Here is a 72,089-nt window from a genome sequence, read left to right on the forward strand (position 1 = left end):
AATTATCTATTTAAAATTGTTATGAACTTTTGTTTTATCATAAAACAATTGTTTCAGTTCATAAAAATTTATCCAAAATAAAATAATATTACTTTATTAATATTTTTAAGATCAATAAGTAAAGGATTTAAAAAATAAAACAGTTTATTGAATTACTTCAAATGATTATAACTATTTGAATAATTATCTATTTCAAATCGTTATTACCTTTCGTTTTGTCATAAAACAATTGTTTTTCAACATACAAGCTTGTTTTAAATAAAATCATTATTTCCTTTCTTTTTTGTCATAAAACAATTGTTTTGAACAAAGAAGCTTATTTTATATAAAATAATACTAATTTATTAATATTTCAAGAATTAGTATGAGATTGAAAAAATAAATTTGTTTACTAAACCAATTCAAATAGTTATGACTATTTTGAACAATTTTCTGTTTCAAATTGTTATAATCTTTTGATCTATCATAAAATAATTATTTTCGTTCATATAAGTTTGTTCGAAATAAAGTAATACAAAATTAAAAATATTCTAAAAATCATAACTAAGAGATTTAAAAAATAAATTAGTTTGTCGAACCAGTTAAAACAATTAAAACTATATGAAGAATTATGTATTTTAAATTGTTATTACCTTTTGTTTTGTCATAAATAAATGATTTCATCTCATCCAAGTTTTTTCGTAATAAAATAAAACTAATTTTTTAATATTTCAAAATTTTAAAAGTTAAAGATTTAAAAAAAATTATTTACTGAACCAGTTCAAATAATTATAACTATTTGAACAATTATATATTTCAAATCATTATAACCTTTTGTTTTGTCATAAAATAATTATTTTTTTCATACAAGCTTATTTGAAATAAAATAATACTACTCTAATAAGATTCTGACAATTAATAACTAAGAGATTTAAAAAATAAATTTTTTCGCCAAACCACTTTAAATAGTTAAGGATGTATGAATAATTATCTATTGCAAATTGTTATGGCCTTTTAGTTTGTCGTAAAACAAATTTTTAGTGCTTACTAACCTATTTGGAATAAAACAAAACAAATTTACTAATATTTCAAAAATTATTAAGTAAGAGATTTAAAAAATAATTATGTTTGTTAAACCAGTTCAAATAATTATGATTATTTGAACAATTATCTATTTCAAATCATTATTACCTTTTTTTTTGTCATAAAAAAAATGTTTTTGTTCATATAAGTTTGTTTGGAATCAAATAATATTAATTTATAATATTTTAAAAATTAATAAGAGATTTAAAAAAGAAATTTGTTTATCAAACTAGTTCAATTAGTTATAACTATTTGAACAATTATTTATTTCAAATCATTATGACCATTTGTTTTGTCATAAAACAATTGTTTCTGTTCATATAGTCTTATTCGGAATAAAGTAATGCTAATTTATTAATATTTTGAAAATTAATAAGTAAAGGATTTAGGAAATGTATTTATTGGCCTGACCAATGCAAATAATTATGGCTGTTTGAACAATTATCTATTTCAAATCATTATGACCTTTTGTTTTGTCATAAAACAATTGTTGCTGTTCGTACAAGCTTATTCAGAATAAAATAATTCTAATTTATTAATATTCCAAAAATTAATAAGTAAGAGATTTAAAAAATGAATCTATTTATCGAACAGGTTCAAATAGTTATAACTATTTGAACAATTATCTATTTCAAATTGTTATAACCTTTTGTTTTGTTATAAAACAATTGTTTCTATTCATACAAGCTTATTTCGAATAAAATAATATAAACTGACTAATAATCCAACAATTAACAAAAATTTAAAAATAAATCTATTTTTTGAACACGTTCAAATATTTCTGACTATTGAATAATTATCTATTTCAAATTGTTATGACCTTTTAGTTTGTCATAAACCAATTGTTTTTGTTCATAAAAGCTTACTCAAAATAAAATAATATTAATTTATTAAAATTCCAAAAATTAATAAGTAAAATATTTAAAAAATAAATCTATTTACCGAGTGAGTCCAAATAATTATGACTATTTAAATAATTATTTATTTCAAATTGTTATGATCGTTTGTTTTGTCATAAAACAATTATTTCTATTCATACAAGTTTATTCGAAATAAAATAATACTAATTTATTAATATTAAAAAAATTAGTTGGAAGTTTAAAAAATAAATCTGTTTATCGAACAAGTTCAAATAATCATGTCCATTTGAACTATTACCAATTTTAAATCATTATGACATTTTGTTTTGTCGTAAAACAATTGTTTCTATTCATACAAAATTATTTAGAATAAAATAATACTAATTTATTAATATTTCAAAAATTAATAAGCTTAAAAACCAAATCTATTTACTGGACCAGTTTAAATAGTTATAATTATTTGAACAATTATCTATCTCAAATTGGTATGAGCTTTGTTTTATCATGAAACAATTGTTTCTATTCATACAAACTTATTTGAAGTAAATATTGCTAAACTAATAATATTCTAAAAATTAATAAGAGATTTAAAAATAAATGTGTTTGACGAACTAGTTTAAATAGTTAAGACTATTAGAATAATTATCTATTTCAAATTGTTCTGACTTTTTGTTTAGTTATAAAATAATTATTTTAGTTCATACATGCTTATTTGAAATAAAATAATACTATTTTATTAACATCCAAGAAATTAATAAGCAAGGAATTAAAAAAAAATCTACAGCCAAACAAGTTCAAATAGTTATGACTATTTAAACAATTATCTATTTAAAATTGTTATGGCCTTTTGCTTATCATAAAACAATTATTCAGTTCATAAAAGCTTATCCAAAATTAAATAATAATACTTTATTAATATTTCAAAAATTGAAAAGTTGGAGATTTAAAAAATAAATTAGTTTATCGAATCAACTCAAACAGTTATGGCTGTTTGAACAATTATCTAATTCAAATCATTATGAACTTTTGTTTTGTCATCAAACAATTGTTTTTCATCAAACAATTGTTTTTCATCAAACAAGCCTATTTGGAATAAAATAATACTAATTCATTAATATTTCAAAAATTACTAAGTAGGAGATTATCTATTTACTGAACCAGTTTAAATAGTTATAACTATTTGAACAATTATATATTTCAAATCATTATAACCTTTGTTTTGTCATAAAACAATTATTGATGTTCATACCAGCTTATTCGGAATAAAATATTGTTGAACCAGTTCAAATAGTTAAGGGTATTTGAATAATTATCTATTTCAAATCGTTATGACACTTTGTTTTGTTGTAAAATAATTGTTTCTATTGAAACAATCTTATTTGGAATAAAGTAATGCTAATTTATTAATATTCTAAAAATTAATAAGTAACGGTTTTAAAAACTGAATCTGTTGTCTTGACCAATACAAATTGTTATGACTGTTTGAAACATTATTTATTTCAAATTATTATGAACTTTTGTTTTGTCACAAAACAATTGTTTCTTTCGTATAAGCTTATTCAGAATAATATAACTCTAATTTATTAATATTCAAAAAATTAATAAATAAGTGAGATAAAAATTGAATCTATTTATCAAACAAGTTGTAATAGTTATGACTATTTGAATAATTCCCTATTTCAAATCGCTATAACCTTTCGTTTTGTCATTAAATTATTTTTTCTATTCATACAAGCCTATTTCAATTAAAATATACAAATTTATTAATATTCAGATGACTAATAAATAAAAGATTTAAAAAATAAATCTGTTTATTGAATAAGTTCAAATAGCTATGACTATTTGAACAATTATTTATTTCAAATTCTTATGACTTTTTATTTTGTCATAAAACAGTTGTGTTTATTTATACAAGCTTATTCGGATTAAAATAATATTAATTTATTAATATTTTGACAATTAATAAACAAAAGATTTTAAAATAAATATGCTTATCAAACAAGTTCAAATAGGCGTAACTATTTGAATAATTATCCATTTCAAATCATTGTGAGCTTTTGTTTCATAATAAAACAATTGTATCAATTTATATAGGCTTATTCATAATAAAATAATACTAATTTATTAATATTATGAAAATTAATGAGTAAGAGATTTAAAAAATGATTCTATTTTTCGATCAAGTTCAAATAGTTATGACTATTTGAACAATTATCTATTTCAAATTACTATGTCCTTTTGTTTTTATCATAAAATAATTGTTTCTATTCATAAAAGCTTAGTCTGAATAAAATAATATAAATTTATTAATATTCTATAAATTAATAAGTCAAAATTTAAAAAAGAAATATATTTTTTGAACACATTCAAATAGTTATGATAATTTGAATAATTATCTATTTCAAATAGTTATGACCTTTTGTTTTGTCATAATCCAATTGTTTCTATTCATACAAGCATATTTGAAATAAAATAATACTAATTTATTAATATTCCAAAAATAAATAAGTAAAAGATTTAAAAAATAAATCTATTTACTGAGTAAGTTCAAATAGTTAACACTGTTTGAACAATTATTTGTTTCAAATAGTTATTATATTTTGTTTTGTTATAAAATAATTGTTTCTATTCATATAAGTTTATTCAGAATAAAATAATATTTGATTTATAAATATTTTGAAAATTAATAGGTAGGAGATTTAAAAATTAATATATTTGCTGAACAAGTTCAAATAGTCATGTTCATTTGAATAATTATCTAGTTCAAATCATTATGACCTCCTATTTTGTCATAAAACAATTATTTCTATTCATGCAAAATTATTTAGAATAAAATAATACTAATCTATTAATATTTTGAAGATTCAGCTTGTACAAACAGAAATAATTATTTTCTGACAAAATAAAGGTCATTACGACTTGAAATAGATAATTGTTCAAACTAATATAACTATTTGTATGTGTCAAACCAATGGATTCATTTTTTTGAAATCTGTTATTTATTAATTGTTAGAATATTAATAAATTAGCGTTGCTTTATTTTGAATAATACTGTATCAATAGAAATAATTGTTTTATGACAAAACAAATGGTTATAAAGATTTGAGATAAATAATTGTTCAAATTGTTATAACTAATTGAACTAGTTTGGTAAACATAATATTTTTAAATCTCTTATTAATTTTTAAAATATTAATAAATTAATATTATTTTATTCTGAACAAACTTAATATTTGTTTTACAACAAAATAAAAAGTCATAACGATTTGAAATAGAAAATTATTCATATAGCCTTAATTATTTAAATTGGTTCAGCAAACAAATTTATTTCTTAAATATCTTAGTTATTAATTTTCATAATATTATTAGATTAGTATTATTTTATTCTGAATAAGCTTTTTTAAACATAAATAATTGTTTTATGACAAAACATAAATAATTGTTTTATGACAAAACAAAAAGGTTATAATGATTTTATCTATTTCAAATCGTTATTACCTTTTTTTTTTTATCATAAACTAATTGTTTCTATTCATAAAAGCTTATTTCGAATAAAATAATACTAATTTATTAAATTTTCAAAAATTAATAAGTAAAAAATTAAAAAAATAAATCTATTTGCCTAGCAAGTTAAAATAGTCATGACTATTTAAACAATTATTTATTTCAAATCGTTATGATCTCTTGTTTGTCATAAAGCATATGTTTCTGTTCATACAAGTTTATTTGAAATAAAATAATACTAATTTATTAATATTCCAAAAATTAATAAGTTGAAAATTTTAAAAATAAATCTATTTACTGAATAAGTTCAAATAATCATGTCCATTGGAACTATTATCTATTTCAAATTGTTATGACATTTTGTTTACAAATTGTTTTTATTCATACAAAATTATTCAAAATAAAATAATACTAATTTATTGATATTTCAAAAATTAATAAGAGATTTAAAAACTAAATCTGCTTCTTGAACCAATTCAAATAGTTATGACTATTTAAACAATTATTTATCTCAAATCATTATGATTTTTGTTTCGTCATAAAAAAATTGTTTCTATTTATACAAGCTTATTTGGAGTAAAATATTGCTATAATAATAATATTTTAAAAATTAATAACCAAGAGATTTAAAAAATAAATATGTTTGTAGAACTAGTTTAAATAGTTAAGATTATTTGAACAATTTTCTATTTCAAATCGTTATGGCCTTTTGTTTAGTCATAAAATAATTGTTTTAGTTCATATATACTTATTTCAAATAAAATAATACTATTTTATTAACATTCAAAAAATTAATAAGCAAGAAATTTTAAAAAAAATCTATTTATCGAACATTGATTTTATCATAAAACAATTGTTTTAGTTCATAATAGCTTATCCAACATAAAATAATATTACTTTATTAATATTTCGAAAATTGAAAAGTTAGAGATTTAAAAAATAAATCAGTTTAAATAATTATAGCCATTTTGTTAGCCTTGAATTGATCCTTATTTTGAAATGACAAAACATTAAAGATAAAAAAACTTGATCAAAATTTTGGAAAAGATTTATTTAGTACATATTCTTAAGTTTTATATTTAGGTACTAAATAAATCATATGATTTTTAAAGTTTAAACAAACCTTTCTTGGTTTCATATTTCTCAAACCAAATATATCTTTAAAGATTATTTATTTGAGCTTAAATGAAAGTCCAATTGTTGTTTTTAAAGTGAATTTATTTATTTTGGACTTAATACAATTTTGATAAGATTGGTTTTGAGAAAAAGATTAACTTAAGAAAGCTGTTTTACCAAAACAAAGTTTTCCAACATTGAATTTATTTTATTTTTTTGTATTAATTCACAAAGTTTTAATATTTGAATTTTATATGGTTCGAAAGCTCTTTGAGTCTACTTTCTAATGGATTAAACAAAATCAAAATCCAAATTTTCTAAGAAAAGATTTTGAATTTTTAATAGACACTCAGCAGTTATTAGAAAAACTGCACAAGGGGTAACTTTGAAAATTCACTATAATTCGTACTCAATGAAATAGGTGGTGAATTTTATATGGATAGAAAGCCCTTTAAATATAGTTTCTAAATCTTCAAACTTTTTATGATTAAGATTTATATAACTCAAGGTATGATCAAATTAGTAAGTAGAGTGCAAAATAGGAGATAACCACCCAGCCATTGATAGGATCGATCCTCTCATGGAAATGATCGATCGGGTCATGTTTTTTAAGCATGAAATGGCATAAAACTTGAACCAATTGATCCCCTTAAGGAAGAGATCAATCAGGTCTAGGCGGAATCACACCAACAGCTATTTTTTTCATGCATTCAATGGCTACTTTCACTTCCCAAGCTTCCCTAATGGCTACTTCTTCAATTTCTCTATAAATTGGGCACTCCAACACACCAAGAGGATTGATAAATCAAGAGAGCAAGAGCCAACGAGCTATATTTGCATTCTATAAAAAAATCAAGAGTTTTTAGAGCTTCAAAGTCCATATCTTTGTATTTATTGTATCCAATTTTTATTTGTTGTTCATTCATCATTTTCTTATACTTAAACTTAGCAAACACTTAGCCTTAGAGAAGTTGTTCTATTGTTTGCAAAATTACCTTTGATATACAAGGGTGGAAGAGAACAAGAGGTGAGGTATCCTCTTGAGAGCTTTATAGTGAGATTGGGTAAAATACTACAAAGGGTAGAGGTTTCTATCTTAAGCCTTAGAAAGAAAAAGATAGGTTGTATTTTCAATTCAAGAATAGTGGAGTGAAGCCTTGGTATAGACAACCTAGAAGAGAGGACGTAAGTGCCTTGTGAAAAATGACCAAACCTTTATAAATCATTGTGTTTGATTTCTCTATCCCTATTTGTTTACAATTTATTATTGCTTATATTTGATTTTAGGTTCATTAATTGTTATTGTTTGCATTATATTTTCATCAAAAGTGCTTAGTGTTTTAATTTTCATTCAACTAAATTGAAATAATTGTTTGGGAAGAATTTGGAGAAATCCAATTCACCCCCCTCTTGGTCATCATCTCACCTATAAACCTAACACATTTTAACAATTATCTATTTCAAACCATTATGAACTTTTGTTTTGTCATAAAACAATTGTTCTTCATCATACAAGCCAATTCAGAATAAAATAATACTAATTTATTAATATTTCAAAATTTTATATGTATGAGATTTAAAAAATAAATATGCTTATTGAACCAGTTCAAATAATTATAACTATTTAAACAATTATATATTTCAAATAGTTATAATCTTTTGTTTCGTCATAAAATAATTATTTATGTTCATACAAGTTTATTTGAAATAAAGTAATCTAATCTAATAATATTATGAAAATTAATAACTAAGAGATTTAACTGCCATGTGAACAATTCTCTATTTCAAATCGTTATGACCTTTTGTTTTATCATAAAACAAATGTTTTTATTCATATAAGTTTATTTATAATAAAATAATATGAATTTATTAATATTTTGATAATTAATAAGAGATTTAAAAAATAAATCTGTATAAAATTAGTTTAATTAGTTATAACAATTTGAACAATTATTTATTTCAAACTGTTATGACCATTTGTTTTGTCATAAAACAAATTTTCTATTGATAAACTCCTATTTGGAATAAAGTAATGCTAATTTATTAATATTCTAAAAATTAATAAATAATGGATTTAAAAAATGAATCTATTGGCATGACCGGTACAAATAGTTATAATTATTTGAACAATTATCTATTTCAAATCATTATAACCTTTTGTTTTGTCACAAAACAATTGTTTTGTTCATACAACTGATTAGGAATAACATAATTTTAATTTATTAATATTTCAAAAATTAATAAGTAAGAGATTTAAAAACTAAATCTGTTTATCAAACAAGTTCAAATAGTTATGACTATTTAAATAGTTATCTATTTCAAATCGCTATAACCTTTTGTTTTGTTATAAAATATTTTTTTTTGTATTCATAAACGCTTGTTTCAATTAAAATAATACAAATTTATTAATAATTTGACAACTAATAAGTAAATGATTTAAAATATGAATTTGTTTACCAAATAAGTTTAAATAGTTATGACTATTTGAACAATTATATAATTCAAATCGTTATGACTTTTGTTTTGTCAAACAGTCATAACTATTTGAGCTTGCTCGATAAATAAATTTTTTTTTTAAAATCTTTTATTTATTAATATTTGGAATATTAGTAGATTAGTATTATTTTATATCAAATAAGTTTATATGAACAGAAACAATTGGTTTATGACAAAACAAAAAGTCATAGCTATTTGAAATAGATAATTGTTCAAATAGTTATAACTATTTGAATGTGTTCAGAAAATAGATTTATTTTTTAAATTTCTACTTAGTAATTTTTGAAATATTAATAAATTTATATTATTTTATTTGAAATAAGCTTGAATGAACAAAAACAATTGTTTTATGATAAAACAAAAGGTCATAATGATTTGAAATAGATAATTGTTCAATTAGTTATAACTATTTGAACTTGTACGGTAAATAGATTCATTTTTTAAATCTCTTACTAATTAATTTTGGGAATATTAATAAATTAGTATTATTTTATTTTGAATAAGTTTATATGAATTGATACAATTGTTTTATGGCAAAACAAAAGGTCGTAACGATTTGAAATAAATAATTACTCAAATAGTTGTGACTATTTGAACTTGTTTGGTAAACATATTTATTTAAAATTTTTTTCTTATTAATTGTTGAAATATTAATAAATTAATATTATTTTAATATGAATAAGCTTGTATGAACAAAAACAATTGTTATATGAGAAAAATAAAGTCATAACGATTTAAAATAAATAATTATTAAATAATCATAACTGTTTAAACTTATTCGATAAATAGATCTATTTTTAAAATCTTTTACTTATTAATTGTTTAAATATTAATAGGCTAAAGCACTAGGGACAGTTGCAAGGGTTGGCGCAATAAGCATGAGAGAAATGTCCAGACTGCCCAGCCAGGACCAAGCTTGCAACATGCCCTCACTGCACCTAGGTGGACCCAGGGGAGATTGGTAGATCCAGAATCTTCTAGAGGCATCCAGGATCAGTAGCATTCAGTGGGAGGATCTAGTCAACCCTAAGAATCAAGGAGGGGTCCTTAGAATCAGGATTTTATCTGTGTATTAATGTGTAAATCCCTTAATTCTTGGAATCATATAATCTTTTGATTTTAAGAAGCAGCCATAATTAGTACTAGGGCCTCAACTATAAATAGAGGGTCACCCTACCCTTAGTTGTACATCATCAGACACATTTTGTCTACAGTAATATACAACATATTCCAACATTCTCTTATTTTCTCAAACTTGCATATTCTGCCTTTCTGTTTGGTTTAGTGCCCGCATGCTTGGTTCATAGGCTGACTCAGACATAAGGAGCTCATTCCTAGTTTAAGGCTATATGGATTTTGGTTTAAAGGTCCAAGCCTATGATAGTTGGTATCAGAGTAGGTTCTATGTAGGTTCTATTCGGTGATGTTTAGATCACACTCAAGGCATTTGCAAAAATGGCATCCCAAAGTAATGTTGCTAGCCAACAACCAGAGGCCTGGGAGTAAGGCTGTGGAAGAGGGAAGAAAGCTAGTTCGAAGGACATCTAGTCTACCATGGATAGGAGGCTGTCTAAGGTGGAGGTGACAGTGGGCGATGTGAAGGAGAAGCTTGACAAGGTTGAGACTCACATCGAGGCATTGGACTCTATGGAGGAAAAGTTCAAAAACGAGTTGTAAGCGGTTCTGAATGAGGCCATTGACATGAACACCTAGAAGAATGAAGCCTTGGAGGCCCAGGTGGAGACCATGCACAAGGAGATGGAGGAGCCTAAAGGGGAGTTTGCTACTTGCAAGATAGCCATTGGGAATGGCATGATTATTAGAGTGTCTAATACCTGTGTGGAGATTCCTAAGCCCAAGGAGTTCAAGGGGACTAAGATAGCCAAGAAAGTAGACAATTATCTATGGAGGATGGAGTAGTACTTCTAGGCCATGAGTATACAGGACGATGCTACTAAGGTAAGCACCATTTTGATGTATCTTACTGATGTTGCCTTATTAAGGTGGAGGCATAGGTGACACTAACCCTGAAGATGGATGGTTTGTTGAAGAAAGGGTAATGGCCTAGACATGAGCATGGACACCCTACACTTGTGCACTGTACACCTAAAATGGCCCATTAAGTGCGAGAAGAGGGTAAAGACCACATGGTGTAAAGAAGAGGGTAATGGCATTAGGCATAGAGGCACTGCATGTTTCAACAAGGTAGGACCACAAAAGCCTATGTGATGCAAGTTCTGCATGCCTCAAAGGGCCAATTAAGCATGAAGAAAGGGTAATGACATGTCACCAACTAAGGCACTACTTAATTTGACAAGCATTGGTTTCATAGGAACCATATTGGGATTATGACCAGAATAAAGGATGACTATGATGTTGTACTAAGAACCATCATGTACCAAGAACCATTGTGTGCCAAAGACCATCAAGACGAGAATGGGACATCAATCTGATAAGTGCGAGAGAATGTCATGGTCTGCACACAAAGTCCTAAGCCAAGTTAGTTGATAGACTTAGCTTTTTCAAGTTGGTGTAGGTGAAAGACCTAGAAAGATTGAGACCAAGGTCTTAAGGGCACATACTAGGCTCAATGAGCAAGCTAGGGCCTAGGCTAAGGTGCAAAAGTATGGTGAGGTGAGCAACCTAGTACCGAGAATGGGGATTACTCATTAGAAAGATTTGGAATGCCTCAGAAGAATGGCATGAGAAGGTGGCACAAAAGGCTTTAGATTAGCCTAAAGATAGACTAGGCACAGAAGTGCAGAAAAGGCTAGAGAAGGCTAGAGGTAGGCCACGTACGTAGCCATTAAAGGTTCTAGAAGGGCCATGTGTAGGAATAGCAATAGGTACTTTAGTGCCCAGATGAAGAAGCTTTGGAAGGCCCTAGCTCTAAGTAAAATAGTGATTAAATGGGAAATGTTCTAGAACCTGCTAGGCATGGGCACTCAACTAGTGTGCTTAGACATTTCCAAACATGAGGCTCAACAGGGAGCCTATAACTAGCTAGATTTTGCAAAGGCCTTAGCCAACCTAGGAAGTGTCTAAGGACTATACAATGGACTAAAGGCATATGATGGCCACACACTTGGATCAATAAAGGCCATAAGTGCTAAAGAGACTTAAGTATAAATAAGGGTCTTTCTTCTCATTTGTAAGAAGTTAGCAACAATAAGAAAGAAGTTAAAAGAACCAAGTTTTAAACTTAGCCATACATAGAGATTTAAGGATATACGTAGGAGTCATTGTAAGGACAATGAGTAATTCCTAGCTTTATCTCTCCTTCCTAGCTTTATCTCAAGCTATTAGAGAGCCAATGGAGTGATAGCACAAACGTTCAGCATAAAGTTGGAAAAAAAGGCAAACTTAGGTAGATGGAAGGTAGTTTCCAACCTAAAGTTGCACGGGTGCTAAACTTTAGCCCCCTACCCATGAGACATGTATTAGCTTGGCTATGCTAAGGCATTTTTATGGTTAATAAGAAGGGACCACGAGGTTGCCAAATACCCAAAAGACTTGGCTAGACCAAGCTTGCAACCACTGCTTTTGCTTGCACCACCTTAAAAAGCCATTACCCAATTTAGGGGCTTAGTCTAGGGTCTAGGGCAACATCAGCTATAGGCATAGGTATGAACTTGGCAGAGCTAAGCCTATTTCTCATGCATGCCAATCGATTAGGATGATGGACAGTTACAGGTCACTGAAGCAATCGGTTACCTAACAACATAGCTAGAAGGCATGCATGGCTTGGATTTTACTCTAAGGATGTTACCGTGGATGTATGTAATGACAATCTCATCACACACACCTTTTCCCTTCATGGGGAGGAGAGGGGGGCCTAAACAATCAACCTCTAAAAAGCATGAGAGATTTTACAAATATTTTAATAGTAGACATTAAAGTGTCTAAAATAGAGACACTTTTTCAAATAGGCATATCCTGCACTAAGGGTCCATAGGTGCCAATAGTGGTCGAGGCATGTGTTTGTACCAAGGCCTAATATGTGCCGATAGTGTTCGAGGTAACTGCTTGTACCAAGGGCCATCCTGTGCTGATGCTGATCGAGGTATATGTTTGTACCAAATTCAAATTGTGCCAATGCTAATCGAGGAATGTGACTGCACCAAGGGCCAGATCGATGCATGTACCTATACTAAGGGCTAGCATGTGTCAATGGTGATCAAGGCAAGTGCCCATACCAAGGGCCAGCTTATGCTAATGGTGATCAAGGTAAGTGCCCGTAGCAATGGCCAACTTGTGCTGGTGATGGTTAAGGCATGTGCCCACACCATGCAGTAGCATGTGTTATTGATGGTTGAGGCCTTAGCCAAAGTTTGATTTTAGGCCATGATGCACATGTTAGGCTTAGCCATGTGATGGCACTACATTCTTTTGTCTATAACACCATCACTAAAGCATGATCAAAAAACTTGATCGGTGGCATTGGGGGTTCTAATAATTACGGGTGGTGGGCTAGAAGGTGAGTGCATGATGTGTGATGGGTGCTGTCCGCAACCCTTATATTGGCCTCTTATCCCCCAAGGAACCTTGACAACTCTCCCCCCTTAATAAGCATAAGAGCTTTTACAAGTTCACATCTAATAACAATTCAAATGTCTGAAATGGGGATGTTTTTTTCAAATGGTCACAAAATCTTCCATATTTTGATTTTTTGGCTAAATTTTTTTGTAGATGCCAACAAAAATACAAAGATCATGTATACCAAAATTTGGGCCAAAACTCTTAAAATAATTTCAAAAAATCCTAAATCGTAAATAATTTTAAAAATCATGAAAAATAGAAAATGGTTCATTTTGCCATGAAACTTCCTATGAAGGCTTCGGAGACCATTATATGAATTTACAAGCCATAAAAATGGCATTGGCATGGCAAAAATATAAATATGTGCATGAACCTACCTACTATCTGATCTTGGTTTGTATGGTACATAGCCCAAGAAACTACCATCTACATGCCTAGCTATTGTGTGGCCTTAGGTAGGAAACTATCATCCGTATGCCTAAGTTAGCCCTTAACTGACTCTTTGTGCTATGCACTTATGCTGAAACTTGACAAACCTCTTAGGAGTTTAAGAGAAAGCTAGGAAGGAAATGGTTAAGGCAAGAGTAATTTATTTACTTGATGGGGTATGTACATTTACTCTTAGAACATAGTCCTTATGTGTTCTCTACAAAGGCTCTCAAGGCCTAAGTCCCTAATGCTTTATACTCTTGCTTCTCTTATTGTTACTTGATTATGGCTTATGAATAAATTAGGGGGAGCTCACCTATTTATACTTAAGCCACCTTAGCATTTATGGTTAGAATGAATCCAAGTGTATGTCCATTAAAGGCCTTCTAGATAGTTATAGAGTGCCCAGGCTTTAATAAGGTTGACTAAGGCCTTTCTAGAGGTCTGTTAGTTTCAGTTTCCTTGTTGAGCCCCTTGGTTTGAAAAAGTTCAATCACTTTCCTTGAGTGCTCCTACCTAGCTAGTTTTAGAGCCTTCTCTATTTGGTGCCACTCTACCTGCAACTAGAGCTTTCTAAAGGCTTCCTCATCTAGGCTCTATACTGCTCATCATTGTGCGTGTGCCTAATCCTTCTGAAACCTTTAGTGCCCTTACACCTCGCTTGCCTCCAAGCTTCTCTAGCCCTTTCATGCCCGCCCATTTGACCTATCTCCAAGTTGATCTAAAAGATTCCATACACATAAGCCTAGCCTATCTCTAGGTGGTTCTAGGCCTTTTTGTGCCTGACTGCTTGTGCCACATCTTAGGGTTTTCTAGAAACTTCCAATGAGTAGCCTTCATCCTTATCATTGTGCAACTTACCTTGAGTGCAGTCATACACTCTAGCTTTGGCTTGACCCACACACTTGGGTAAAGTAAGTGCCTTTACAACCTCTATTTCAATCCTTCCTAGTTCATTGCCCATATCATCATAAAGAAGTCTCATCACATGACCCTCTTGGTCTTAAACTTTTACGTGATCTATGACACATGCATCAAGGGTCATTTGATGTTGATGCTAGTTGAGGCATGTGCATGTGTCATGGTCTGCAAGGTAGTCTAGGTCCAAGGGTTCTTTTTGAGTAGAGGAACAGTCCCTATTCTTATGGGATGGGGTCTAATAGCCATGGGGACCAGGCCTTAAGGCTTAATGAGGCCTAAGTCATAAGGAACTAGCACAGAATAATGGTATGGGTATTGTTCAAGACTTTAGAGGCTTAGGCATAATGTTCATGTATGGCAAAATTGAGCTAGGCCTAAGTGTGGTTGCTAATGAGTGCTTATATGAATTTACAAGCCATAAAAATGGCATTGGCATGGTAGAAATATAAAGATGTGCTTGAACCCACCAACTGCTTGATCATGGTATGAAAGGTGCATGGCTTGGGTTTAGGATAGTCTCGCGTGGTGCATAACCCAACATGTGCTAGTGGTGGTCAAAACATATGCCGAGACCAATGGCTAACATGTCCCAATGGTGGTTGAGGCAGGTGCATGTGTCACAGTCTGTAAGCTGGTCTAGGCCTAAGGATTTTTTCTAAGTCATGGAACAGTTCTAGCTCTAACGAGATAGGTTTCGACAATTAAAAGGACCAAGCCTTGAGGCCTGTAGGAGGCACAAGTCATAGGGAACCAACCCAAAACAGTGGTATGGGTAGTGATCAAGACTTTGGAGGCTTGGGCATGGTGTTCATGTTTGGCAAAATTGAGCTTAGCCTTAGTGTGGGTATTGGTGAGTGCCTATATAAATTTACGAGCCATAAAAATATCATTAGGATAGTAGAAATTTGAAGATATGCTTGACCCTACCTACTACCCGGTAGTTGTGCGCATGGTGCATGGCTTGGGCACAGGATAACCTTGCATAGTGCATAGCCCAGCATGTTGCAATTATGTTTAAGTGAACTACCTACATAAAAGAGCAACATTTGCTGTTGATGGTTGACGAATGCACTAAGACCAAGGAACTAGCATAAAATAGTGATATGAGCAGTGATCAAGACTCCAAAGGCTTATACACAGTGTTCAAATTTGGCAAAATTAAGCCATGCCCAAGTGCGGGCATTGATGAGTGATGCATAGGCACATAGTCAGAACCAGGTGTGGGCATTGATGACCGAGGTGTGAGTGCATGGTCAGGCCTAGGTGGGGGTGCATGGTCATACCTAGGTATGCATCCACTTGAACATAGTCCTAGGAGGATCATATTTGAGGGCTTCTAGAAGGCCTAACATAGCAACACAATCTTTGAAAAGCTAGAATTATGCTGAGTACTTGAGTTTTGTAGGCTGACTTAGGTAGATGGTGTCAATCTGCATAGAGTTTAGCTTGATATTGGAGCTTATAACCCATACACCAAGCATCATTTAGTGTCAATGGTAATCGAGGGGCAGACAAGTGCCTTGGGTGGGAGGTTCATGGTACACATGCTACACCAAGTGTCAGCATTTACCAAAGAGGTGTTTAAGGCAACAACCCACAACAAAGGCCCACTTATATCGATGATGGTTAAGGCAAGTGCCAACATCTAGCTTTGGTGTCAAAGGTAACATCTCACACCTAGGGCCTAGCAGTTGTAGATGGTGTTGGATGCGATTGCCTGCACCAACCAAGAGCTAAATGCTATTGATGGTCTCAAGGCAACAACTTGCATTAGGGCCAACATGTGCCAATGAAGTTCAAGATAAGTGCCTGCACCAAAAGTGAGCCCATCACTGTAATAAATACCAAGAGCATTCAATTATTGTTTACTTGTATGCTTAAAGAAGGGACATCATCACCCAACTAAATCAATTACAATAGAGAACATCATTCATCCTAAAACCTAATGAGGTGTGGTGAAAAAAAAAATAAAGTCAGAGGACTTCAGTGGCTATGGTGGGGGGAGGGGTGAATCAAAGCAACAAAAAGGTTGAATCTTAGTGGATCATGGCAACAAGGCCACTATGCCACTTACAACACCCTATCTTGTATTTAAGTCATCTACAAAGGATTTTTCCCACCATTCGATGGGCATTAAGCTCCAAGGAGGCCCATATGGCTTGTTTGCTATGTCATAGGTGCACCTATGACATGTGCCCTTCAAGGCATAGGCCTTTACTATTGGTCGATAGTTGGGCAACAGATGCATGTGTCCTTTCTAACCTAGATTCTAATGTAGAGGCATTCAATCATAATCAAATGCATGGTAGCTTCATGCCACTAGCATTTCAACCAAGTGGGATAACCAAATACACGAATCAACGATTCCTCTCGTATTAGGTTGAATTATTTTTGTGATGCTACCATTAGTATGGTAAAACTAACCTATCTCATGATGGTGTAAACCTAGGTCACATTCCTTATTGGTGGGTGAACAATCCAACACTTGGTGAATTTTGCTTCACAATGATAGGAAGAGCCAACATTGAAGGATCAAAAAGCAACATCACTATGAACACTTGTCTATCATAAGCCAATTATCCTTCTGATAACTTTTTTGACACCTCTAGCTTCAAATTCTGAAGGTCTACAGGATTAACAAGCCATACTTTCATAGTTTATTCCTACTGGAAATCAAAATCAAATAAGCTTTTATCCTTTTGTTCCATATAAGATTTCTATTCTCGTTGAGCTCATCTTAGGACACCTGCATTATCTTTTAATAGATGTGTTACCCTAGCCAAACTCCCCACCTGACAATGTCTTTTACCCTAATCGATCGATCAAGGTTGGCCTTAGGCCAAATAAAAGGGGTTATGCCCTACCTCTGATTCATGAATAAGTAAAATAATGTTAAAAGTTATGGTATTTCAATTTTGACTTAGGGTTCCCATTTATCCTACACCTCTCAATTCATTTCAAAATGTTGGACTAAAGTTAAGCTGAATAGGGTCTTCTTTCCTTGTTGATTCTGCCAAGCTCATTCTTTTGATTGTGGTTTCATTAGATAGTAGATAGGGACAATGGGAATTGTGTTAATCCATTCATGTGCTCACTAATTAGATGACGAGGCATTTGGCTACCATAAGAGAGTCATAGCTAGTCCTGTCATTTACCCTCACTTCGTTGAGTTCTTCACTTTGACATTTAGAGCACTGGGTAGAAATCACATTACATAAGTATTTGTAGGGACCATTATAATGCTTTGTTTAATTAAATAGTTAGATTCCCCTTATCCGTATCAATTCTAAGTTGACTATTCATTGCCTAGGAAAAGCCTTCAAGGAAGCCTTTCCAAGTCCATCCTTGATCAACACACAATGACCCATTGTTACCATGAGAGCAGCTCGAGTAGTGCATTAATAGCCAATGAGTTTGGGATTATGACCCCATGCTTGGCCTTCAAAGCCAGTCCATTTCTTGAGGTTATGGATCCATTTTGCTGACTTCCCTTGCCTATATTGTTCCATTGACTAGAGGTTGTTCTCTTTGGAGAGTGATGCGATTATGAATATGACTGGGCATGGAGAGCACTTAGTCTTCTAGATTTTCAAGGGTCACTGAGGGTACACCAAACATAATGTGACTTGTGATGCTCTTTCGATTCCTAGACCTTACCTCTGGCTGAGTCATTTCTAGGGTGGGCTGGCTATAAATAAAAAAGATAACTCTTCCCAAGGCTTTCTCCAACACCTTTAGACTACCTAATATTGCTGTCAGCCTATGCATCCTGGTTCAAGAATTTTACCTCAATTCCCTTTTAAAGCTCACATTGGACGTATTATCGGATAGGCTTCCCCCATCTCTTAGGATTGACTAACCCATGTGCAAGTGCAATTCACATGGAACCTTTCCCCTTTTTAACATTTAATGTTCTTATTTGAATATTTGTTACTACCACCAAGATTTGCACCGAGGTTACTCCATAGGGCTCATGCCCCTGGCTTTGCAGTGACCATCATGCCCTTCTACTCATTGGGGCCTGGTGTTTGCCTTTACTCTGATAGTTGCATATAGGTCACACATTTAAATGCCATCCATTTTTTAGGCTAGTTGATTCGATAAGTAAGTTGTTACACACTCAGTGGATTTCAACTTTCATGAACCCTATCCAACTATCTTAATCAACCAACACCCTTTATGGGTTCTAGGTCAGCATGCAGTTGGGCACTATAACTCAGCTTTTAGTTCATCCCTTATTGCCAGTTTTGTTTACCAAAAATGGTCCACTTAGAGCTCTCGATTCTGTGGCACGACTCAATGAAGTAGTTGCACCATCCTACCTATTTAAAGTTTGAGAGTATGTTGAAGGCATTGCACCCTTGATGCCCCTAATAATTGGCTTTACCCGATAGAACTTGCTAAGGGCTCCTACTATCTTGAGGTAAACTTCAGAGGGAACTAGCTACTAGATGGTTTGATTAGTCTTTCACCCTTAAACCTTAGTCAGATGAATAATTTGCATGTTAATATCACTGAAGGCCTCTATTAGATTTTTCTCTAACTTTACCCTACTCGAGCATAGTTCACCATCTTTTCAGTGCCAATAGGCATGCTTACACTCGAGCCCTTCTCAAAAGATCAAGGTCAGTCAGTGGTGCACTCATGAGGGATCTCACCGATTAGCTTTCTTGCACCTTATGGGTTATCTAGCTTGTTGACTTGCACACATGTCCGACTCTTTGGTTCATGTTTCAAGATAGGCCGGATGGGGAGCCTACGGGCCAATGTCAGGAGCATGCGAGTGCCAAGGCACACTGAGATGACTTGTGTTGCATTCCACAATTACAAAAATGACATCTTCATAGGCATATCAAAAGCCTAGGCTTAAGTCACCACCATGACCCACATTGGTCCATGCTTCGAGTCGATCTACAGACCGACTCTCGCCATTCCATGTCTAACCAAAGTGCATAGCCAACCCCCATTTACTTCCTTCATAACAATTTCAAGCACTATTTAAATCTCTTTTCAAAGACCTTTTCATCTTTCCTTTATGGTACTTTTTTGCTATTGGTCACTCACCTGCATTTAGCGTTGGATAAAATTTACTGCTCAATTTGGGTTGCATTCCCAAGCAACCTGACTTACAGACTACACCTCATTGTGGGATAGGGTCTAGGCACAATAGGGCTCTTACCTATTTTGGTGCCTCTTTCCAGGGGACTTAGGCCTCGTCTACCACTAAAGATGCTTCTTTAGACTACAATTCGGATACTAAGGGTGCCTGATTCTCAAGCTAGGCTCTTTCTAGTTTGCTTGCCATTACTAGGGGAATCCTGGTAAGTTTTTTTTCCACCACTTATTGATATGCTTAAACTCAATAGGTAATCTCACCTGACCTAGGGTGGTGATGTAAGCATTGACTGAGTGATGCAAGGGGCCTGATGGGGTCTAGATAGACAATGAGTGCATGTCATAGGAGATGAGGCACATCAAGATCTTTACCACTGATGGTTGGTGCTATCATTGCCAAAGACTCACTTTTGGGCCAACCATGATCGATGAGATCATGGGAGGCCATCTTCTACGCCTTCACCAAAAAGCCCAATGGGTAAGGGGTGTAAGGGCAACAATGCATGGCACCCAGGTAGACATGCCCTTAGGTTAATGGAATGGGAAGCAACTTGCATTCAAAGATTCAATGATTTATGGGATTATGTAATTCACACCAAGTATCGCATTTTGCTACATTCTTCATTGATGAAAGAACCAATATATCTATTACAAATAGTCATTTTGGTTTTTCATGATAGAAAGAGTCATGGTGTCGCCCTCACAAACATCGCAAATGGGATGGCAATGGCACACATGCTCTTTTTCATTAGGGTTCCTTGGTGTGATTCATGTCAGGGGTTCATTATTTAGCCATAGGCAATGATACCAATCATGTCGCCCACTTAGAAGGCAAAACGAATCAACTGCTACATATGCATGAGGCTAAAAGGGGTTTAGGGCATAAAGGCACCCTCATCCCTAGGTGTTTCATTAATGCGTTTGCAGGTCATTCGATGAATAGGTTTCGACAATGATCCTTTTATAGTTTCACCTATGAAAACCTTGATATGACTTCTCCTTCCTCTAAATGATAAGATTCAATAGACTTCTTACAACATCTTTGGCAATGAAGCATCCATATCACCATGATCCAAACACTTCACCAGACCATTCAATCAGTAAGAGCAATAGGTGGTGTCTACAAAGGCAAGAACGTAGTCAACATGAGCTGAATACTCACGCTTACTAGGAATTTCTTGTTGAAACTAACAATTGCAATGAACTATCCCCGTCATGATGAAATTTCAAAGATTATCCGAGTGTGTCAACCAAGGCTATAGACTTGTTTAATACATCAGTGTAGTGTATGAGTAGCCTAGAACATCTATGGGTGTCATAGACCTGTTATTCCCTCAAACTTCCTTAGCCTAAATGGCCATAGTCCCTCTAAGAAGCTAGCCATGAAGAATCACCTCTGCGTTGCTAGTTAGTAGGTTAAGATCTTGTTCATTAACAGAATTAACTAGACAAATCACTCCACCAACTAAGAACGGCCATGCACCACCACCCATAGAATCAATAAAAAGCTCTCAATTTGTCAATCCTTACTATGTGTAGACCAGGTTAGTTTCCCTATGTTGACTGAAATTAAGCTATAGGCTCTACTCCTAATGGTGCCCTTCTATCAATTCTTTTAAGTTTTAGCCCTACGACCATATTCCCTCTGAAACCCAAAGACTTTGATTTCTCATAAGGTACTAGTAAAGTCCTAAAAATAACATCTATTGATCCCTAGTCGGCATTATTTATGGTAGAGACTAGGATGGTATCTGATCATGTTTTAGCCCTCAACTTTCATTCTTGATTAATAAAAATATCAATGGTAAATGCTTTTGTAGTTGTTCATCTCTTATAAATCTAAGAATTTCACCTTGGACTATGAAATACAAATGCCCCTGATCATCTCTATTAATCATTACTCTGATCTCGAAGGCCAATGCAATAGGACTAAAATCCTATGATGTTATCCCGTGCTAATGCATACAAGCAAGGGCCTGCTTTAAGCACTCTGATTTCTTCAAAGTAGCAGTGTCAGAGGAATGACCTAGCAGTTAAGGCCAAGGGCACATTGCCAATGGTAGGGACAAGTAAATCGATGCGTATTGTGAGGCAGACCAGATGACTTAACCCTAGCTCTAACTATGAGCTTTTTAACTGCAACAACTTAAATTTGTGCTATTGGAGCTAGAATTACTATGGCTACTGGCACTAGACTTGCCCTCACTAAGGGATTTAGATTGTACTCATTCCAATTTCTAGACTCATAAAGCTCAATATTATTATTTATTGTCACTAACTCCCTATGTCAAGATTGGGTAATCTCTGCTCCTATTGCCTTCCTTGGATGTGGTAGCTATTTCTCAAGCTCCCTTTCCAGAATCAAACCTAACTCTCTATCACCCATCACCACCATAATAGACCACAATCCTAGCATTGAAACTTTATAAGGCAAAAATTTGAATGATGTGTTGCTAGCACAGCACAAAGGCCATGCAATCCATGAAGTTATCATGAATCATCAAAATAATGGGCAAAGCTCGCGTCGACCTTTTATCTAATAAATGCATACCTTTTAGAAGTTGGGGTTTCTGCACATATTAGCTCTAGTATTACTATGGTTATCTGAGTAGTAGATACGATCAAATAAACTATAACTAATTTAATAAGCCATTCACAGTTTCACAATATGAATTAGTTCAAACACCACATAGGCCTCAATGCACCAATTAAGCAGCAAAGAGAGCCAACATGGAGCACAAATGTCTTGCATGTTAAACACATAAAATGCATAGCATTAAATGAGCAAGGTCGAGAGCCCATGCCCATAAAATGTTCCACATCTAAGAGCACTATCGAACACCAGTGCATCAATATAGCCATGGCGGTTTGGGTGGCATAATTGGGTCACGAGGCATGATTGAGTTTTGACTCGTAGCCTCTAAGGACATATGATTGATGAGGGATGGCAAGACATCCTGTTTCCATTGATTTAGTATGCGGCATAGGATCCTAATAGCACTTCGAAGGTATGATGACCATGTAAGGATAGATTGAAATGGATGATGGGTCAATAGTTTGATGCATCAAGCTTGGAGCTTGCCAACATGCACAACCATAGCACCACTCTTATGCCTATTACTACAAGGTAGCATCCACACACACTGGTCTATAACCCACCCAATCGATTATTCGATGAGCAAGCAGATGAAACAATGCACGAGGCCATGCCAAAATTGCTTGGCATGGGAAAAACACAAGCAATGTCCATGAGATTGCCCCTACTATCCAATAGGCAACAATGGCATAATTGGGTCATGAGTTATGGTTAAGGTCTGACTCATAGCCCCTAATGACATAAGATTGATGAGGGATGACAAGATATTCGATTTCCATTGATTTCAGCATATGGCATAGAATCCTAATTGCACCCCGAAGGTATGATGACCACATAGGGGTAGATTGAAATGGATGATGGGTCAACAATTTGATGCATAAAGCTCAAAGCTTGCCAACATGCACAACCATAGCACCACTTTTATGCCTATTACTACAAGTGGTAGCATCCATGCACGCTGGTCTATAACCACCCAATCAATTATTCAATGAGCGAGCAGATGAAACAATGTACGAGGCCATGGCATAATTGCTTGACATGGGAAAAGCACAAGCAATGCCCATGAGACTGCCCCTGCCATCCAATAGGCAACAATCGCATACATCCCTAATGCTTAGTCTGGCCAGGACTGTACACACAAACTCTATTGTCACCATCCAAAAAAGACATTGGCCAATTCATAAACTTGTTCCTAGGGCCTTGGGCAGCATCAGCTGCATGCATGGGCTCGATTAGGCCTAGGCATTTTTGTGATCGATGAAAAAAGACCATGATATTGCCAAATACCTGATAGAGTAGGCTAGACCAAGCCTGCAACCGTAGCTTCTGCTTGCACTAACCCAAAGTGCCATTACCTAATTCAAGGCTTGGTTTAGGGTTTAAGGTAGCATCAACTGTAGGCATAGGCTTGAGCTTGGCATAACCAAGCCTTTTTTACGTATGCATGCCAATCGGTCAAGGCCATGGGTGCCTACGAGTCACCAAAGCAACCAGTCATCAGACAACATGGCCAAAAGGCATGCATGGCCTAGATTTTCCTCTAAGGATGTTGTCGTAAATGTACATAATGATAGGCCCATCATGAACACCTAAAGAGCATGAGAGATTTTATAGATGTACTGGTAGTAAACATTAAAGGGTCTAAAATGGGGGCACTTTTTTCAAACAGGCATATCCTACACCAAAGGTCTGTATGTGCCGATGGTGGTTAAGGCATGTGCCTTCACCAAGGCCTAGCATATGCTAATGGTGTTTGAAGCAAGTGCCAGTAGCAAGGGCCAACATGTGCCGATGGTGTTCGAGGTAACTGCCTACACTAAGGGCCATCTTTTACCAATGCCAATTAAGGCATGTGCTCACATTTGGCCCAGATTGTGCCAATGCTAATCAAGGTATATGCTTGCACCAAGAGTTGGCATGTGCTCACACTTAGAGCTAGCATGTGCCAATGGTGGTCGAGGCAATGCCCATACCAAAGGCCTCTAGCCAACTCTAGTGGAGCCATACAATATAGGCCTCTAGCTAGTAGCTTAACTATTAGGAGAAGCTTAATCTCATGGTCCATTGATCTTCAAAGAGATAAGACCTTGGAAAATTGCTCTAGCATCACATTCTCAAACTTTTCCAATACTTTCTACACCCATCAAGTATCAATTCTAGCTTAATCCCATCATCGTAAATTTGTATGGCCACATAAAAGGGCTTCTCTCTTTTTACCTCTTTCTTGAATTGTATGCTGAAATCATTTTCTTCCCACTCTTCCCACTCTTAGGGAAGATCGTGACTAGCACAATATGCGACCACTCCTTAAAGAATAATAAAAAACTAGCAGTGGGGATTGAGATTGCTTGAGCCAACATCATAAAGTCTAATCCTAGGACAACATCAAAGTCATCTATGAGGATACTATGAAGTCTACATTTTCTTTTTATTGCCTTAACTTGGTCATCACACTCTTAGAGCTTCCACTAATTACAAAGGTTGGTGAGTTAACCACTTTCATTTGCCAATAGTCCTTATTAACCTTGAAACCACACCTTTTGTGCCTTCTCTGGTGTGATAAAGGTATTAGTTGCACCCTTATCTATCATGGCCTTTGTGGTTTTACCATCGAGTACTAGGTCCACATACATCAGACCTCTCTTAAGTTTTTTTTTTATCATGTTTAGTTGGGTACAATGAGCACTAAGAAACCATATTGAGCCCATCCTTATAGGTTCCTCCTCAACTTTTTTGATAGTTTTAGGCACTTTGAAAGACTTTTGAGAAAGGATCTTAGAGTATTAAGGGCATCTCTATATGGGCATTTAGCCACCTAATGTGGCTTTTGGCATAGGAAGCAAGCTAGCGGTTGCTTCAACTTGAAATTCAATGAATTGTTTACCTTGGGTTGTGTATTGTCTTGACTAGGAGGCCTCTTATCTGATCCCCCATAGAAGGGTCAGTCCATTTTGGCCATATTTCCCTTATTTCCAAAGTTAGAGTTACTACCACCTGATGGAAGGTTCATTCATTTTTAGGGCCCATTGTTACAGTCATTAAGATGTTTAGTGGTAGCCATCACTATGGCCACATCTTGCACCTTTTGTGTTTGCAATTCTATCTTGGCCTAAGGTTTAAGGCCTTCAAGGAAATAAAACATCTTGTCTTTTTTAGAGATGTCTTTAATGTCCGACATTAGGGTAGGAAAGCTCCTTACAAACTCTTGTACCATTCTATTTACACAAATTCTTGAAGCTTCCTTTGGGCTATATACTTCACATTCTCAAGAAAGAATTGGTTTTTCAACTCTTGCTTAAGTTCCACCCAAGTTTTGATAGGGCATTCATCATTTACAAATTTTGAATGCCAACATAGCTTGGCATCCCTATCAAGGTACATGAAGCCGTTGCAACCTTATCCTCATTTGATTTTATGTGTACATTTCAAAATTATTTTTCTATGTCAAATAGGAAGTTTGCAAGCTCTTTGGCATCTCTTGGCCCCTCGTAACATCAAGGCTCCAACACTTTGGCCCTTTTCCCTTTCTCTATTGAGCTAGAACTTAACCTAGCCATAGCCATTTGTAGCACACTCACTTGGGCCCTAAGCTTCTCAAATTTGTTCTAAAGGACACTCAAGGCATCTCTGGTCTCCTCACCCAATCTATGTAGAGTATTAGACAACTCCCATTGGGATGTCTCAATCTACTTCAATCAACCATAAGTTACCACATTAGGTTTAAAGGTAACCATTGTGGCTTTAAGCTCTTCAATCCTTTGTCAGTCATTAAATCCACCACTTGTAGCCATCTCTAGCACTTTTCAACAGTGCTCTAATACCACATGTCATAGACTAAGCTTTCTCTCAATGAAGCAATAGACCATACAACACTTGGATGGATGTTTCCACACAAGTCAACCAAGGATAGTTCAATATCCTAGCCAATGATGTAGCCTAGTAATATGCCAACTGCTCACCCTCTTTAAAGAGCTTAAGAGATTTTATAGCTATGCTACCTCGAACCATTACAATGTTTGAAATGGGGACATTTTTCATAGCACATGAAATCTAACCTCCTCTTTGGCACATCCTATGCTTGGTCATGGCCCTATATTTGGGTGGCTCATGACATCCTATGCCTAGTTATGGCCCTCTACAAGGTTGAATCATGACATACGAGCAGTGGTCAAGACTTTATAGGCTTAGGCACAGTGTTCAAGTTTGGCAAAAATGATCTAGGCCTATGTGCAGATGCTAGTGAGCACTAATATGAATTTACAAGCCATAAAAAAGGTACTGGCTTTGTAAAAATATGAAAAGCACTTGATCCCACCTATAGCTCAATCGTGGTGTACAATAAGGGGCTAGGATACCTATTCATGGTGCATGGCCTAGCATGTGCCAAAGGTGTTCAAGGGAACTACCACACAAAGTGCCAGCATGTACCAATGGTGGTCAAAGTATATGTCAAGACCAAGGGCCAACAAGTCTTGATGGTGGTTGAGGCATGTGCATGTGTCATAGTCTACACACTGGTCTAGGCCTAGGGGTTCTCTTCGAGTTAATGAGCCATTCTAGTTCTAGCAGGACAAGGTCCAATAGCTATTGAACCAGGCCTTAAGGCCTACTAGAGGCTCAAGTCATGGGGAACTAGCCCAAAATAGTGGTATGGGTAGCAATCAAGACTCCAAAGGTTCTGGCACATTATTCATGTTTAGTAGAATTGAGCCAGGCCCAAGTTTGAGCACTGGTGAGCACTTCTATGAATTTACAAACCATAAAAATGGCATTAGCATGGCAAAAATATAACCTAAACCCACCTACAGCCTGGGCCCAAGATACCTGTGGTAGTGCACAGCCTATCATATGCTGATGGTCATTAAAACATGTGCCAAGACCAAGGGCCAACACGTCGTAATGGTGCTCGAGACATGTGCATGTGTCATGGTCCATAAGTTGGTCCAAGCCCTGAGGTTCTCTCTAACTTAATGAGCAGTTCCAGCTCTAGCAAGACAAGGTTTGACAACCAAAAAGACCAGGCCTTGAAGCCTAGTAGAGGCCCAAGTCATGGGAAACTAGCTTAGAATAATGGTATGGGTAGTGATCAAGACTCTAGAGGCTTAGGCATGGTGTTCATGTTTGGCATAATTGAGCCAAGCCTAGGTGCAGGTACTGATGAACTCTTATATTAATTTACAAGCCATAAAAATAGCATTGGCATTGCAAAAATAAGAAGATGTGCCTAAACCCACCCATTACCAAGTTGTGGTAGACATGGTGTGTTGCCCGTGGCTGGGATACCCACGTGTGATGCACGGCTCAACATGTGCTGATGGTGGTCTAAGCATATGCCAAGACCAAGGGCCAACATGTCTCGATGATGGTTGAGGCATGTGCATATGTCACAGTCTGCAAGCAGGTCTAGGCTTGAGGGTTTTTTCCAAGTTAAAAAATAGTTCTAGCTCTAGTGGGTTAAGGTCTAACAGCTATAAGGACTAGGCCTTGAGGCTTATTAGAGGCTTAGGTCTTAGGGGACTAGCCCAAAACAATGGTATGGGCAGTGATCAAGACTCTAAAGGCTCAGGCATGATGTTAAGGCTTGGCAGAATTGAGCCAGGATTATGTGTGGGCACTGGTGAGGGATGCGTGGGCACACAATCAGACCCAGGTGTGGCACTAATGATCAAGGTGCAGGTGCATGGTCAAACCTAAATGTAGGCACTGATGACTAAGTCATGAGTGCACATTTAGAACCAAATGTGTGCACACCTGAACATAGTCTTGGGAGGATCAAAGTTGTGGGCTTCTTAAAGGCCCAGTACTATAGCATAATTTTTCACAAGCTAGAATTATGCTAAGCACTAGAGTTTTGTAGGTTGAGTTTGGCAGATGAAATCAATTCCCTGTCCAAGGTCACATAAAGTTTGATTTAAGACAAAGCCAGTGACACATACACCAAGTGTCATTTGGTGCTGATGGTGATCGAGGGGTAGACAAGTGCCTTAGGTGAGAGGTTCATGGTACATATGCTGTACCAAATGCTAGCATCTACCAAAAAGGTGTCTGAGGCAACAATCCGTACCAAGGGTTTGCTTGTGCTAATAGTGGTTGAGGCAAGTGCTAGCATTTGGTGATGGTGTCTAAGGCAACATCCCACATTAAGGGCCAGCATCTACTGATGGTGTTCAAGGCAACAATGGGCTAGCATTTGTTAATGGTGTTGGATGCAATTGCCTGTACCAACCAAGGGCCAGATGTTGTCGATGGTGTTTAAGGCAATAACCTGGACCAAGGGCTAGGGTGTGCTGATGGAGTTCAAGGCAAGTGCTCGCACCAAGGTAAGCCTGTCACTATAACAAATACCAAGGGCATTTAGTTATCATGTACTTAGATGCTTAAGATAAGAATGTCATCACTTGACTAAATCAGTTGCAATGGAGAACACCATTCATCCCTAACCTTAGAGGGATATGGTGTAAAAAAATCAAGTGAGAGGACTTTAGTGAGTGTCATTGGGGGAGGGATGAATCAAAGTGACAAAGGGTTTAATCTCAATGGATTGTGGTTGCAAGGCCACTTGGCTGCTTACAACACCCCATCACATATTTAAGTCATTTGCAAAGACCACACTTTCTGTTCTAGTTGAGCTCATCTTAGGGCACTTGCATTATCTTTTAACAAATGTACCACCCTAGCCAAACTCCCCACCTGACAATGTCTTTTGCCCATAGTGATCAATTAAGGCTGACCTTGGGTCCAAAAGAAAAGGTTGTGCCAAGCCTTCGATTCATGAAATATGTAAAATAACATTAAAAGTAGTTGAATTTCAATTTTTCCTAAAGGATCCCACTTGTACTACACCTCTTAAGTCATTCAGAAAGTCATATTAGAGTCAAGCTCAATATGGTCTTCTCTTCGAGTAGATTTTTCCAAGCCCATTCCCTTGGCTGTGGCTTCATTGGATAGTAGACAGGGATAGTGGGAATCTTGTTAATCCATTCATGTACATCACTAATTAGATGACAAGGCATTTGGCTACCTTAAAAGAGTCATAGTTACTCCCACCATTTAGCCACGTTTGGTTGAATTTCTTTGCTTTAACATTCATACAGAAATTACATTCTGTGAGCATCTACAGGGACCATCACAATGCTTTATTTTAATTAAACAGTTAGATTCCCCTTGTCTATACTAGCTCTGAATCGATTATTTGTCATTTGATGAGCAGCTCAAGTAGTGCACCAGTAGTCACTGGGTTTGAGACTAGGACCCCTATGCCTAGCCCTCAGACCCAATCTTTTTCCCAAGGTTATGAATCCATTTTGCTGACTTCCCTTGCCTACATTATTCTAACTACCAAAGGTTGTTCACCTTGGAGACCTAATACTGTTATGAGTATGATAGGGCAAGAATGGCACTTACTCCTTTGAATTTTCATGGGCCACCAATGGTGTATTGGACATCGCATGATGTGCAGTGCTCTTCTAGCTACTAGACCTTACCTTTGGTTGAGCTATTTTTAGGGTGGGTAGGTCATTAAATAAAAAAGATAACTCTTATCGAGGCTTCTGCCAACATCTTCAAACTTTTTAACATTATTGTAAGCCATTGTGTCCCAATTCAAGAATTTTAACCTAATTCCCTTTCAAAGCTCGCACTGGACACGCTATCAAATGGGCTTCCCCCATCTCTTAGGTTTGACTAACCCATGTGCAAGTGTCGTTCACTTGGAACCTTTCCCTTTTTTAGCCTTCAAAGTTCTCATTTGAATATTCACCACTACCACCAAGATCTGCACTGATGGCCACTCCATCTACACTTACACCTTGGGTTTTGTGATAGTTCTACCATCTTAATCAACCAACACCCTTTGCGGGTTCTAGGTTGGCATGCAATTAGGCACCATAACCTGGCTTTCGATTCATCCTGCATCGGCAATTTTGCTTACCAAAATTAGCTCCCTTTGAGCTCTCAATTTCATGGCATGGCTCAACGAAGCAGCCGTGCTATTCTACCTATTTAAAGTTTGAGAATATCTCAAGGGCATTATGCACCCGATGCCTCTAATCATTGGCTTTTCACAATAGAATTCAGTAAGGGCTTTAGCTATCTTGAGGGAAACTTTGGAGGGAAACAACTACTAGACAGTTCGATTAGTCTTTTGTCCCTATACTCAAGTTAGGTGAACAATTGACACGTTAATATCACTATGGGCCTCCATTAGAGTTTTCTTTGGCTTTGCCTTGCTCAAGCATAGTTCACCATCTTTTAGGTCCTAATAGGCATGTTCACACTCAAACCCTTCTCTGAAGATCAAGGTCAATTGGTAATGCACCCATAAGGGATCCTGCCAATCAACTTCCTTTGCCTTATAGGTTTTCTAGCCCATTAACTCACACACATATAAGACTTTTTAGCTTATGTTTCAAGATGGGCCAGATAGGGAGCTCATAGGCTAATGTCAAGAGCACATAGGTGATGAGGTATGTCAAGATAGTGCATGCTGCATTCCATGATCATAGTGACAATGTCTTTGTGGGCATATCAAAACTCTGAGCTTATGCCACCATTGTGACTTGCATTAGTCCACACTTAGAGCCAATCAGTGGACCAGCTCTTACCTTTCTACATCCAATTGGAGTGCATCACTAGTTCCCATCCATTTCCCTTTTAACAATTTCAAGCACTCTTTGACTCTTTTTCCAAAGTCCTTTTCATCTTTCCCTAATGGTATTTGTTTGCTATCGATCTCTCACCAATATTTAGCCTTGGATAAAATTTACTGCCTGATTAGGGTTGTAGTCCTAAATAACCCAACTCATTGATAGTGCCTTGTGGTGCAATAAGGTCTAGGCACAACAAGGCTCTCACCCTCTCTGACATCCTTTTCCAAGGGAGTTAGGCCTAGTCCACTGGTGAGGATGGTTCTCTAGACTACAATTCGGATGTCGTGAGTGCCTAATTCTTAAACTGGTCTCTTTCTGATTTGCTCGTCATTTTTAGGAAAATCTTGGTAAATTTCTTCTCCTCTACTTATTGATATGCTTAAACTTACTGTGTAATCTTGCTTGACCTAGGGTCACAATACAAGCATTGATTGAGAGATGTAGGTGGTCTAATGGGGTCAAATGGACAACAAGCACATGTCACTAGAGACGAGGCACCTCAAGAGCTTTACCATCGATGGTCACAGTGCTATCATTGTTGGGGACTTACTTTTGGGCCAACTATCACCGATGAGATCATGGAAGGCTATTTTTCACCCCTCTGACTGAAGCCCAATGGGTGAGGGGTTGGAAGGGGAGACGATGCATGACACCCAGGTAAACATGCTTTCAGCCTAATGGCTTGGGTGCAACTTGTGTTCAAAGACTTGATGGTTTACAAGATTCTGTAATTAACATTGAGTATCACATTTTGTTACATTTTTCATCAATGCAAAAGCTAAGATATCCATTGCTAAGAGTCATTTTGGTTTTTTAGGACAAAAAGAGTCACGGTGTCACCTGCACACACACTATGAATAGCATGTTGATGGCATATGCTCTCTTTTTTGTTTCAATTTCATGGTGCGATTCGTGCTAAAGGTTTGTTATTTAGCTACAAGTGATGATACTGATCATTTCACCTACTTGAGAGGCTAAACAAATCAATCGTCATGCACGCCCAAGGTCAGAAGGGGCTTAAGGCACAAAGGCACCCTTGCCCCCTTAGTGTTTTGTTAATGCATTTGTGGGTTGTTCATTGAGCAAGTTTATACAATGATCTTTCCATAGGTTCACCTAAAGAAACCTTGTTATGACTTTTCCTTCCTCTAAATGATAAGGTTCAGTAGATTTCTTATAACATTATGAGCAATGAACCATCCGCATAGCCATGATCCAAACACTTCACTGAACCATTCAATTAGTAAGAGTGATGGGTGATGTGAACAAAGGGTAAGGACATAGTCAACGTGAGCTAATGACTCACACTTACTAGGAATTCCTTGTTCAAGACCAACAATTACAATGATCTATCCCCATCATGATAATATTTCAAAGATTACCTCTCATTGAATACATTAGTCTAGCGTGAATGCAGCCCAAAACATCTAAGGGCAACACAAACCTATTATTGCCTCAAACTTCCTTGGCCTAAGTGGCCATAGTCATTCTAAGAAGCTATCCACAAAAGATCACCTTTATGTAGCTAGTTAGCAAGTTGAGGTCTCGTTCTTTAATGGAATTAACAAGACAAATCACTCTACCAACTAAGAATGGCCATGCAACACCACCCATAAAATTAAGAAAGATCTTTTGATCTATCAATCCTTGCTATGTATGGACCTAGTAAGTTTTTTTATGTTGAGTCAAATTAAGCTACAAGCTCTACTCTTGGTGGTGCCCTTCCATCAATTCCTTTAAGTTTTAGCCTTACGAACATACTCCCTTCGAAACCCAAAGACTTTGATATCTCATAAGGTGTTGGTAGAGTCCTAAAAGTAACATCCATCGATCCATAGTCAACATCATTTATGGTTGACACTAAGATGGTATTTGATCATCTTTAAGCTCCCAACTCTCATTCTTGATTAATGAAGACATCATTGGTAAATGCTTTCATAGTTGTTCGTCTTTCATAAATCCAAGAATTTCACCTCTGACTGTGAAATATGAATGCCCCTGACTATCCCTATTAATCATTACTCTGATCTCAAAGGCCAACACAATAGGATTGAAATCCTATGATGTTACCCTATGCTAATGTATACAAGTGTAGGCTTATTTGAGCACTTTGATTTTTTCAAAGTAACAGTGCCATAGGAATGACCCGGTCAAATAAGGCCAAGATCACATTATTGATAATAGGGATGAGTAAATCGTTGCTCATCGTGAGGCAAGCTAGATGACCTAACCCTAGTTTAGCTATAAGCTTTTTAACTACAACAACTTAAATATACACTATTGGAGCTAGAATTACCATAGCTACTGGCATTAGACTTACCTTCTAATAGATCCTCACTAAGGAATTTAGATTGTACTCATTCTAATTGCCAAACTCATAGAGCCCAATATTGTTCTTTATTGTCTCTACCTCCCTATTTTTGAACACTTTACCATAACATTTAATTGGTAGGAGCAACGAGTGATGTGTACAAAGGGTAGGGATGTAGTCAATGCAAGGTGATGACTCATGATCACTAGGAATTCCCCATTGAAGACCAACATTTACAATGATCTATCCCCATCATGATTAAATTTCAAGGATTACCTAGCTTGTTGGCCAATGCTATGGACTCGTTGGTGTAGCACACATGTGGCTTGGAACATCTAAGGGCATTGTAGACTATTATTGCCTCAAACTTCCTTGGCCTAAGTGACCATAGTCCCACTTGGAGCTCTCAATTTCGTGGCATGGCTCAATGAAGTAACCGCATCATCCTACCTATTTAAAGTTTGAGAATAGATCAAGGGCGTTGCGCCCCCAATACCTCTAATCATTGGCTTTACCCGATAGAACTAGCTAGGGGCTCTAGCTATCCTAAGGGAAACTTCAGAAGGAACCAGATGCTAGATGATTCGATTAGTCTTTCACCCCTATACCCAAGTCAAAGGAAAGATTTGCACATTAGTATCGCTGTGGGCCTTCACCAGAGTTTTCTCTGGCTTCGCCCCGCTTAGGTATAGTTCACCATCTTTTGGGTCCCGACGAGCATGCTCACACTCAAACCCTTCTCAGAAGATCAAGGCCGATTAACGGTGCACCCGTGAGGGATCCCGCCAATCAACTTCCTTACGCCTTACGGGTTTCCTGGCCTATTGACTCACACGCATGTTAGACTCTTTGGTCCGTGTTTCAAGATGGACTGGATGGGGAGCTTGCAGGCTACCGTCGAAAGCACGTAGGTGTTGAGGCACGTCAAGATGACCCATGCTGTATTTCAAGATCACGGAGACAACATCTCCAAGGGCACATCAATAGCTTGTGCTTGGGCTACCGTCGTGACCCGTGTCGGTCCACAGCCCGAATGGATCGACGGACCAACTCTCGGCGTTCCATATACGATCGGGATGCATCTTAGGCCCCTATCCGCTTCCCTCCTGGTAATTTCAAGCACTCTTTGACTCTCTTTTCAAAGTCCTTTACATCTTTCCCTCACGGTACTTGTTTGCTATCGGTCTCTTGCCCGTATTCAGCCTTGGATGGAATTTACCGTCTGATTAGGGCTGCATTCCTAGACAACCCGACTCGCTGATAGCGCCTCATGGTGCGACAAGATCCAGACACAACGGGGCTCTCACCCTCTTCGGCTCCCCTTTCCAGGGGACTTGAGCCTGGTCCGTCGCTGAGGACGCTTCTCCATACTACAATTCGGATGTTGGGGGCACCCGATTCTCAAGCTGGGCTCTTCTTGGTTTCCTTATCGTTACTAGGGGAATCCTAGTAAGTTTCTTTTCCTCTGCTTATTGATATGCTTAAACTCAGTGGGTGATCCCACCTGACTTGGGGTAGCGATGTGAGCATCGATCGAGCGATGCGAGGGGTTCGACGGGGTCCGGATGGACAATGAGCGCTTGTCACTGAGGACGAGGCACGCTGGGAGCTCTACCACCGATGGTCACGGTGTTGTCATTGCTAGGGAATCGCTTTTGGGCCAATCGTAATCGACGGGATCGCGAGAGGCCATCTTCCACCCGTCCCTTTCCCCTGAAGCCCGATGGGTAGGGGGCAGAGGGGGGCGACGGTGCATCACACCAAGGCAAGCATGCCCTCGACCTAATGGCTTGGGGTACAACTTGCGTTCAAAGACTCGATGGTTCACGAAATTCTGCAATTCACACCAAGTATCATATTTCACTACGTTCTTCATCGATGCAAGAGCTGAGATATCCGTTACCGAGAGTCATTTCATTTTTTCATGATAAAAGGAGTCACGATGCTGCCCACGCACGCACCGTGAACAGGATGGTGATAGCCTGTGTGCTTCATTTTTGTTTCGGTTCCTTGGCTTGATTCTCGTCGAGGTTTGTTGTTCGGCAGCAAGCGAGATAACGCCGATCGTTTCGCCCACCCGATAGGGGATAAAAAGCAACCGTCATGCCTGCTTGAGGCTGAAAGGGGCTCAAGGCATGGGGCACCCTCACCCCCTCAGTGTTTTGTTAACGCATCCGTAGGTCATCCTTTGAGTGGGGTTTCAACAACGATCTTTCCGCAGGTTCACCTACGGAAACCTTGTTATGACTTTTCCTTCTTCCCAATGATAAGGTTCAGTGGACTTCTCGTGACATCACGAGTGGTGAACCATCCACGTCACAGTGATTTGAACACTTCATTAGACCATTCAGTCGGTAGGAACGACGACCAGTGTGTACAAAAGGTAGGGATGTAGTCAACGTGAGCTGATGACTAGTGCTTACTAGGAATTCCTTGTTGAAGACCAACAATTGCAATGATCTATCCCCATCACAATGAAATTTCAAAGATTACTCGAGCCTATCAGCCAAGCCTATAGACTCATTGAACACATCAGTGTAGCACGCGTGCAGCCTAGAACATCTAAGGGCATCATAGACCTGTTATTGCCTCAAACTTCCTTAGCCTAAGTGGCCATAGTCCCTCTAAGAAGCTAGCCACGAAGGATCACCTCCGCGTAGCTAGTTAGCAGGATGAGGTCTCGTTCGTTAACGAAATTAACCAGACAAATCGCTCTACCAACTAAGAATGGCCATGTACCACCACCCATAGAATCAAGAAAAAGCTTTCAGTCTGTCAATCCTTACTATGTTTGGACTTGGTAAGTTACACCGTGTTGAGTCAAATTAAGCCGCAGGCTCTACTCCTGGTGATGCCTTTCCATCAATTCTTTTAAGTTTCAACCTTCGACCATACTGCCTCTGGAACCCAAAGACTTTGATTTCTCATAAGGTGCCAGCGGAGTCCTAAAAGTAACATCCGTCGATCCCTGGTCGGCATCGTTTATGGTTAATACTAGGATGGTATCTAATCATCTTCGAGTCCCTAACTTTCGTTCTTAATTAATGAAAACATCCTTGGCAAATGCTTTCGCAGTTGTTTGTCTTTCATAAATCTAAGAATTTCACCTCTGACTATGAAATACGAATGCCCTCGATTGTCCCTATTAATCATTACTCCGATCCCGAAGGCCAACATAATAGGACCAAAATCCTATGATGTTATCCCATGCTAATGTATACAACCGTAGGCCTATTTTAAGCACTCTAATTTCTTCAAAGTAACAGCATCGGAGGAATGACCCAAGTAATTAAGTCTAGGAGTGCATCGCTGGCAGTAGGGACTAGCAGACCGATGCTCATCGTGAGACGGATCAGATGACCCAACCCTAGTTGTAACTACGAGTTTTTTAACTACAACAACTTAAATATATGCTATTAGAGCTAGAATTACCGTGGCTGCTAGCATCAGACTTGCCTTCAATGGATCCTCGTTAAGGGATTTAGATTGCACTCATTTCAATTGCTAGACTCATAAAGCTCGGTATTCTTATTTATTGTCACTACCTCCCCATGTCAGGATTGGGTAATTTACGTGCCTACTACCTTCCTTGGATCTGGTTGCCGTTTCTCAGGCTCCCTCTCTGAAATCAAACCCTAATTCTCCGTTACTCATCACCACTATAGTAGGAAACTATCCTACCATCGAAAGTTGATAGGGTAGAAATTTGAATGATGCATCATCGGCACAAAAGCCATATGATCTGTCGAGTTATCATGAATAATCAGAGCAATGAGCATAGCCTACATCAACCTTTTATCTAATAAATGCATCCCTTCCAGAAGATGGGGTTTGTTACACGTATTAGCTCTGGAATTACTACGATTATTTGAGTAGTAGATACCATCAAACAAAATATAACTAATTTAATGAGCCATTCATAGTTTTACAGTCTGAATTAGTTTATACTTACACATGCATGGCTTAATCTTTGAGACAAACATATGACTATTGGCTGGATCAACCAGGTAGCATTCCTCCGGGACGTTGGCACCGTGTGGGCCTTGATGCATCGATCGAGTGGCGGAGAGAGCCTAACGCAGAGTGGAAGCATCATACGTGTCAAGCACATGGAATGCATAACATCAAATGAATGGGGGCTGAAAGCTTGAGCTCGCTAAATGTTTCGCATCTAAGAGCATGATCGAACACCTGTGCACCAATACAGCCATAGAAGATTGGGTGGCACACTTGGGACACTGGCCATGATTGACGTCTGACTCGTAACCCCTTGAGACACGAGACGGATGAGGGATGGTGAGACATCTGGTTTGCATCGATTCAGGTATGCAGCACAGGATCCTGATCGTGCCCCCATGGTATGACGATCGCATGAGGGAGATTGAAAAAGATGACGGGTCAACAGTTCAATGCATCAAGCACGGAGCTTGTCGACACGCACAACCATAGCACCACTCATATGCCCATTGTGTACAAGTGGCAGCATCCACGCGCGTTGGTCCACAACCCACCCGATCATTTATTCGACGAGCGAGTGGAGGAAATGACATGCGAGGCCATGCCATAACTGCTTGGCAAGAGACAAACACAAGCAAGGGCCACGAGATAGCCCCTACCATCCGACAGGCAACAACGACATGATACGACCAATGCTTGGCCTGGCCAGGACCGTACACGTGAGCTCTGCTAACACCACCCCAGGGGGACGTTGCCCAATTTAGGGACTTGTTCCTGGGATCTTGGGTAGCATCGGTTGCATGCACAGCCTCGTCGAGGCCAAGGTATTTTTATGGTCGATGAAAAGGGACCGCGAGACTGTCAAATATCGAGAGACTTGGCTGGGCCAAGCTCGCAACTATAGCTTCTACTCGTACCACCCCAGGGAGCTGTTGCCCAAATCAGGGACTTGGTTTGGGGTCTAGGATAGTAACCACCGCATGCACGGGCTCAACATTGGCTTTCTTTTTTCGTATGCAGGCCAACCGATCGATGCCATGGGTGCCTGCTGGTCACCGGAGCAACTAGTCATCGGACAAAATGATCGAAAGGCATGCACGCCCTATATTTTGCTTGAGGAACGTTGCCCTGAGTGTACGCAATGGGAGGCCCATCATGCACACTTACTCCCTCCGTGGGGGGAAAAGAGGGTGCCAGACCACCACCCCCTAAAGAGTATTAGAGATTTTGCAGATATGCTACCAGTAGACGTTAAAGTGTCTGAATCAGGCACACTTTTTCCAACATAGGCATATCCTGCATCAAGGGTGAGCGATGCCGATGGTGGTCGAGGCACGTGCCCGCACTCAGGGCTAGCGCGTGTTGATGGTGTTCGATGCGATTGCCTACACCAAGGGCCATCTTTTGTTAATGCTAATCGACGTAGGTGCCCGCATCAGTTCTAGCTTGTGCACATACTGATTGAGGCATGCATGCACTGATGGCGATCGAGGCATCTACCCACATCAAGGCCCAGCACGTACTGATGGTGTTCGAGGCAACTGCCCACACCAGGGGCCATCTTTTATCGATGCTGGTTGAGGAATGGCACATTCTGATGAAGAACAAGGTAAGTGCCCGCACCAAGGGCCAGCTTGTGCCGATAGAGGTCGAGGCTTGTGCCCGCACCAAGGTCCAGCATGTGTTGATGGTGGTCGAGGTAACCGCTCGCACCCACTCGAGGCATGTGCCTGTGTTACACCCTGGGTGGGAGTGCCAGGGACATCAGGCGCACCAGCACACGAGCTAGAGGTTGAGGCCTGCACACCAGGTGCATTGGCTGGTATTTACATGTAAGACCTAGGAGATAAGGCTAGAACACCGGCCCAGCTTCCAACCAAATCTTTTAGAAGCTTACAGGATCAGCAAGAGCCTTCTGGTAGATTTGGTTAACCCTAGGATTCAGGAGTTAGAATCTCGATTGATTGTAATCTTTGTAATTCCTTGATTTTAGCCTTTGTTCAAGGGATATTGCCATTAAGTGTAGCTAGAGCCTCAACTATAAATAGAGGGTAGCTTCACCCTTATTTGTACACCATCAAACACTTCTGTTTCAGTGAATATAGAGCATATTTCCAGCATTTTGCCTTGTTATCCTATTTTTCTTTGACTTGCGTAATTAGCCCTTTCCATTATTTTAGTGCCTGTACACTTGTGTTTTAGGCTGACTTAGGCATAAATGAGGGGATTCCAAGCCTAAGGCCGCACGGATTTTGAGTGTGAGGTTAGAGCTTGTGACAGTTGGTATTAGAGCAAGTTAGGTTTTGCGTGTTTGTGTTGTGCAGGTTAGATTGTGATTAAAGAGATGGCATCCCAAAGCAACATTGCTAGCCAACAACCAGAGGCCCAAGAGCAGGGGTGTGGAAGAGGCAAAAAAGCTAGTTCAAGAGATATATGGTCTACCATAGACGATAGGCTAACCAAGGTGGAGGTGACCATGGGTGACATAAGGGAGAAGCTTGAGGAAGTGGAGACTCACATTGCATCACTGGACTCCATGGGGAAAGAGATCCAAGGTGAGCTACAAGCTGCTATCAATAAAGGTATGGACGTGATAACCCAAAGGAATGAGGCCTTAGAGGCTGAAGTGCTGACCTTACGCAATGGCATGGAGGCCATATGCTAGCGGATGGAGGAGCTTGCCAGTGAGCTCACTGCTTGCAAGACTGCCATTTGGAATGGCATGTTTGCTAGAGTGTCAAAGTCTAGGATAGATGTCCCCAAGCCTAAAGAGTTCAAGGGAACTAGGGCGGCCAAGGAAGTAGACAATTACCTATGGGGTATGAAGCAGTATTTCCAGGCTATGGGCATACGAGATGAGATAATAAAGGTAAGCACCACTGCTATGTATCTCACTGATGTAGCCTTATTCTGGTGAAGGCATAGGTGTGATGATATTAAGTGTGGGAGTGCCAAGATTGGAACCTGGGCAGAGTTTCAAAAGAGTCCAGAGAGTAATTTTACCAGTAGTATGCTAATGATGAGGCACAAGCAAAGCTACATAAGCTGAGCCAGCAAGGGGACATAAGGGAGTATGTTTAGAAATTCTCTGAACTGATGCTACAGATCTCAAATCTAGGTGAGAAGGATGCCTTATTTGCTTTCATGGATGGGTTAAAGCTGTGGGTGAAGCATGAGCTACAACGGAAGGGAGTTTATGACTTGGCTAAAGCCATGACTAGTGCTGAGTCCTTGATAGAGTTTAAGCCTCTGAACAAATTCAAGTCCTCCAAGCCCAAGGGTAATTGCAGGGACGAGAGGGACCAGAAGAAACAGTCCAAGGGGAAGGATCGTGATCGGGAGTCCAAGGATGGGGATGAGACCGTTCAACCAAGGATGGTGAAAATAAGCCACCAGCAGGTAAATGGAAAGCAAAAGGGGATCGAGAGCCACTAGTATGCTACCTATGCGGAGGGAGCCACATAGCGTACAATTACCCATAAAAGGGCAAGCTGGCTACTATAGACAAAGAGTTTGATGAAGAGCCAGAGACAAGGGCAGCAAAGCTTGGGTCACTGGTGCTTAATGCTATCCAGAGTAAGGGGAACCATAAGCTAAAGGGCTTGATGTTTATAGATTTGATGGTTATGGGTTAGAAGGTGAGCGCACTAGTGGACACAGATGCCTCACATCTTTTCATTTCAGGTGATGGAGCCTAGAAGCTCAAACTAAAGGTGTAGAAAGAGACTGGTACCATTAAAACAGTGAATTCCAAAGAGGTTTTAGCCATTGGAGTAGCGCGGGGAGTGGAGTTACAACTTGGAGACTGGAAAGGCAAGGAGACTATAGAGGTAATACCCCTTGACAACTATGAGTTTGTGATTGGGTTAGATTTCCTTGTTTGGATAAATGCCCTCCTTGTGCCTTTTACCAATTGCATTTTCATCTCGGATGCACGGTGCCAATGCCTAGTACCTTTAAGGAGAGGATCGGGAGTTGGGTCACGGGTGGTGTCAGCCATCCAATTTGCCAAGGCGGTAAGTAGAAAAAAAGACACCTTCTTGGTAGCCCTGAAGTATGATGAGCTAAGGGAAAAGGAGATCGAGTCACCCTTGGAGGTGCTGAAGGTGCTAAAAACCTTTAGTGATGTAATGCCTGGAAAGTTGCCTAGCCAGCTACCACCTAAGAGGGAGGTGGACCACAAGATCGAGCTGGTGTCGAGGCCAAGCAATCAGCTAAAGCCTCCTTACCGAATGTCCCCATCAGAGTTGGAGGAGTTAAGGAAAGAGCTCAAAGTGTTAGTTGATGTTGGCTTTATCAGGCCATCGAAAGCACCATATGGTGCACCGGTTCTATTCCAGCGCAAGCATGATAGGTCGTTATGGTTGTGCATAGACTATCGGGCTTTGAACAAGCTGACCATCAAGAACAAGTACCCTGTCCCACTTATTACGGACTTGTTCGACAAACATGGGAGTGCAAGGTGGTTCACTAAACTGGATTTGCGGTTGGGTTACTACCAAGTCATAATCGTAGAGGGAGATGAGCCAAAGATAGCATGTGTCACTGGTATGGTTCATATGAGTTCTTGGTGATGCCTTTCAAACTCACGAATGCCCCAGCAACATTTTGCACCCTTATGAACAAGGTACTTCAATTGTTCTTTGATCGATTTATTATGGTTTATTCAGATGACATTATGATCTACAACCAGACTTTGAGAGAGCATGTAGACCACTTGAGACAGGTGTTCGAGGTGTTGCAGGTGCACAAGCTATTTGTCAAAAGGGAGAAGCGCTCATTCACCCAGCAGGAGATCCCATTCTTAGGCCATATAGTGGGAGATGGCAGGATACACATGGATGAAGGCAAGGTGCATGCCATCTTAGAGTGGGAACCACTAGCCAAGGTCGCTGAGTTGAGGTCACTTTTTGGGCTAGTTAACTACTACAGGGGCCTACAAGATCAGTTGGTACCTCCTGGCAGATTTGGTTGACCCTACGATTCAAGAGTTAGAATCCTGATTGATTGTAATCTTTGTAATTCCTTCATTTTAGCCTTTATTCTAGGGATATTGCGATGAAGTGTAGCTGAAGCCTCAACTATAAATAGAGGGCTGCTCCACCCTCATTTGTACACCATCAAACACATCTGTTTCAGTGAATACAGAGCATATTTCTAGTATTTGCCTTGTTAACCTATTTCTCCTTAACTTGTGTAATCAACCATTCCCATTGTTCTAGTGCCCACACACTTGTGTTTTAAGCTGACTTAGGCATAAAGGAGGAGATTCCAAGCCTAAGGCCACATGAATTCTGAGTCTGAGGTCAGAGCTCGTGACAGTTGGTATCAGAGTAAGTTCAATTTTATTTGTTTGTGTTGTGTAGGTTAGATCATGATTGAGGAGATGGCATCCCAAAGCGACGTTGCTAGCCAACAACCAGAGGCCCAGAAGCAGGGGCATGAAAGTGTCAAGAAAGCTAGTTCAAGAGATATATGGTCTACCATAGACGGTAGCCTGGCCAAGGTGGAGGTGACCATGGGCGACATGGGGGAGAAGCTTGAGGTAGTGGAGACTTACATTGCATTGCGAGACACCATGGGGGAGGAGATCCAAGGTGAGCTACAAGCTACTCTCAATAAAGGCATGGACATGATCACCTAAAGGAATGAGGCCTTGAAGGTTGAAGTGCTGACCTTGCACGATGGCATGGAAGCCATGCGCCAGCGGATGGAAGAGCTTACCAGCAAGCTCACTACTTGCAAGACTGCCATTGGGAATGGCATGTTTACTGGAGTGTTGAAATCAAGGATGGATGTCCCCAAGCCTAAAGAGTTCAAGGGAACTAGGGCGGCCAAGGAAGTAGACAACTACTTATGAGGTATGAAGCAGTATTTCCAGGCCATGGGCATGCAGGACGAGATAATAAAGGTAAGCACCATTGTTATGTATCTCAATGATGTAGCCTTATTGTGGTGGAGGTGTAGGTGTGATGATATTAGGCATGGGAGTGCTGAGATTGGAACCTGGGCAAAGTTTCAAAAAGAGTTCAGAGAGTAATTTTACCCGTAGTATGCTGATGATGAGGCACGGGCATAGTTACGTAAGTTGAGCCAGCTAGGGGACATAAGGGAGTATGTCTAAAAATTCTCTGAACTAACATTACAGATCTCAGATCTAGGTGAGAAGGATGCCTTATTTACTTTCATGGATGGGCTGAAGCTGTGGGTGAAGCATGAGCTACAACGGAGGGGAGTTCATGACTTGGATAAAGCCACGACTAGTGCTGAGTCCTTGATAGAGTTTAAGCCTATGAACAAGTTTGAGTCCTCCAAGCCCAAGGGTAAGGGTAGGGACGAGAGGGACTGAAAGAAATAGTTCAAGGGGAAGGACCATGACCTAGAGTCGAAGGATGGGGACCGAGACCATTCAACCAAGGATGGTGAGAGGAAGCCACTAGCAGGCAAGTGGAAAGCAAAGGGGGATCGAGAGTCACTAGCATGCTACCTATGTGGAGGGAGCCACATAGCACGTAATTGCCCACAGAAGAGTATGTTGGCTGCTATAGACAAGGAGTCTGACAAAAAGCCAGAGATAAAGGCAATAAAGCTTGGGTCATTGATGCTTAATGCTATTTAGAGTAAGGGGAGCCGTAAGCCAAAGGGCTTGATGTTTATGGATCTAATGGTTACGGGTCAGAAGGTGAGTGTACTGGTGGACATAGATGCCTCACATCTTTTTATTTCAGGTGATAGAGCCTAAAAGCTTAGACTAAAGGTGCAGCAAGGGACTGGTACCATTAAAATGATGAACTCCAAGGAGGCATTGGAGTAGCACGAGGAGTGGAGTTATAGCTTGGAGATTGGAAAGGTAAGGAGACCATAGAGGTAATACCCTTTGATGACTATGAGTTTGTGATTAGGTTGGATTTTCTTGTTCGGGTTAACACCCTTATTGTGCCTTTTACCAATTACATTTGCATTTTGGATGCACAGTGCCAATGCCTAGTACCTTTGAAGAGAGGGTCTAGAGTTGGGTCACGGGTGGTGTCAGCCATCCAATTTGCCAAGGTAGTAAGCAGAGAAGAAACTCCTTTTTGGCAACCCTGAAGTATGATGAGCCAAGGGAGAAGGAGACCAAGTCACCCTTGGAGGTGCTAAAGGTCCTAAAGACCTTTAGTGATGTAATGCCTACAAAGCTATCTAGCTAGCTACCACCTAAGAGGGAGGTAGACCACAAAATCAAGCTAGTGTCCAAGGCTAAGCCACCAGCTAGAGCCTCTTAGCGAATGTCCCCACCAGAGTTGGAGGAGTTAAGGAAGTAGCTCAAAGAGTTAGTTGATGCTGGCTTCATTAGGCCATCGAAGGCACCATATGGTGCACTGATTCTATTCTAGCACAAGCATGATGGGTCCTTATGGCTATGCATAGACTACCGGGCTTTGAACAAGCTGACCATCAAGAACAAGTACCTTATCCCACTCATTGTGGACTTGTTTGACCAACTTGGGAGCGTAAGGTGGTTCACCAAGCTGGATTTGAGGTCGGGTTACTACCAAGTTAGGATCGCAGAGGGAGATGAGCCAAAGACAGCATGTGTCACTCGATATGGTTCGTATGAGTTCTTGGTGATGCCTTTCAGACTCACGAATGCCCCAGTAACATTCTGCACCCTTATGAACAAGGTACTTCAGTCATTCTTTGATCGATTTGTTATGGTTTATTTAGATGACATTATGATCTACAGCTAGACTTTAGGAGAGCATTTAGACCACTTGAGACAGCTGTTTAAGGTGTTACGGGTGCAGAAGCTATTTGTCAAGAGGGAGAAGTGCTCATTCACCCAGTAGGAGATCCCATTCCTAGGCCACATAGTGAGAAATGGCAGGATACATATGGATGAAAGCAAGGTGCATGCCATCCTGGAGTGGAAACTGCCAACCAAGGTCACTGAGTTGAGGTCATTCTTTGGGCTGGTTAACTAATACAGGCACTTCATCACAGGTCACTCAGCTATAGCCATGCCATTGACTGAATTGCTCGAGAAAAAGAGAGCATGGGAGTGGAGCACAGGGTGCCAGGAAACCTTTGACAGGTTGAAACAGGTTATGATCGAAGAGCCAGTCTTAGCCTTGCTAGACCATGCCAAGCCATATGAGGTGCATACAGATGCATCAGACTTTGGCATAGGGGGCGTGTTAATGTAGGAAGGACATCCAGTAACGTTTGAGAGTAGGAAGCTGAACGAGACTAAGCATAAGTACACAGTCTAGGAGAATGAGATGATTACAGTGGTGCACTGCTTGCACACTTGGCACCATTACCTATTGAGGTCAAGGCTCATGGTTAGGATGGACAATGTGGCAACCAGCTACTTCTAGACGCAGAAGAAGCTGTCCCTCAAGCAGGCGAGATGGCAAGATTTTTTTACGAAATTTAATTTTCAGATGGAGTACTAGCCAGGGCGAGTGAACCTGGTGGCAGACGCCCTGAGCAGGAATGCTAACCTTGCTGCCATTAGTCAACCAAAAGGGTCACTATTACCGTACATCAGGAAGGGACTTGTACATAGTCCTACAATCAAGGCTCTTTATGGAGTATGCCCAGTAAGGTAAGACTAGGTGATTTTGGGTGCAAGATGGTTTGTTGTACACCAGGGGTAGTAGACTATTTGTGTCGTAGTATGGGAAGCTCTGCAAGGAAGTTTTGCAAGAGTGCCATGATTCAAGGTGGGTTGGACATCAGGAGTGAGTCGTACCTTGGTGCTGATCAAAGATCGGTACTACTAGCCATACATGAGGGACGATGTGGAGGCATATGTGAAGACTTGTCTTGTGTGCCAACAGGACAAGGTAGAGCTCAAGAAACCAGGCAATCTCTTGGAGTGATTGCGAGTGCCAAAGTGACCATAAGAGAGTGTTTCTCTTGACTTTATAGTCTATCTACCTGAAGCAGAGGGGTTTGGAAGCATCATGGTAATGGTGGACAGGTTTTCCAAATATGGAATCTTCATTCCAGCAACTAAGGAGTGCCCACTCGAGGAGGCAGCTCAATTGTTCCTGAAGAACATGGTTAAGTACTGAGGAGTGCCAATGACCATTGTTAGTGGTCGGGATGGGCATTTCACAGGCAGGTTCTAGACTAAGTTGATCAAGCAGTTGGGGTTAGACTTGAACTTTTCCACCAACATGCATCCACAGACCGATGGGTAGACTAAATGTGTGAATAGACTATTGGAGGTCTACCTCAGGCATTATGTGAGTGCCACACAAAGGGACTGGCCAAAGCTACTAGATGTTGTACAGTTTTCCTACAATTGCAAAGGAGCGAGGCAACAAACCAGAGCCCATTTGAGGTTATGATAGGGCAACAACCACTAACACTCGATTCGATTGCTGTAAGTTATGCAAGGCCAAAACCAGTAGAATACAAGTTTGCCAAGGCATGGCAAGAGCAGACTGACTTGGCTAGAGTCTATCTACACAAGGTGACAAAGAGGTCGAAGAAGTGGGTAGACCAGAATAGGCGGGACATGCAATTCCAGGTTGGAGACTTAGGGTTGGTTAAGCTGCATCCCATTATGCACTATAGGGGGCTACACAAAGGCCTAGTTCAGAGGTATAAAGGACCTTTTTGAGTAGTCAAGAGGGTAGGCAAGGTTGCCTACAAGCTGGATATGCCACCCAAGTCGATGGTACACCCGATGTTCCATGTAAGCATGCTCAAACCATTCTATGAGGATGAGGGAGATCCAGGATGGGCAGAGTCAAAACGTGCACCATTGGGAGCAAGGACCTAATATGAGAAGGAGGTCCATAGCATCATAGCTGATCGAGAGGTGAGACGAAAAAACTATCAACCAAGATAAGAGTACTTGGTGCACTGGAAGGGACTTCCAAATAGTGAGGTGAGCTGGGAACCAACAGAGGACTTATGGTAGTTTGAAGACCAGATCAGGTAGTACCATGCAGAGGATACAACGAGGACATTGCGTAATTAGGTGGGGGAGAATGTTACCCCTGGACGGGTGCACCAAGCACATCAGGCACACCAACAAGCGAGCCAGATGTTGAAGCCAGCACACCAAGCACACTGGTAGGTATTTGCATGCAAGGCATAAGAGAGAAGGCTAGAATGCCCGCCCAGCTTGCAGGTTAACCCGTGAGGCTAAGGCCTGGCCTACAGGCTGTCCGTACCACATCCAGAGGGGTCCAAGGTGGGAGATATATAAGTGAATCTTTTGAAAGCTTATAGGATCAGCAGGAGCCTCTTGGCAGATTTGGTTGACCCTATGATTCAGGAGTTAGAATCTTGATTGATTGTAATCTTTGTAATTCCTTGATTTTAGCCTTTATTCTAGGGATATTGCCATTAAGTGTAGCTAGAGCCTCAACTATAAATAGAAGGCTGCTACACCCTCATTTGTACACCATCAAACACTTCTGTTTCAGTGAATACAGAGCATATTTCCAGCATTCTGCCTTGTTATCCTATTTCTTTTTAACTTGCGTAATTAGTCCTTTCCGTTGTTCTAGTGCCCACACGCTTGTGTTTTAGGCTGACTTAGGCATAAAGAAGGAGATTCCAAGCCTAAAGCCACATAGATTCTGAGTCTGAGGTCAGAGCCCGTGACAGTTGGTATCAGAGCAAGTTCAGTTTTACGTGTTTGTGTTATGTAGGTTAGATCATGATTGAAGAGATGGCATCCCAAAGTGACGTTGCTAGCTAACAACTAGAAGCCTAGGAGTAGGGGTGTGGAAGAGGTGAGAAAGCAAGTTCAAGAGATATATGGTCTACCATGGATGGTAGGCTGGCTAAGGTGGAGGTGACCAAGGGTGACATAAATGAGAAGCTTGAGAAAGTGGAGACTCACATTGCATCGCTAGACTCCATGGGGGAAGAGATCCAAGGTGAGCGACAAGCTACTCTCAATAAAGGCATGGACGTGATCACCCAAAAGAATGAGACCTTAGAGGTTGAAGTCGTGACCTTACGCGATGGCATGGAGGCCATGCACCAACGGATGGAGGAGCCTGCCAGTGAGCTCGTTGCTTGCAAGACTGCCATTGGGAATGGCATGTTTGTTGAAGTGTCTATGTCCAGGATGGATATCCCCAAGCCTAAAGAGTTCAAGGGAACTAGGGTGGCCAAGGAAGTAGACAACTACCTATAGGGTATGGGGCAGTATTTCCTGGCCATGGGCATGCAGGACAAGACAATAAAGGTAAGCACCGCTGCTACGTATCTCATTGATGTAGCCTTATTGTGGTAAAGGCGCAGGGGTGATTATGTTAGGCATGAAGCGCGAAGATTGGAACCTAGGCAGAGTTCCAAAAAGAGCACAGGGAGTAATTTTACCCAAAGTATGCTGATGATGAGGCACGGGTAAAGTCGCACAGGCTGAGCCAACAAAAGGGCATAAGGGAGTATGTCCAGAAATTATCTGAACTAATGCTACAGATCTCAGATCTAAGAGAAAAAGATGCCTTATTTGCTTTCATGGATGGGTTGAAATCATGGGTGAAGCATGAGCTACAACGGAGGGGAGTTCATGACTTGGCTAAAGCCATGACTATTGTTGAGTCCTTGATAGAGTTTAAGCTTTAAGCCTCTGAACAAGTTTGAGTCCTCTAAGCCCGAGGGTAAGGGCAGGGATGATAGGGTCCAGAATAAGTAGTCCAAAGGGAAGGAACGTGATCGGGAGTCCAAGGTTGAGGATCGAGACCCTTTAACCAAGGATGGCGAGAAGAAGCCATTAGTAGGAAAGTGGAAAGCAAAGGGGTACTAAGAGCCATTAGCATGCTACTTTTTATGGAGAGAGCCACATAGCCTGCAATTACCCACAAAAGGGTAAGCTGGCTACTGTAGACAATGAGTCTGACGAGGAGCCAAAGTCAGAGGCAATAAAGCTTGGGTCGTTGGTGCTCAATGCTGTCTAGTGTAAAGGGAGCCGTAAGCCAAAGGGCTTGATGTTTATGGATCTGATGGTTGTGGGTCAGAAGGTGAGCGCACTGGTGGACACAGGTGCCTCACATCTTTTTATTTCAAGTGATGGAGTCCAAAAACTCAGACTAAATGTGTAGAAAGGGATTGGTATTATTAAAATGGTGAACTCCAAAGAGGTTCTAGCCATTGGAGTAGTATGAGGAATGGAGTTACAGCTTGGAGATTGGAAAGGCAAGGAGACCATAGAGGTAATACCCCTTGACGACTATGAATTTGATTAGGTTGGATTTCCTTGTTCAGATTAACACCCTCTTTATGCCTTTTGCCAATTGCATTTGCATCTTGGGTGCACGATGCCAATGCGTAGTGCCATTGAAAAAAGGGTTTAAAGTTAGGTCACGGGTGGTGTCAGCCATCTAATTTACCAAGATGGTAAGCAGAGAAGAAGAAACCTTCTTGGCAGCCATGAAGTATGATGAGCCAAGGGAGAAGGAGACCGAGTAACCCTTGGAGGTGCTAAAGGTACTGAAGACCTTTAGTGATGCAATGCCCGTAAAGCTACCTAGCCAGCTACCACCTAGGAGAGAGGTGGACCACAAGATTGAGCTAGTGTCTGAGGTCGAGCTATCAGTTAGAGCCCCTTACCAAATGCCCTTACCAAAGTTGAAAGAGTTAAGGAAGTAGCTCAAAGAGTTAGTTGATGTTGGTTTTATCAGGCCATCGAAGGCACCATATGGTGCATCAGTTCTACTCCAGTGTAAGCATGATGGGTCGTTATGGTTGTGCACAGACTATCGCACTTTGAACAAGCTGACCATCAAGAACAAGTATCCTATCCCACTCATTGTGGACTTGTTTGACCAACTTGGGAGCGCAAGGTGGTTCACCAAGCTGGATTTGAGGTTGGGCTACTACCAAGTCAGGATCACGGAGGGAGATGAGCCAAAGACAGCATGTGTCACTCGGTATGGTTCGTAGATGTTGATCGAGGCATGGCACGTATCGATGGTGGTCTAGGCAAGTGCCCATACCAATGGCTAGCTTGTGACGATGGTGGTCGAGGCATGTGCCCGCACCAAGGCCCAACACGTGCCGATGGTGCTCGAGGCAACCGCCCTCACCAAGGGCCATCTTTTACCGATGCTTATCGAGCCATGCATTTGTCGATGGTGCTTGAGGCAAGTGCCTATGTCATAAGCTCCGACCATAGACTCAAAATCTATGCGACCTTAGGCTTGGAATCTCCTCATTTATGCCTAAGTCAGCCTAAAACATAAGCGTGTAGGCACTAGAGCAATAGGAAGGGCTGATTATGAATGTTAAAGAGAAATAGGATAACAAGGCAGAATGCTAGAAATATATTCTGTATTCACTGAAACAGAAGTGTTTAATGGTGTACAAATGAGGGTGGAGCAGCCATCTATTTATAGTTGAGGCTCTAGCTACACTTAATGGCAATATCCCTAGAATAAAAGCTAAAATCAAGGAATTACAAAGATTACAATCAATCAGGATTCTAACTCCTGAATTCTAGGGTCAACCAAATTTGCCAAGAGGATCCTGCTGATCCTACAAGCTTCCAAAAGATTCACTTGCGTATCTCCCACCTTGGGCCCCTCTAGATGTGGTGCGAGCAGCCTGTCGGCCAGGCCTTGGCCTCACAGGTTGGCCTGCAAGCTGGGCGGGCATTATGATCTTGTTTCCTAGGCCTTGCACGCAAATACCCATCAGTGCACCTGGTGTGCGGGCCTTAACCTCTGGCTCGCATGCTGATGTGCCCAACGAGACCACCTAGGGCGTGACACCTGTATGAAGGGCCAGCTTGTGCCCATGATGGTTGAGGCAAGTGCCCATACCAAAGGGCAGCCTGTGCTGATGATGGTCGATGCATGTGCCATCACCATGCGCCGTCATGCGTCATTGATGGTCGAGGCCTTGGCCAAACTTTGATTTTGAGACACAGTGCACATGCTGGGCTCGGGCATGTGCTGGTGCCACCTTTTTTTTCCTAGGGCACCATCGTCGGAGCATCGTCAGAGAACCTGACCGGTGGCATTGAGGGTTCCGACGATTGGGGGGGCCGGGGGGTGTGCACACATGATGTGCGATGGGTGCTGGTACTTGGCCCTTATATTGGCCCCTATCCCTTGACAAACCTTGAGAACTCACACCCTCTTAAAGAGCATATGAGATTTTATAGGTTTGCTGCTAGTAGCCATTCAAGTGTCTGAAATGAGGATTTTTTTTCAAATGGTCACAAAATCTTCTACACTTCAAGTTTTTAGATGAATTGTTTTGTGCATGCCAAAAAAAATACAAGGATCACGTCTACCAAATTTGGGGCTAAAACTCCTTCTAAAAAAATTTTAAAAAATCTCGAACCGTAAAAAATTTTGAAAATCATGAAAAATAGAAAATGAGTCATCTTGCCATGAAACTTCACATGAAGGCTTAGGGGACCATTGTATGAATTTACAAGCCATAAAAATGGAATTGAATGGTAGAAATATGAAGATGCGCCTAAACCCACCTACCACCCGATCGTGGTGCGCATGGTGCTCGGTCCGGGCTCAAGACACCCGCGCATGGTGTGCGGGTGCTGGGGAGTGCTCATGTGAATTCACAAGCCATGAAAAGGGTATTGGCATGGTAGAAATATGAAGATGTGCCTAAACCCACCTACCACCCGCTCGTGGCGCGCATTGGTGCTCGACCCAGGCTCAGGACACCTGGGCATGGTGCACGGGTGTTGGGGAGGGCTCATATAAATTCATGGGCCACAAAAATGGCTTTCGCATATAGAGTTCATTCCTAGTCTAAGCTTCGATCGGATCGAGGGTTGTGGCAGCAGGATCGATAGCACGCAGAGCGAAACCCAGCTGATCCTCAGCTTGCACATCTTGCCTCTCTGGCCAGCATAGTGCCCGCCCACTTGTTTTGTGGGTTGACTTAGGCATATGGAGTTCATTCGCAGTCTAAGATTGGATCAGACCGAGGGTTGTGGTAGCAAGACCCGCAGCAGGATCGACAGTATGCAGAGGGGGACTATGCCGATGCTTAGCTTGCTTATCCTACCTTTCTGGCTGGCTCAATGCCTGCATGCTCATTTCGTAAGTTGACCTAGGCATATAGAGTTCATTTCTAGTCTAAGCATATGGACTTTATTCTTAGTCTAAGCTCAGACCGGATAGAGGGCTAGGGTAGTAGGACCCATAACAGGATGGATAGTACGTAGAGAGGGATCAGGTCGATCTTCGGCTTACGAATCTTGCCTCTCTAGCTGGCTCAGTGCCCGTACCTTCATTTTGTGGGTTGACTTATACATACAGAGTTCATTCCCAGTCTAAGCCCCAGCCACACCGAGGGACTCGTAACAAGATCTATAACCATCGAAGGGGACCAGGTCAATCCCTATCTTACGCATTTTGGCTCTCTGACTGGCTCAGTGCACGCATGCTTGTTTCATGGGTTGACTTAGGTATACGTAGTGCATTCCCAGTCTTGACCAACCAAGGGCCGGATGCTATCGATGGCGTTTGGGGTAACAACCAAGGGGGACCTGTAATAGGATCCTTGTCTGGTGCATCCTACCCTCGAGGTTAGTTTAGTGCCCGCACACTTATTTCGTGGGTTGACTAGGGTGAACGGAGTTCTTTCCCAATCGAGACTGAAAGACAGAGGGCCCCAGGTCATACCCAACCCCGGAAGGGGGCAACGTGAAAAAAAGAAAGGTCGATGGGGGAAAGGGAGGAAGGGACAAATCAAAACGATAAAGGGTTAAATCTCAGTGGATCATGGCAGTAAGGCCACTCTGCCACTTACAATACCCCGTCGTGTATTTAAGTCATCTGTAAAGGATTCTGCCTATCGCTTGGTGGGAATTAAGCACCAAGGAGGCCTGCATGGCTCATCTGTCGCGGGGGCTACACCTACAACATGTGCCCTTGGGGGCCATGGGCCCCTACTGCGGGTTGGTAATGAAGCGGCAGGCAAGTGCATCACTTCTAGCCCGAATTCTGACTTAGAGGTGTTCAATCATAATCCAGCGCATGGTAGCTTCACCTCACTGGCTTTTCAACTAAATGCGATGACCAATTGTGCAAATCAATGGTTCCACTTGTACTAGGTTGAATTACTATCGCGACGCTACCATCAGTAGGGTAAAACTAACCTATCTCACGATGGTCTAAACCTAACTCATGTTCCCTATTGGTGGGTGAACAATCCAACATTTGGTGAATTTTGCTTCACAATGATAGGAAGAGCCGACATCCAAGGATCAAAAAGCAATGTCGTTATGAACGCTTGGCTGCCACAAGTCAGTTATCCCTATGGTAACTTTTTTGACACCTCTAGCTTCAAATCCCAAAGGTCTAAAGGATCGATAGGCCACGCTTTCACGATTTGTATTCGTACCAAAAATCAGAATCGAATGAGCTTTTACCCTTTTGTTCCACACGAGATTTCTATTCTCGTTGAGCTCATTATAGGACACCTACATTATCTTTTAATAAATGTGCCGCCCTAGCCAAACTCCCTACCTAACAATGTCTTCCACCCAGATCGACCGGCTAAGGTTGAGCTTGGGTCTAAAAGAAAGGGTCGTGCCCCGCCCTCAATTCACGAAATAAGTAAAACAACGTTAAAAGTAGTGGTATTTCAATTTTACCAGGGGGCTCCCACTTATCCTACACCTTTCAAGTCATTTCACAAAGTCGGACTAGAGTCAAGCTCAACAGGGTCTTCTTTCCCTGCTGATTCCACCAAGCCCGTTTCCTTAGCTGTGGTTTCTCTGGATAGTAGACAGGGACAGTGGGAATCTTATTAATCCATTCATGTGCATCACTAATTAGATGACGAGGCATTTGGCTACTTTAAGAGAGTCATAGTTCCTCATGCCGTTTACCTGTGCTTGGTTTAATTTCTTCACTTTGACATTCAGAGCACTAGGTAGAAATCACATTACGTGAACATCCACAAGGACCATCGCAATGCTTTGTTTTAATTAAATAGTTAGATTCCCCTTGTTCGTACTAGTTTTGAGTCGACTGTTCATTGTCTGGGAAAGGCCCCCGAGGGAGCCGTTCCTAGTCCATTCCCTGGTCGACATGCGGTGACCCGCTCTCACTGTGGGAATAGCTCGAATAGTGCACCAATAGCCAATGAGTTCAGGACTGGGACACCCATGCCCAGCCCTCATAGCCAATCTTTTTCCCGAGGTTACGGATCCATTTTGCTGACTTTCTTTGCCTATATTATTCCATCGACTAGAGGCTGTTCACCTTGGAGACCTGATGCGATTATAAGTACGATTGAGCACGGATGGCACTCGATCTTTCATATTTTCAAGGGTCATCAGGGGCACACCGGACGCAACATGACGTGCAGTGCTCTTCCAACAGCTGGACCCTATCTCCAGCTGAGCCATTTCTAGGGTGGGCGAGCTGTTAAATGGGAAAGATAACTCTTCTTAAGGCCCCCACCGACGTCTCCAGACTCTCTAACATTGCCGTTAGCCATCGTATCCCGGTTCAAGAATTTTAACCAGATACCCTTTCGAAGCTCGCACGAGACACACTGTCGAATGGGTTTCCCCCGTCTCTTAGGATCGACTAACCCATGTGCAAGTGCCATTCACATAGAACCTTTCCCCTTTTTGGCCTTCAAAGTTCTCATTTGAATATTTGCTACTACCAATAAGATCTACATCGATGGTCACTCTGCTCAGGCTCACACCCTAGGTTTTACGATGACCATCACTCCCTCTTACTCATCGGAGCCTAGCCCTTGCCCGAACGACTGGGTATAGGTCACGCGCTTAAGCGCCATCCATTTTTAGGGCTAGTTGATTCAGCAGGTGAGTTGTTACACACTTCTTAGTGGATTTCAACTTCTATGACCGTCGTCCTACTGTCTTAATTGACCAACACCCTTTGTGGGTTCTAGGTTAGCACGCAGTTGGGCACCGTAACTTGACTTCTGATTCATCCCTCATCGCCCGTTCTGCTTACCAAAAATGGCCCACTTGGTGCTCTCGATTTCGTGGTGCGGCTCAATGAAGCAGTCAAGTCATCCTACCTATTTAAAGTTTGAGAATAGGTCAAGGGCATTACGCCCCTGATGCCTCTAATCATTGGCTTTACCCAATAGAACTTGTCGGGGGCTCTAACTATCCTGAAGGAAACTTCGAAGGGAACCAACTACTAGATGGTTTGATTAGTCTTTCACCCCTATACCCAAGTCAGATGAATGATTTGCACATCAGTGTTGCTGCGGGCCTCTACCAGAGTTTTTTCTGGCTTCACCACGCTCAGGTATAGTTCACCATCTTTCGGGTCTCGACGGGCATGCTCGCACTCGAACCCTTCTCAGAAGATCAAGGTCAGTCGGTGGTGCACCCGTGAACGATCCCACCAATTAGCTTTCTTGTGCCTTACGAGTTTTTTGGCCCGTTGACTTATACGCATATCAGACTCCTTCGTTCGTGTTTCAGGATGGGCCGAATGGGGAACCCGTAGGTCGACATCGGGAACACGTCGGGGCCATGGCATGCCGAGACGATGCATGCTGCATTCCATGATCATGGTGATGATGACTTCATGAGCGCATCAAAATCTCAAGCTTGGGCCATCATCTTGACCTGCGTTGGTCCATGCCCTGAGCTGATTGGTGGACCGACTCTCACCGTTCCACATCCGACTGGGGTGCATAACCGACCCCCATCCGCTTCTTTCCCAATAATTTTAAACACTTTTTAAATCTCTTTTCAATGTCTTTTTCATCTTTCCCTTATGGTACTTGTTCACTATCGGTCTTTCACCCGTATTCAGCCTTGGATGAAATTTATCGCCCAATTGGGTTGCATTCCTAAACAACCCGACTCATAGACAACGCCTCATAGTGCGACAAGGTTTGGGTACAATGGGGCTTTCACCCTCTTCGATGCCCTTTTCAGGGGATTTGAGCCTAGTCCGCCACTGAAGACGCTTCTCCAGACTATAATTCGAACATCGGGGGTGCTCGATTTTCAAGCTGGGCTCTTTTCGGTTTACTCGCCGTTACAAAGAGAATCTTGGTAAGTTTTTTTTCCTTTGCTTATTGATATGCTTAAACTCAGCGAGTGATCCTGCCTGACCTGAGATCGTGATGCAAACATCAATCGACCGATGCGGGGGGTCTAACGGGCTACGGGTGGACAATGAGTGCGCATCATCGGGGATGAGGCACGCTGGTAGCTCTACCACTAACGGTCACGGTGTTGTCATTGTCGAGGACTCATTTTTGGGCCAACTACAACTAACAAGATCACGGGAGGCCATCTTCCACCTTCTTCCTTCTCGGGAGCTTGATGGGCGAAAGGTCGAGGGGGGGCGATGCCCTATGACACCTAGGTAGGCGTGCCTTCGACCTAATGGCTAGGGGTGTAACTTACGTTCAAAGACTCGATGGTTCATGGGATTCTACAATTCACACCAAGTATCGCATTTCGTTACGTTCTTCATAGATGTGAGAGCTGAGATATCCATTGCCTAGAATCGTTTCATTTTTTCACGACAAAAGCAGTCGCGATGCTGCCCGTGCATGCACCACAAACAGAATAAGTAAAATAACGTTAAAAGTAATGGTATTTCAATTTCACCCGGGGCCTTCCACTTATCCTACACCTCTTAAGTCATTTCATAAAGTCAGACTAAAGTCAAGCTCAACAGGGTCTTCTTTCTTCGTTGATTTTGCCAAGCTCATTCCTTTAGCTGTGGTTTTACTGGATAGTAGACAGGGATAGTAGGAATCTCGTTAATCTATTCATGCGCATCACTGATTAGATGACAAGGCATTTGGCTACCTTAAGAGAGTCATAGTTACTCCTATAGTTTACGCACACTTGGTTGAATTTCTTCACTTTGACATTCAGAGCACTGGGCAGAAATCACATTGCATGAGCATCCACAGGAACCATCACAATGCTTTTATTTTAATTAAATAGTCAGATTCCCCTTATCCGTACCAGTTTTGAGTCAACTGTTCATCCCCTAGGGAACGCCCTTGAGGGAGCCATTCCTAGTCTGTCCCTCAGTTGACATGCGATGACCCGTTCTCATCGCGAGAGCAACTCGAGCAGTGCATTGATAGCTGACAAGTTTGAGACTGGGACCCTGTGCCCAGCCCTTAGAGCCAGTTCTTTTCCTAAGGTTATGGATCTATTTTATCGACTTTCCTTGCCTACATTGTTTTATTGACCAGAGGCTGTTCACCTTGGAGACCTGATGTGGTTATGAGTATGACTGAAAGCAGACGGTACTCAGTCCTCTAGATTTTTAAAGGCCGCCAGGGGCACACCGGACACCACGTGACGTGCGATGCTCTTTTGACCTCTGGACCCTACCTCCGACTGAGCCATTTCTAGGGTGGGTGGGCCGTTAAATAGAAAAGATAACTCTTCTCGAGGCCCCTACCGACGTCTCTAGACTCCCTAACATTGCCATCAGCTGTCGCATCTCGATTCAAGAATTTTAACCCAATTTCCTCTCTAAGCTCATATGGGACGCACTGTCGGACGGGCTTCCCCATCTCTTAGGATTGACTAACCCATGTGCAAGTGCTGTTCACATGGAACCTTTCCCCTCTTCGAACTTCAAAGTTCTCATTTAAATATTTGCTACTACCACTAAGATCTGTATAGATGGCTACTCTGCTCAGCCTCGCGCCTCGGGTTTTACAACGACCGTCGCACCCTCCTACCCATCAAGGCCTGGCCTTTGCCCCGACGGTCGGATATAGTTCATGTACTTAAGCGCCATCCATTTTCAGAGCTAGTTGATTCGGCAGGTGAGTTGTTACACACTCTTTAGTGGATTTCGACTTCCATGACCACCTTCTTACTATCTTAATCGACTAACACCCTTTGTGGGTTCTGGGTTCTGGGTTAGCGCACAGTTAGGCACCGTAACTTGGCTTTCGGTTTATCCTGCGTCACCAGTTTTGCTTACCAAAAATGGCCCATTCAGAGCTCTCGATTCCTTGGTGTGGCTCAACGAAGCAGCTACGCCACTTTACCTATTTAAAGTTTGAGAATAGGTTAAGGGCATTGCGCCCCCAATGCCTCTAATCATTGGCTTTTCTTGATAAAACTTGTTGGGGGCTCTAACTATCCCAAGGGAAACTTCAGAGGGAACCAGCTACTAGACGATTCGATTAGTCTTTTGCCCCTATACCCAAGTCAAATGAATGATTTACATGTTAGTATCGCTGTGGGCCTCCACCAAAGTTTCCTCTGGCTTCACCCTGCTCAAGCATAGTTCACCATCTTTCACGTCTCGACGGGTATGCTCACACTCGAACCCTTCTCAGAAGATTAAGGTCGGTCGGTGGTACACCCACAAGGGATCCTGCCAATCAGCTTCCTTATGCCTTACGGGTTTCCTAGCCCATTGACTTGTACGCATATCAAACTCTTTAGTCTGTGTTCCAAGACAGGCCGAATGGAGAGCCCACAGGCTGACATCGAGATCACATCGGTGCCATAGTACATCGAGACGACGTGAGCTATGTTTTACGATCATGGCGACGATGTCTTCGTGGGCACATCGAAAGCTTGGGCTTGGGCCACAGCTACAACCGTGTCGGTCCATGCCCCGAATCGATCGACGAACTGACTCCTGCCATTCCACATCCAACCGAGGTGTATCGGCCCCCATCCACTTCCCTTCCCACAATTTTGAGGACTCTTTGACACTCTTTTCAAAGTTCTTTTCATCTTTCCCTCACGGTACTTGTTCGTTATCGGTCTCTCATCGATATTTAGCCTTGGACAGTATTTATCGCCCGATTGGGGTTGAATTCCCAAACAACCAGACTCACAAATAACGCCTTATGGTACGACAGGGTCTAAATACAATAGGGCTCTCACTATCTTCGGTGCCCCTTTCCAGAGGTCTTAGGCTCGATCTGCCACTGAGGATGCTTTTCTAGACTATAATTCAAGCATCGGGGTGCTCGATTCTCAAGCTGAGCTCTTTTCGATTCACTCACCGTTACTAGGGGAATCCTAGTAAGTTTCTTTTCCTCTGCTTATTGATATGCTTAAACTCAGCGGGTGATCCTACCTAACCTTGGGTCACGACGAGAGCATCGAATCGAGCGATGCGGGGGGTCTGACATTGCGGACTTGTTCGACCAACTTGGGAGCACAAAGTGGTTCACCAAGCTAGATTTGAGGTCAGGCTACTACCAAGTTAGGATCACGGAGGGAGATGAGCCAAAGACAACATGTGTCACTCGGTATGGTTCGTATGAGTTCTTGGTGATGCTTTCAGACTCATGAATGCCCCAGTAACATTCTGCACCTTTATGAACAAGGTACTTTAGTCGTTCCTTGATCGATTTGTTGTGGTTTATTTGAATGACATTGTGATCTACAGCCAGACTTTGGGAGAGCATGTAGACCACTTGAGGTAGGTGTTCAAGGTGTTGTGGGTGCACAAGCTATTTTTCAAGAGGGAAAAATGCTCATTTGCCCAATAGGAGATCCCATTCTTAGGCCACATAGTGGGAGGTGGTAGGATACGCATGGATGAAGGCAAGATGCACGTCATCCTAGAGTGGAAACCACCAGCCAAGGGCACTGAGTTGAGATCATTCCTTGGGTTGGTCAACCACTACAAGTGCTTTATCAATGGTCACTCAGCAATAGCCACACCATTGACTAACTTACTTAAGAAAGGGAGAGCATAGGAGTGGAGTGCAGGGTGCCAAGAAGCCTTTGACAGGTTGAAGTGGGCTATTACCAAAGAGCCAGTCTTGGCCTTGCCAGACCATGCCAAGCCGTATAAGGTGCATACAGATGCATCATACTTTGTTATAGGGGGCGTGTTGATGTAAGAGGGACATCTAATCACGTTTGAGAGTAAGAAGCTGAACGAGACTGAGCACAAGTACGCAGTCTAAGAAAGGAAGATGACTGTAGTGGAGCACTATTTGCTCACTTTGTGCCATTACTTGTTGGGGTTAAGGTTTATGGTTAGGATGGACATTGTGGCGACTAGCTACTTCCAGACATAGAAGAAGCTGTCCCTCAAGCAGGCGAGATGGTAAGATTTTCTTATGGAATTTGATTTCCAGATGGAGTACAAGCCAGGGCAGGCAAACCTGGTGGTAGATGCCCTGAGCAGGAACACTAACCTTACTGCCATTAGCCAACCAGAGGGGTCACTAGTGCCACGCATCAAGGAGGGACTTACGTATGATCCTACAGCCAAAGCTCTTATGGAGTACGCCTAGCAAGGTAAGACTAGGCAGTTTTAGGTGCAGGATGGTTTGTTGTACACCAGGGGTAGCAGACTATTTGTGTCACAGGATGGGAAGCTCAGTAAGGAAGTTTTGCAAGAGTGTTTGATTCAAGGTGGGTTAGACACCCAGGAGTGAGTTGTACCTTAGTGTTGATCAAGGATCGGTACTACTGGTGGCACATGAGGGACGATGTGGAGGCCTATGTAAAGACTTGTCTTGTGTGCCAATAGGACAAGGTGGAGCTCAAAAAATCAGGCGGTCTCTTGGAGCCATTGCCAGTGCCAGAACAACCACGGTAGAGTGTTTCTCTGGACTTTATAGTCGATCTACCCAAAGCAGAGGGGTTTGAAAGCATCATGGTAGTGGTAGACAAGTTTTCCATGTATGGAATCTTCATTCCAGCAACCAAGGAGTGCCCAACCAAGGAGGTAACTTGATTGTTCCTAAAAAACATGGTATCTAAAATGGGGACACTTTTTCCAACAAAGGCATATCTTGAATAGAGGGTGAGTAGGTGCCGATGGTGGTCGGGGCATGTGCCCACACCAAAGGCTAGCGCCTGTTGATGGTGTTTGATGCGACTGCCCTCACCAAGGGCCATCTTTTATCGATGCTGATCAAGGCAGGTGCCCGCACTGGTTCCAACTTGTGCGCATGCTGATTGAGCCATGCATGGACTGATGGTGGTCGAGGCATCTACCTACACCAAGGCCCAACACGTGCCGATGTTGTTTGAGGCATGACACGTGTCGACGGTGATCTAGGCAAGTGCCCATGTCACACCTTGGGCGGGCGCGCCAGGCACATCAGGCCCACCAGCACGCGAGCTAGAGGTTGAGGCCCGCACACTAGGCGCGCTGGTGGGTATTTACCGTTCAAGGCCTAGGAGACAAGGTCAGAAGGCCCACCCAGCTTGCAGGCAAGCCCGTGAGGCCAAGGCCTAGCCCGCAGGCTGCCCGCACCACATCCAGAGGGGCCCAAGATGGGAGATATGGAAGTGAATCTTTTGAAAGTTTGTAGGATCAGCAGAAGCCTCCTGGTAGATTTGGTTGACCCTAGAATTCAGGAGTTAGAATCCTGATTGATTGTAATCTTTGTAATTCCTTGATTTTAGCCTTTATTCTAGGGATATTGCCATTAAGTGTAGCTAGAGCCCCAACTATAAATAGAGGGCTGCTCCACCCTCATTTGTACACCATCAAACACTTCTGTTTCGGTGAATACAGAGCATATTTCCAGCATTCTGCCTTATTATCCTATTTCTCTTTAACTTGCATAATCAGCCCTTCCCATTGTTCTAGTGCCTGCACGCTTATGTTTTAGCTGACTTAGGCATAAAGGAAGCGATTCCAAGCCTAAAGCTGCATGGATTCTGAGTCTAAGGTCAGAGCCTGTGACAGTTGGTATCAGAGCAAGTTTAGTTCTGCGTGTTTATGTTGTGCAAGTTAGATCGTGATTGAGGAGATGGCATCCCAAAGTGACGTTGTTAGCCAACAACCAGAGGCCCAGGAACAGGGGTGTGGAAGAGGCAAGAAAGCCAGTTCAAGAGATATATGGTCTACCATAGACAGTAGGCTGGCCAAGGTGGAGGTGACCATAGGTGACATGAGGGAAAAGCTTGAGGAAGTGGAGACTCACATTGCATCGCTAGACTCCGTGGGGGAGAAGATCCAAGGTGAGCTACAAGCTACTCTCAATAAAGGCATGGGCTTGATCACGTAAAGGAATGAGGCCTTGGAGGTTGAAGTGGTGACTTTACATGATGGCATAGAGGCCATGCGCCAGTGGATGGAAGAGCTTGGTAGCGAGCTTGTTGCTTGCAAGACTACCATTAGGAATGGCATGTTTGATTAAGATGGATGTCCCCAAGCCTATAGAGTTTAAGGGAACTAGAGCAGCCAAGGAAGTAGAAAACTGCCTATAGGGTATGGAACAATATTTCTAGGTCATCGGTATGCAAGACGAGACAATAAAGGTAAACACTGCTGCTATGTATCTCACTAATGTAGCCTTGTTGTGGTGGAGGCGCAGGTGTGATGATGTTAGGCATGGGAGCACCAAGATTGGAACCTGGAAAGAGTTCCAAAAAGAGTTTAGAGAGCAATTTTACCCAGAGTATGCCGATGATGAGGCGTGGGCAAAGTTACGCCGGCTGAGCCAGCAAGGGGACATACGGAGTATGTTTAAAAATTCTCTGAACTGATGTTATAGATCTCAAATCTAGGTAAGAAGGATGCCTTATTTGCTTTCATGGATGGGCTGAAGCCATGGGTGAAGCATGAATTACAACGAAGGGGAGTTCCTGACTTGGCTAAAGCCATGACTACTACTGAGTCCTTGATAGAGTTCAAGCCTCTAAACAAGTTTGAGTCTTCCAAGCCCAAGGGTAAAGGTAAGGATGAGAGTGCCCGAAAGAAGCAGTCCAAGGGAAGGATCACGACTGGGAGTCCAAGGAGGGGGACTAAGACCATTCAACCAAGGATGACAAGAGGAAGCCATCAGTAGGCAAATGGAAAGCAAAAGGGGATCGAGAGCCACTAGCATGCTACCTATGTGGAAGGAGCCACATAGCTTGCAATTGCCCATAAAATGGCAAGCTAGCTATTGTAGAGAAGAAGTCTGACGAGGAGCCAGAGATAAGGGCAGTAAAGCTTAGGTCATTGGTGTTCAATGCTATCCAGAGTAAGGGGAGCCGTAAGGCAAAGGGCTTGATGTTTATAGATCTGATGGTTACGTGTCAGAAGGTGAGTGCATTGGTGGACATAGGTGACTCACATCTTTTTATTTTAGGTGATGGAGCCTAGAAGCTCGGACTAAAGGTGCAGCAAGGGACTGGTACCATTAAAATGGTGAACTCTAAGAAAGTTCCTACCATTGGAGTAGTGCGGGGAGTAGAGTTACAGCTTGGAGACTATAGAGGTAATACCCCTTGATGACTATGAGTTTGTGATTGGTTGGATTTCCTTGTTTGGATTAACGCCCTCCTTGTGCCTTTTGCCAATTGCATTTGCCTCTTGGATGCACGGTGCCAATGCCTAGTGCCATTAAGAAGAGGGTCTGGAGTTGGGTTACAGGTGGTCTCAGCTATCCAATTTGCCAAGGAGGTAAGTAAAGAAGAAGACACCTTCTTGGTAGCCCTAAAGTATGAGGAGCCAAGGGAGAAAGAGATCGAGTCACCCTTGGAGGTGCTAAAGGTGCTGAAAACCTTTAGTGATGTGATACCCATAAAGCTGCCTAGCCAGCTACCACCTAAGAAGGAGGTGAACCACATTGAGCTGGTGTTCGAGGCCAAGACACCAGCTAGAGCCCCTTACCATAAATCCTCACCAGAGTTGGAGGGACATCCAGTCACGTTCGAGAGTAGGAAGCTAAATGAGATTGAATTCAAGTACACGGTCTAAAAGAAAAAGATGACTGTAGTGGTGCACTGCTTGTGCACTTGGTGTCACTACCTGTTAGGGTTAAGGTTTGTGGTTAGGATGGACAATGTGGTGACCAGCTACTTCCAGACGTAAAAGAAACTGTCCCTCGAGCAAGCAAGATGGCAAGATTTTCTTACAAAATTTGATTTTCAAATGCAATAGAATCTAGGGTAGGCAAACCTTGCAGATGCCTTGAGCAGGAAGGCTAACCTTGCTGCCATTAGCCAACCAGAGGGGTCACTGGTGTCGTGCATCAAAGAGGGACTCGCGTATGATCCTACAGCCAAGGCTCTTATGGAGTATGCCCAGCAAGGTAAGACTAGGTGGTTTTAGGTGCAGGATGGTTGGTTGTACACCAGGGGCAGTAGACTGATTGTGCCGCAGCATGGGAAGCTCAGCAAGGAAGTTTTGCAAGAGTGCCATGATTTAAAATGGGTTGGACACCCAAGAGTGAGTCGTACCTTGGCACTGATAGAGGATCGGTACTACTGGCTGTATATAAGGGACGATGTGGAGGCCTATATGAAGACTTGTCTTATATGCCAATAGGATAAGGTAGAGCTCAAGAAATCAGGCAGTCTCTTGGAGCCATTGCCAGTGCCAGAGCGATCATGGAATAGTGTTTCTCTAGACTTTATAGTCAATCTACCCAAAGCAGAGGGGTTTGGAAGCATCACGGTAGTGGTGGACAGGTTTTCCAAGTATGGAATCTTTATTCCAACAACCAAGGAGTGCCCAACCGAGAAGACAGCTCGATTGTTCTTGAAAAACATGGTTAAGTACTGGGGAGTGCCGAGGACCATTGTTAGTGATCAGGACGGGCATTTCACGAGCAGGTTCTGGACTAAGTTGTTCAAGCTGTTAGGGTCAGACTTAAACTTTTCCACCAGCATGCATCCACAGACCATAGGCGGACTGAGTATGTGAATGGACTATTGGAGGTCTACCTTAGGCATTATGTGAGTGCCACACAAAGGGACTGGCCAAAGCTGCTAGATGTTGCACAATTTTCTTACAGCTTGCAAAGGAGCGAGGCAACGAACTAGAGCCCATTTGAGGTTGTGATAGGGTAATAGCCACTAACACCTAGTTCGATTGCTGCAGGTTATATAGGGTTGAATCCAATATCATACAAGTTTGCCAAGGCATGGCAGGAGCAAACTGACTTGGCCAGAGTCTATCTACATAAGGCGGCCAAAAGGTCGAAGAAGTGGGTATGCCAGAATAGGTGGGACGTGCAGTTCCAGTTGGAGACTTGGTGTTGGTGAAGCTGCATCCCATTAGAGGGCTGCACATAGGCCTAGTGCAGAGGTATGAGGGACCTTTTTGAGTAGTCAAGAGGGTAGGTAAGGTTGCCTAGAAGCTGGATATACCACCTAAGCTGAGGGTACACCCAATGTTTCATGTAAGCATGCTCAAACCGTTCCATAAGGATGAGGGAGATCCAGGATGAGCAGAGTCAAAGCGTACACCATTGGGAGTAAGGGCCTCATATGAGAAGGAGGTCCACAGCATTATAGCTGACAAGGAGGTGAGACAGAAAAATTACCAACCAAGACAACAGTACTTGGTGCACTGGAAGGGACTTCTAGACAGTGTGGTGAACTGGGAACCAACAGAGGACATATGGCAGTTTGGAGACCAGATTAGGTAATACCATGCAGAGGACGCAATGTGGGTGATGCGCAATCAAGTGGGGGAGAATGTCACACCTTGGACGGGTGTGCCAGGCACATCAGGTGCACAAGCACGTGAGCTAGAAGTTAAGGCCCACGGGTATTTGCACGCAAGGCCTAGGAGACAAGGTCAGAACACCCACCCAGCTTGCAGGCCAGTCCCACCCAGCTTGCAGGCCAACCTGTGAGGCCAAGGCTTGGCCTGCAGGCTGCCCGCACTACATCCAAAGGGGCCCAAGGTGGAAGATATGTAAGTGAATCTTTTGGAAGCTTGCAGGATTAGCAGGAGCCTCCTGGCAGATTTGATTGACCTTAGAATTCAAGAGTTAAAATCTTGATTTATTTTAATCTTTGTAATTCCTTGATTTTAGCCTTTATTCTAGGGATACTGCCATTAAGTGTAGCTGGAGCCTCAACTATAAATAGAGGGCTACTCTACCCTCATTTGTACACCATCAAACACTTCTATTTCAGTGAATACATAGCATATTTCTAGCATTTTCCCTTCTTATCCTGTTTCTCTTTAACTTGCGTAATCAGCCCTTCCTATTATTCTAGTGCCCGCACGTTTGTGTTTTAGGCTAACTTAGGCATAAAGGAGGAGATTCCAAGCCTAAGGTCGAACTGATTCTGAGTGTAAGGTCAGAGCCTGTGACACCCACACCAAGGGCCGACTTATGCCGATGGTGGTCGAGGCATGTGCCCGCACCAAGGCCTAGCTCGTGCCGATGGTGGTCGAGGCAACCGCCACACCAGCTCGAGGCATGTGCCCACACCAAGGCCTAGCACGTGTCGATGGTGTTCAAGGCAACTGCCCGCACCAAGGCCCAGCATGTGCCAATGGTGTTCGAGGCAACCGCCTGTACCAGGGGCCATCTTCTATCGTTAGTGATTGAGGCAACCGCCCGCACCAAGGCCCAGCATGTGTCGATTGTGTTCAATGTAATTGCCCACACCAGGGGCTATCTTTTACCGATGGTGGTCAAGGCAAGTGCTCGTACCAAGGGCCGACTTGTGTCGATAGTGGTCGGGGCATGTGTCAGCACCAAGGCCCAGCACGTGTTGATGATGGTCGAGGTAACTGCTTGCACCAAGGCCCAGCACGTACCAATGCTATTCGAGGCAACCGCCCGCACCAAGGCCTAGCATGTCCCAATGGTGTTTTAGGAAACCGCTCGCACCAGGGGCCATCTTCTGCCGATGGTGGTTGAGGCAAATGCCCACACCAAGGGCCGACTTATGCCGATGGTGCTCGAGGCAATCGCCCGCACCAAGGCCCAGCATGTACCAATGGTGTTCGAGGCAACCGCATGCACCAGGGACCATTTTCTACTGATGCTGATCGAGGCATAGCCCATGCCGATGGTGGTCCAGGCAAGTGCTTGTACCAATGGCTAGCTTGTGATGATGGTGGTCGAGGCAAGTGCCCGCACCAAGGCCCAACACGTGCCGATGGTGCTCGAGGCAACCTCTCGCATCAAGGGCCATCTTCTATCGATGCTCATCAAGGCATGCATGTGTCGATGGTGCTCGAGGCAAGTGCCTATACCAAGGGCCAGCTTGTGTCGATGGCGGTCGAGGCAAGTGCTTGTACCAAAAGGTAGCATGTGCCGATGATGGTCGATGCATGTGCCATCACCATGCACCATCATGTGCGGTTGATGGTCGAGGCCTTGGCTGAAGTTTGATTTTGAGCGACGGTGCACATGTTGGGCTCAAGCATGTGTTGGTGCCGTATTTTTTTTTCTCGGGGCACCATCATCGGAGAACCTGACCGACGACATTAGGGGTTCCAGCAATTGGGGGGCCGAGGGGTGTACGCATATGATGTGCGATGGGTGCTGGTACTTGGCCCTTATATTGGCCCCCTATCCCTTAACAAACCTCGAGAACTTACACTCTCTTAAAGAGCATATGAGATTTTACAAGTTTGCTACTGGTAGCCATTCGAGTATCTGAAATGAGGACACTTTTTCGAATGGTCACAAAACCTTCTACACTTCGAGTTTTTAGCTGAATTTTTTTATGCATGCATTGGGGCCAAAGCTCCTTCCAAAACAATTTTAAAAAACCCCGAACCGTAAAAATTTTTGAAAATCATGAAAAATAGAAAATGAGTCATCTTGCCATGAAACTTCACATGAAGGCTTAAGGAACCATTGTATGAATTTACAAGCCATAAAAATTACATTGGCATGGCAGATATATGAAGATGTGCCTAAACCCACCTACCACCCGATTGTGGCATGCATGGTGCTCGGCTCGGGCTCAGGACACCCACGTGTGGTGTGCGGGCACTAGAGAGTGCTCATGTGAATTCACAGGCCATAAAAATGGTATTGGCATGGCAAAAATATGAAGATGTGCCTAAACCCACCTACCACTCGATCGTGGCGCGTATTGGTGCTCGGCCCAGGCTCAGGACACTCGCACGTGGTGCGTGGGCATTGGGGAGGGCTCATATGAATTCATGGGCCATAAAAATGGCTTTGGCATATGGAGTTCTTTCCCAGTCTAAGCTTCGATCAGACCGAGGGTTATGGCAACAGGACCCGCAATAGGATCGACAGCATGAAGAGGGGAACCCGATCGATCCTCAGCTTGTGCATCCTGCCTCTCTGGCAGGCGTAGTGCCCGCCCACTTGTTTCGTAGGTTGATTTAGGCATACATAGTTCATTCCGGTCTAAGATCAAACCGGACTGAGGGTTGTGGTAGAAGGACCCGCAGAAGGATCGGTAGCACGTAGAGGGGGATCGGGTAGATCCTTAGCTTATGTATCTTACCTCTCTGGTTGGCTAAATGCCCGCACGCTCGTTTCATAGGTTGACTTAGGCATACGGAGTTTATTCCTAGTCTAAGCATTCATTCCCAGTCTAAGCTCGAATCAGACCTAGGGTTGGGGCAGCAGGACCCGCAGCATGCAGAGGGGGATCGGGCCGATCTTCGACTTACGCTTCTACCTTTTTGGCCTGCTCAGTGCCCATACGCTCGTTTCGTGTGTTGACTTAGGCATATGGAGTTCATTCCCAATCTAAGCCCTAGTCGAACCGAGGGACCCGCAGTAGGATCGGCAGCACGCAGAGGGGGACTGGGTCGATCCTTGGCTTGCTCATTTTGCCTCTTTGGCCAGCTCAGTGTCCGCATGCTCGTTTCATGGGTTGACTTAGGGATATGGAGTTCATTCCCAGTCTAAGCCCCAGTCGGATCGAGAGACCTGCAGCAGGATTTGTAGCCCATCAAGGGGGACCGGGTCAATCCCTAGCTTACGAATTCTAGCTCTTTGGCTGGCTCAGTACCCGCACGCTTGTTTCATGGGTTGACTTAGGCATATGTAGTGCATTCCCAGTCTTGACCAACCAAGGGCTAGACGCTATCGACGACGTTTGGGGCAACAACCAAGGGGGACCTACAGCGGGATCTTTAGCTCGGGCATCCTGCCCCTGTGGTTGGTTTAGTGCTCGCATGCTCATTTCATGGGCCGACTGGTTGGTTTAGTGCCCGCACACTCATTTCATGTCCCGTCCCAGCCAAACTCCCCACCTGACAATGTCTACCGCCTGGATCGACAGCCCGAGGTTGGCCTTTGGTCTAAAAGAAAGGGGTCATGCCCTACCTCCGATTCATGAAATAAGTAAAATAAAGTTAAAAGTAGTGGTATTTCAATTTCGCCTGGGGGCTCCCACTTATCCTACACGTCTCAAGTCATTTCACAAAGTGGGACTAAAGTCAAGCTCAACAGGGTCTTCTTTCCTCACTAATTCTATCAAGCCCGTTCCCTTGGCTATGGTTTCGTTGGATAGTAGATAGGGACAGTGGGAATCTCGTTAATCCATTCATGCGTGTCACTAATTAGATGACGAGGCATTTGGCTGCCTTAAGAGAGTCATAGTTACTCCTGCTGTTTACCCGTGCTTGGTTAAATTTCTTCACTTTAACATTCAGAGCACTGGGCAGAAAATCACATTGCATGAGCATCCACAGGGACCATCGTAATGCTTTGTTTTAATTAAACAGTCAAATTCCCCTTTTTCATATCAGTTCTAAGTCGACTGTTCATCACCCGAAAAAGGCCTCCGAGGGAGCAGTTCCCAATCTGTCCCCCGACTGGCACGTGATGACTTGCTCTCACCACGAGAGTAGCTTGAACAGTGCACCGGCAACCGATGGATTTGGGCCTAGGACCTCTGTTCCCAACCCTCAGAGTCAATCTTTTCTTCAAGGTTATAGATCCATTTTGTCGACTTCCCTTGCCTACTTTGTTCATCGACCTTAGGCTATTCACCTTGGAGACCTGATGCGATTATGAGTAGGATCAGGCACAGACAGCACTCAGTCCTTTGGATTTTCAAGGGCTATCGAGGGTGCACCGGACACCATGTGACATGCGATCCTCTTTCGACCGTTGGACCCTACCTCCGATTGAGTCATTTCTAGATATGCCTAAACCCACCTACCACCCGATCGTGGCACGTATGGTGCTCGGCTCAGGCTCAAGACACCCGTGCGTGGTGTTTGGGCACTGGAGAGTACTTATGTGAATTCACAGGCCATAAAAATGGTATTGGCATGACAGAAATATGAAGATGTGCCTAAACCCACCTACCACCCGATTGTGGCGCGCATTGTTGCTCGACCTGGGCTCAGGACACCCACGCATGGTGCGCGGGAGTTGGGGAGGGCTCATATGAATTCATGGCCCACAAAAATGGCTTTGGCATATGGAGTTCATTCCCAATCTAAGCTCTGATCAGACCAACGACAACAAACAGAGGGGAACTTGACCACTCCTCAGCTAGTGCATCTTGCCTCTTTGTTTGACGTAGTGCCCGCCCGCTTGTTTCGTAGGTTGACTTAGGCATACAAAGTTCATTCCTAGTTTAAGATCAGACCAAACCGAGGGTTGTGGTAGCAGGACCTGCAGCAAGATCGGTAGTAAGCAGAAGGGGACTGGGTTGATCCTCAGGTTGCGCATCCTGTCTCTCTGGTTGACTCAGTGCCTGCACCCTCATTTCGTGGGTTGACTTAGGCAAACGACGTTTATTCCCTGTTTAAGCATACGAAGTTCATTCACAGTTTAAGCTCAGACTGAACCAAGGGTTGAGACAGCAGGACCCACAGCAGGATCGACAGCACGTAAAAGAGAATCGAGCCAATCCTCGACTTGCACATCCTGCCTCTATGGCCGGCTTAGTGCCCGCACACTTGTTTCACGGGTTGACTTAGGCATACAGAGTTCGTTCCTAGTCTAAGCCCCAGTCGGACCGAGGGACCTGCAGCAGGATCAGCATCACCCAAAGAGGGACCAGACCGATCCTTGGCTTGCGCATTCTGCCTCTCTGGTCGGCTCAACACCCACACGTTTGTTTTGTGGGTTGACTTAGGCATACGGAGTTTATTCCTAGTCTAAGCCCCAGCCAGACCGAGGGATTTACAGCAGGATCCGTAGCACATCGAGGGGGACTGGGTCGATCCCTAGCTTGCGCATTCTGGCTCTCTGGCCAGCTCAGTGCCCGCACACTTATTTTGTGGGTTGACTTAGGCATACATAGTGCATTCCCAGTCTTGACCAACCAAGGGCCAGACGCTATCGATGGCATTTGGGGCAACAACCAAGGGGGACCTGCAGCGGGATCCTTGCCTCGTGCATCTTGCCCCTGTGATTGGTATAGTGCCCACACGCTCGTTTTATGGGCTGATTGGGGCGAGTGGAGTTTGTTCTCGATCAAGACCAAGGGATAGAGGGCCCTGGGTCATGCCCAACCTCGGAGGGGGGCAACGTGAAAAGAAAGAAAGTCAGCGGGGGAAGGGGAGGGAGGGATGAATCGAAGCGACAAAGGGCTGAATCTCAGTGGATCTGGGTGAATCAATGGTTCCTCTCATACTAGGTTGAATTACTATCATGATGCCGCCATCAGTAGGGTAAAACTAACCTATCTCACGACGGTCTAAACCCAGCTCACATTCCCTATTGGTGGGTAAACAATCCAACACTTGGTGAATTCTACTTCACAATGATAGGAAGAGCCAACATTGAAGGATGAAAAAGCAACGTCGCTATGAATGCTTGGCTGCCACAAGCCAGTTATCCCTGTGGTAACTTTTTTGACACCTCTAACTTCAAATCTCGAAGGTTTAAAGAATCGATAGGCCATGCTTTCACGGTTTGTATTCATACTAGAAATCAGAATCAAACGAGCTTTTACCCTTTTGTTCCACATGAGATTT

General features: G+C 41.9%; 3 non-coding genes and 9 pseudogenes across 3 annotated transcripts; all 12 read right to left on the minus strand.

The window, feature by feature from the left end:
• Positions 1 to 16,939: 16,939 nt before the first annotated feature.
• Positions 16,940 to 20,317, minus strand: LOC149517854 (25S ribosomal RNA; annotated as a pseudogene).
• Positions 20,318 to 20,546: 229 nt separating this feature from the next.
• Positions 20,547 to 20,702, minus strand: LOC149517855 (5.8S ribosomal RNA; annotated as a pseudogene).
• Positions 20,703 to 20,992: 290 nt separating this feature from the next.
• LOC149517856 (18S ribosomal RNA) lies at positions 20,993 to 22,788 on the minus strand (annotated as a pseudogene).
• Positions 22,789 to 29,974: 7,186 nt separating this feature from the next.
• On the minus strand, positions 29,975 to 31,679 carry LOC149517857 (25S ribosomal RNA; annotated as a pseudogene).
• A 254-nt stretch (positions 31,680 to 31,933) lies between these two features.
• LOC149517858 (5.8S ribosomal RNA) lies at positions 31,934 to 32,088 on the minus strand (annotated as a pseudogene).
• A 291-nt stretch (positions 32,089 to 32,379) lies between these two features.
• On the minus strand, positions 32,380 to 33,750 carry LOC149517859 (18S ribosomal RNA; annotated as a pseudogene).
• Positions 33,751 to 35,352: 1,602 nt separating this feature from the next.
• On the minus strand, positions 35,353 to 35,508 carry LOC149517860 (5.8S ribosomal RNA). Its single transcript, XR_016344634.1, has one exon. It is a non-coding gene; the product is annotated as a 5.8S ribosomal RNA (ribosomal RNA).
• Positions 35,509 to 35,801: 293 nt separating this feature from the next.
• LOC149517861 (18S ribosomal RNA) lies at positions 35,802 to 37,607 on the minus strand (annotated as a pseudogene).
• A 15,628-nt stretch (positions 37,608 to 53,235) lies between these two features.
• On the minus strand, positions 53,236 to 56,623 carry LOC149517862 (25S ribosomal RNA). Its single transcript, XR_016344410.1, has one exon. It is a non-coding gene; the product is annotated as a 25S ribosomal RNA (ribosomal RNA).
• A 237-nt stretch (positions 56,624 to 56,860) lies between these two features.
• LOC149517863 (5.8S ribosomal RNA) lies at positions 56,861 to 57,016 on the minus strand. Its single transcript, XR_016344837.1, has one exon. It is a non-coding gene; the product is annotated as a 5.8S ribosomal RNA (ribosomal RNA).
• Positions 57,017 to 57,714: 698 nt separating this feature from the next.
• On the minus strand, positions 57,715 to 59,573 carry LOC149517864 (25S ribosomal RNA; annotated as a pseudogene).
• Positions 59,574 to 71,623: 12,050 nt separating this feature from the next.
• Positions 71,624 to 72,089, minus strand: part of LOC149517865 (25S ribosomal RNA) — a 1,540-nt pseudogene continuing 1,074 nt past the window's right edge.

Source organism: Durio zibethinus, chromosome 8, assembly GCF_047325235.1.
Source record: "Durio zibethinus cultivar Kanyao isolate XHJ-2024 chromosome 8, ASM4732523v1, whole genome shotgun sequence".
NCBI classification, from domain to species: domain Eukaryota; kingdom Viridiplantae; phylum Streptophyta; class Magnoliopsida; order Malvales; family Malvaceae; genus Durio; species Durio zibethinus.